This window comes from Oryza glaberrima, chromosome 7 (genome assembly GCF_000147395.1).
Source record: "Oryza glaberrima chromosome 7, OglaRS2, whole genome shotgun sequence".
In the NCBI taxonomy this organism is placed as follows: Eukaryota; Viridiplantae; Streptophyta; class Magnoliopsida; order Poales; family Poaceae; genus Oryza; species Oryza glaberrima.
In genome coordinates, this window is record NC_068332.1 from 2,817,572 (window position 1) to 2,888,355 (window position 70,784).

At 39.8% G+C, this 70,784-nt stretch overlaps 7 protein-coding genes and 1 non-coding gene across 8 annotated transcripts; 1 reads left to right on the top strand and 7 right to left on the bottom strand.

Annotated features, from left to right (window-relative positions):
• Positions 1–6,330: 6,330 nt before the first annotated feature.
• LOC127780970 (U6 spliceosomal RNA) lies at positions 6,331–6,433 on the bottom strand. Its single transcript, XR_008018862.1, has one exon. It is a non-coding gene; the product is annotated as a U6 spliceosomal RNA (small nuclear RNA).
• Positions 6,434–6,578: 145 nt separating this feature from the next.
• Positions 6,579–9,669, bottom strand: LOC127779207 (glucan endo-1,3-beta-glucosidase 13). Its single transcript, XM_052305941.1, has 4 exons — positions 7,833–9,669; positions 7,249–7,593; positions 7,118–7,148; positions 6,579–7,026 (listed from the first exon to the last, which is right to left on the bottom strand). The coding sequence occupies exons 1-4, from the start codon at positions 7,885–7,887 to the stop codon at positions 6,927–6,929; spliced, it is 531 nt and encodes a 176-aa protein (XP_052161901.1). The 5' UTR covers positions 7,888–9,669; the 3' UTR covers positions 6,579–6,926.
• A 12-nt stretch (positions 9,670–9,681) lies between these two features.
• LOC127779206 (pentatricopeptide repeat-containing protein At4g21065) lies at positions 9,682–11,961 on the bottom strand. The gene has a single exon (XM_052305940.1). The coding sequence runs from the start codon at positions 11,959–11,961 to the stop codon at positions 9,997–9,999; it is 1,965 nt and encodes a 654-aa protein (XP_052161900.1). The 3' UTR covers positions 9,682–9,996.
• A 176-nt stretch (positions 11,962–12,137) lies between these two features.
• On the bottom strand, positions 12,138–17,144 carry LOC127779208 (CSC1-like protein ERD4). Its single transcript, XM_052305942.1, has 6 exons — positions 16,695–17,144; positions 15,550–15,713; positions 14,464–14,739; positions 13,491–14,335; positions 13,128–13,383; positions 12,138–12,898 (listed from the first exon to the last, which is right to left on the bottom strand). Exons 1-6 carry the CDS (start codon positions 16,966–16,968, stop codon positions 12,518–12,520), a joined length of 2,196 nt encoding a protein of 731 aa, XP_052161902.1. The 5' UTR covers positions 16,969–17,144; the 3' UTR covers positions 12,138–12,517.
• A 6,715-nt stretch (positions 17,145–23,859) lies between these two features.
• On the top strand, positions 23,860–26,245 carry LOC127778264 (40S ribosomal protein S12-like). Its single transcript, XM_052304835.1, has 5 exons — positions 23,860–23,906; positions 24,000–24,047; positions 24,878–25,163; positions 25,808–25,873; positions 25,968–26,245. Exons 2-5 carry the CDS (start codon positions 24,043–24,045, stop codon positions 26,025–26,027), a joined length of 417 nt encoding a protein of 138 aa, XP_052160795.1. The 5' UTR covers positions 23,860–23,906; positions 24,000–24,042; the 3' UTR covers positions 26,028–26,245.
• An 8,243-nt stretch (positions 26,246–34,488) lies between these two features.
• Positions 34,489–38,240, bottom strand: LOC127778291 (uncharacterized). Its single transcript, XM_052304871.1, has 3 exons — positions 37,890–38,240; positions 35,416–35,543; positions 34,489–34,821 (listed from the first exon to the last, which is right to left on the bottom strand). The coding sequence occupies exons 1-3, from the start codon at positions 38,124–38,126 to the stop codon at positions 34,557–34,559; spliced, it is 630 nt and encodes a 209-aa protein (XP_052160831.1). The 5' UTR covers positions 38,127–38,240; the 3' UTR covers positions 34,489–34,556.
• A 1,804-nt stretch (positions 38,241–40,044) lies between these two features.
• LOC127780728 (uncharacterized) lies at positions 40,045–43,581 on the bottom strand. The gene is made up of 4 exons (XM_052307684.1): positions 43,491–43,581; positions 43,183–43,385; positions 42,697–42,857; positions 40,045–40,523 (listed from the first exon to the last, which is right to left on the bottom strand). The coding sequence occupies exons 2-4, from the start codon at positions 43,357–43,359 to the stop codon at positions 40,211–40,213; spliced, it is 651 nt and encodes a 216-aa protein (XP_052163644.1). The 5' UTR covers positions 43,360–43,385; positions 43,491–43,581; the 3' UTR covers positions 40,045–40,210.
• Positions 43,582–44,299: 718 nt separating this feature from the next.
• Positions 44,300–57,652, bottom strand: LOC127779288 (uncharacterized). Its single transcript, XM_052306019.1, has 22 exons — positions 57,172–57,652; positions 56,579–56,641; positions 55,914–55,985; positions 55,721–55,828; positions 55,552–55,632; positions 55,262–55,315; positions 55,009–55,134; positions 54,825–54,914; positions 54,620–54,739; positions 54,416–54,532; positions 54,181–54,297; positions 54,035–54,091; positions 53,842–53,916; positions 53,650–53,745; positions 50,170–50,330; positions 49,032–49,281; positions 48,226–48,349; positions 47,259–47,602; positions 45,448–47,152; positions 44,881–45,125; positions 44,699–44,789; positions 44,300–44,601 (listed from the first exon to the last, which is right to left on the bottom strand). The coding sequence occupies exons 1-21, from the start codon at positions 57,340–57,342 to the stop codon at positions 44,730–44,732; spliced, it is 4,236 nt and encodes a 1,411-aa protein (XP_052161979.1). The 5' UTR covers positions 57,343–57,652; the 3' UTR covers positions 44,300–44,601; positions 44,699–44,729.
• Positions 57,653–70,784: the final 13,132 nt, after the last annotated feature.

Consider the following 70,784-nt stretch of genomic DNA (forward strand, 5'->3'; position numbering starts at 1 on the left):
CAAGCGTCATCATATATTTCCTTCCACACAGGCATATATTTCTCTCAAGCATCTTGCTCAGGGCATAGGGGTAGATAGTGAGCTAGCTCGGCTCGGCCTGGTCTAGCTCATTAGGATAATGGATAACGAGCTAGCTCGGCTCGGCTCGTTATCCTAACAAGCTAGAAACCTAGCTCGGCTCGGCTCGTTTGAAAGCTTGAGTTGGCTCGTTAGGCTCACGAGCTATGGGGGCAAGCAAGAAGGGAGGCGACCATGGGGATGAGCTCGCCGGTGAACACAGGGAGAACCGGAGGAGCTCGACGGTGGATGGAACAAGCTCGACCACGCCAGTACTGCAACCACGAGGAGGAGCTTGACGGCGGAGGAAACGAGCTTTAGCTCGCCAGCACCATGGGGAGGAGCTCATGCTCACTGCTGGGCGGTGCCATAGGTGGGTGGGTAGGTGGCGGGCTGGGGTTGTTGGCGGGCGGTGGCATCGAGCGTTGCGGTCGAACGCTGGGGGAGAGCAGCGACGTCGGGCGCTGGGGGTGGGTGGTGGCGACGTTGCGTCGGGCGCTGGGGGAGAGCGGCGACGTCGGGTGCTGGGGTGGATGGCAGCGTCGCCGCGTCCGGCGCTGGGGCCTGGGGAGAGGAGGCAAAGAGCAGCAGCGCCACGAACTTGTAAAATCAAAGGTGTTTTTTATTATTATTTTGTGATGAACAATTGGCATTGGAGATCATTGGAGTAGTCGAAGAGTCTCGGTGGTGATGAAGGCTTGACGGCGAACGTTGCGACTCCTTCTTCATCACTTGAGCTTGACTCGGAGTCGGAGCCGAAGATCATCCCAAGCTGAGCTTGGCCATAATGTTCCCGCTTGCTATGCTTGTGCTTCTCCTTCTTCTCATCCTTCTTCTCACCCTTCTTCTTATCTTTCTTGCTGTGGGAACCATCCTTGAGGTTTGGGCAATCCGCAATGAAGTGTCCGGGCTCTTTGCACACGTAGCACACTCTTGTGGAGTGTCTTCCACTTGACTTGTTGGAGTAGTGCTTGGAAGAACCTCCCTTGAAGAAGCCGCTTCGCCTCATGAACTTGCCGAACTTCTTGACGAAGAGAGCCATCTCTTCATCATCGATCTCCGCCTTGCTCTTACTCTTGCGGTTCTCTTCTTCTTCTTCCTTCGCCTTCAATGCCAAGTCTTCCTTCTTGATGCTTGTGGTTGAGCTTTGGTTGATGTATTGGATGACATCCTTGGACTCTTGCACGAGCATGTCATGGGCAAGAATATGTCCGAGCAAATCATGAGGTGTGAGAGTCTTGTAGTCCGGACGCTCACGAATGATGGTCACCAAGGTAGAGTTCCTTGGAGTGATTGCTCGAACCATCTTCTTGACCACAACCTCATCGGTCATGTCCTTGGAGCCAAGTCCCTTGATCTCATTGACGATCTTGCTCAACTGGTCGTACATGTCACTTGGGCTCTCACCATCCAACATCACAAATCTCTCAAATTGCCCCTTGAGGATCTCCACCTTCGACTCACGAACACTATCCGTGCCTTCATGCAAGTTCCGAAGCATGTCCCAAATCACTTTGGCACTCTCAATGCCATCCACACGGTTGAACTCACTTCCACTCAAGGCGCTAAGTATTGCATTAGCGGCTTGAGCGTTCTTGTGCTCGTTCTCGTCGTCCTCCTTGGTGGGATCTTCGGGATTCTGCAACACATAGCCTTTTTCGACTATTCTCCAAATAGATGGGTTAATAGACTTCAAATGCATCTTCATCTTATGCTTCCAAGCGGCATAGTCCGTACCATTGAAGTACGGAGCTTTGCCGCTATAGGTACTCACATAAGATGTAGATGTAGGTGGATAGTCATAAGGAAATGTAGCTCCCTTATCACCATCTTTGCCTTCCCCCGTTTGGCCCGACATGATCACTCCAAGCGGTTAAGCCTAATTAGGAGATTAGGCTCTGATACCAATTGAAAGTGTCAATTAGGCCTAGAGAGGGGGTGAATAGGCTAATTCAAAAATTCAATTAAAAGCGGAAGCAGTAATTTTTGGATATTTCCGAAATTTTCGGATATATCCGAAAATTTTCGGAGTCAGCACAAGTAGCAAAGTAAATCCTAGATCTAGTTGCCTACAACAAGAATATGCTAGCACAAACAGCAACTATACCTATAGCGGCTCAAGCAAGCTAAGCTAGTGGAGAGGGAGGAAGTAAAGTCACCAAAGATGAAGCTCACGAAGATGTTCCCGAAGTTCGAATCCTTGAGGGGATTCTACTCTCCGTTGAGGAGCTCATTAAGAGCCGGGTCTTAGCTAACCCTTTTCCTCTAGAGGTTGCACTAAGCACTCTTCCTTCCACTAAGGGTATCTCTTCCCTTTCGGAGGTGAGATCCGACCTTCACAAACTTCTCCCGGCCAACCACAAGTAGATCGGTGGCTCGGGGGCGACACCTAGCCGCCTAGGAGTCCCCAACCTCCAAGAGTAACAAATGAAGCAAAGAACTCCCGGAGATGATGCAAGTGCTCACAAATTTTCACGAAGTCAACAACAGGCACTCACACAAACTCGAATCCACAACTCTCACACACACACCAAATCTGAATCGAACACGGGTGAGAGGGGAAATAAGAAAGCAAGGCTCAAAAGTGTTAGAGAGAGAGCAAGCCAAGGGCACAAATAATTGCAATAGAACCAACAGCCCTCACAAGTGAGGGGAGGGGGCTATTTATAGCCACAGCCCAAATTCTGCCCGTTATGCACAATAATTGAGATTTTCGGATATTCCGAAAGATTTTCGGACATGTCCGAAAATTCCAGCTCAGCACCAACAGCAAAGTCAACGAGAGATTTTTCGGACATTCCGAAAACTTTTCGGACAAGTTCGAAAATTTCCAGAACCAAAAACACGGTTCTGGATGTTTTTGGAAAAGTCCGAAAATCGCTTTCGGACAAGTCCGAAAAAACACAGAAGCGTTTTTGGCTTTGCTGAAGTTTTTCGGAAACTCCGAAAATCAATTTCAGAAATGTCCGAAAATAAACAGAACCACATTTGCCTTCTCAGTCATTTTCGGAAAATCCGAAAATGTCTTTCAGACATATCCGAAAATTTCCAGAAGCGAAAATTGGTTTTGTGCATTTTCGGAAAGTCCGAAAATGACTTTCGGAAAACTCCGAAAATTTCCAGAACACATCAAACTGACGAGAAACACTTTTAAAATTTGATTTTGAGCACTTTGATCACTCCTCATATGTCAATGCATCATCCCTCTTAATAGTGCGGCATTCCTATTGACTCAAACAAAAAGAAAAGATATAATATACCATTTGCTCATTTGCCGCATCACATCTCATCAACGTATTCGGTGGGAAATGCATTACGCTAACTCATTGAGGACATAGCAACCTTCACCTTTGCTTAAAGAAAAATGTTAGTCCTCTCTAATCGCATTGTAATTAATCACCAAAATCATTAGGGGCCTAGATGCACTTTCACACATGGAAGGTGAAGGTTCCATATGGCATACGATGGAGGTATTGTGTGCGTATGGGATGCAGAGTCGAATTTGGAAGGAGTCCAAATTTGGTGGAATTGGTTTTGTAAAGTTTGTTTCTTGTACGAGAAGGTTTCCTAGGGTGATTAGGACTTCTAATATGAGTTAGGTTCGTGGCTTTAGACTGCCTACCTTGGGTATAAATAGAGAGGGAGCGTGAGGCTTCCTGGTATCGCTTTGGAGAGCAATTAAGTTGATAGTTGAGTTAGGGTTTCGAGTTTTCTCAAGATTTTTGTAAGGAGTGCTGTTGTTGCACTTTGTAAACACAGAGAGAAGTAATAAAGTTATCATCCACTTTAAGAGTTCTTCGATTTGTGTTTCACCGGGTTTCGGCGGTCCAACCGGCAACACACCGGCGGTCAGACCGGCGACGAGCGGCGGTCAGACCGACGGCAACTCCAGGCGCGGCAGGCATCTTCAGGCGGTCAGATTGATCGATCTACACCGGTCAAACCGACAGCATCAGGGCGGTCAGACCAGCGAATCATCTTCGGTCAGACCAATCTCGTGAATTTGAGGGTAACTTTTATTTCCGCTAAAAGTTTTGGTTTTTGGGCATACCAACCATTCACCCCCCTCTGGTTGGCTTAGTTCTTGCGTTTCGATCCTACAGAACTCAGCTACCAACCGAAGGGAACAGGGAAGGGAAGGGATAAGGGAATGACCTAGGGTTTTCACTTTTAGTGCTCACTATTGTCTATTGGGCCTTCTAAATAAATGGGCCTATGGGCTTTGTGGCCTGACAGATTGCTAAGGGCTCGTTAAGGCTCGCAAGCAGCTTGCGAGCCAACTCGAGCTAGCTCGTTATCTCTAACGAGCTAAAATGCCAGCTCGGCTCGTTAGGAAAATGAAACGAGCCGAGTCGAGCGAGCTAACGAGCCTCGAGCTTTTCGTCCACCCCTGTCAGGGTATCAACCAAATAAGCCTTATACTCCTCTCTGACAATCCCACAGTTGACCTCTCCGATTCAACCACTGACCATGTTAGATTTTTGCCGCATTACTGTCTCCTCTATTGCCCCCATCCCCAACCTCTACCTCACCTCTAGTGGTTAGAGTTGCCGCTGCCACCACTTCATTGTGCTACTTTCTCCACCATCGTCCTCTACCCCACCCATCCTAACTAGTCGACAATTTTACCCCCACTATCAACCCTTTCCTCCATCCTCTCCTAACCTCATGGCTCCGGCAGTGACGTCAGTTGCCATCTCGTTGCCCGTCATCAGTCAATCTGCTATCGTCCCGGTCATCCCTCTAAGCCCGAAACACACCCCAAACACTTCTTCTAACCCTACCCTATAATGCTAAGTCGTATGCCCATTATTATCACGTCGTGATGTGTTCAGAATCTGTTAATACGCTCGTCATCCCTGGTTCATGTGTGACACAAAGTCCTCAACGTAGGTATGAGTTGGATCAAAACTCCGAACAAGAAAAAAGCGGCTGAATGTGTCCGTCATCGCCACCAGGAATTAATATTCACGCGACATGCAGTTGCATAATTTGAAAGTTGGATCTAAAATAGAGTAAGCTGAATTTTATTTCTTTTTATCTAAGAATATACCGGGTTTTTAATCCTATAATAATTAATTATCCTGAAATTAAATATTTAGTAAGTGAGAGGTACTAGTGCAAATTATGAAAATAGTAAGGACGCTACTAGGACTAACGTCCAGGCGCGGACGCTAGAGCGAACAGCGTCCTGTCTCGAGCTCTCAGGACATCCTAAATTGTGATGATATGCTTGATTGTTATTAGGTAGAAGGATCGTAGATTAAAAAAGTGCCATAAAAAAAGGCACTAAAAAGCTTTCCTTAAAAAAACATGTATGTTTTAAGCATAACTAGTGGCATTAATTCAGTTTAAAATAGGAATGTAAAAAAGTTATGCCGCGTATGTGAGGTCTAATTGGTGAAAATACAAGGGTGAAAGATTCTTAATTGCATTTAAATGCATTCTTATTGTTAATTAATTAAAAAATCTGGAACTGAGTTTTAGCGTATGCTTAGTGGCGTACAGACGTGGCTACGTTCACTATCTCGGGGTCACGGACCCTGGGTAGATTATTTAGTTCCAGCTAATTTATATCATGTTAATAATTAATATATTAATCAATAATTAGATAATTAATATGTATAGAATGTCGGTAATTTTTGTTATTGGTTCGTCACTGCGTATGCTTGTGGTTGTGGACGATATGATTGGCGTTTGTTGGAGCCAAAGAAAAAGTTAAAAGAGAGGACGTGATGTTGATATGAGCTGTTATAAGATTGGCCTTATGGCTCCAAAGTACTAGTAGTAGATTACAGGGTGCCTAACAAAAAAAGAGGAGCACTAAACAAATTATTATCAGCAATGCACAATATATAATAGGACCTGATTGGTATTAAAAAGTGAAGCAGAGAAGAAATATACAGCAACTTGTTTGTAAGAGAAAACAATCTCAGGGGCTGAAGTGAAGTGCAGACAACTTAAGTATGAGCCTCCATCGATGAAGCCATGGACGACGATAGCGCAAGAAAAAACTTGGAAGGGGCAAAAAGTAAGAGCCGAGGGCATAACTGCTAAGAAAACAATGGGCAGCACTAAAGAAGGAAACAGATGAGGGTCTATTTGTAAGATAAAAAATCTTCAGGGGCTGAAGTGCAGAGAACTTAACTATGCCTTCATACACGAAGGACGAGAACGGAAGAAAAAGATTCAGCAGAAGGGGCAGAAAGAAAGAACCGAGGGCATAACTGCGATAAAAAGTATAAGCTCCAGGGACCTGGGCAGAATTCTCAAAAAAATTTGGACCATTTCTCGATTTGTGCGTGTCATCCTTGCGCAGGGGCCATGCTAATCTTCTCTGTATCGTTCCAATTTTATCGGATGTCTCCGAAGAGACGACCAGACTAGCGCGGGCAGGTATATAAGCTAGTGCTTCTCCGATCGAATTCTCGAGGTGGTACTAAAATAAGCGCGCGCGTCCGTGCGTGACGTGCCGACCGTCCAGATTTCAACCTACGGATCGGATCTGACTATGCGGGGCTTTGTCACCTTGGGCCTTGTGGGCCTCACCATATTGGGCCATATGGCTCGTAATTGGCTATTGTGTTTGTGTACGCTTGTGACCTACTCCACCTCTGCGGCTATGCAAGCGAGAGCTTTCTGAAACAAAATTCAAAGAATTAACCATGCATTAACCGTCCACAAACTCTTGCTAACTATTTACTTCATTATTATTACAGAGTGAAAAACACGACCTAAATCATAATATATAATCTTCACAATTTTACACGAAAAAACTAGCACTGTTCCTTGCTTCTTACATAAGTAATATACTACAAAGAGAACCAAACCACCACAGGTACTAATTACTTTGGTAGCATCGACCCAATTCACACGGATTGGAAAACTCTCAGATGAAGAAACATCATAGACGCAGCTGCGAAGATCATCCACATGCTTCCTCGAGTCAGTGCTGATGCAGCAGATGTCCTGCACCAATCCAGCAAAATTTAATTAATTTACCAGTCATATGTAATAAGGAGAAAGAAGAACATCTGAAACAATTATGGACTGAACTTACTCGGATGCCAGGAACTTGCATGATCCAAAACCTATCAAGAACACAAAGAACAGATGTAAATTACAATTACAGATGTCACTGAACAATGCTGAATTGTAAAAATGTAAACAAACTGTCTGTTGTTGTGTTACTTGGATTTCTCTTGATGATGGTTCCGGCGCCACCGAAGTTGCAGGCGATGTCGGAGTTGCCGTTCTGCTGGTAGAAGATGTTGAAGGCGTAGGAGGCGTGGGAGAGGAGGGTGTCCGGCTGGTAGCACCGACCACCGGGCTGCAGCGGGGTGCAGTCCGCGCCGCCCTGGCCGCACGCCCAGTCCAGCGCGTTCTGGAGGTCCTCCTGTGACACCCCCGGCCGCGCCACGCACCACGTCACGCCGTCCACGAACGTCATGTTCCCCTCCGGTGGCGACAGTGTCAGGATCGGCGTCGCGGACTCCGCCTTCTCCTGTGGCGCGACGCGTGCGCCTGCTGCTGAGACTGATCACAGAGGAAATGACAGAGTGAGAACATTGTGATGATCGGATTGACTGAACATTTACAGCTAAACGTGAACAAACAAAACAGTCTGTTCATAGATACAGCTAGTTCTGAGATTATGCATATAAAGTTTGCAGTGGTACTACTAACAGATCAAAGCAAGCTCATTCAAATACTTAGTATGAGAAATATTTGTGGAGAAGACACGGGCAAAGAACAAGAGCAGTGCAGTTACCCACCTATGAACCATCCCAGAATCAAAAGGCTGTGCATGATCAACTGCTTTCTCTTCATGGTTGAAACCGAACTGAAAGCAGTCACTGCTTTTCACTCAGCTCTCTCCCTCTTTGTCTATCTACCACTCTCTCCTCAATGTGAGGGCCTAGGGAATATATTGAGTGTCTGAACGAAGGGCAGCTGTATCAACAGGAAAGCTTGTCTTGTTCATGGGAAAGGGTCAGGGTTTCACTCGAATTACTAAGCAAGCAAGACACGAACTAAAAGAAGTCCCCACCGTGGTGCATATTTATGGCCATAGCAGGGAGGAGATGGCTTGAAAAGTGGCACAAAGATCCCATATTTCCAATGTACAGAGAGAAATGCATCTTGTAGCTATCAGAGACCCACCCGCCCAGTTCCTATGGCCATATGGTCACCATTTGACTAATTTGGTTCGAATCTACACAAACATGACTTTACCATAATTCCTCTTACAAAATTGTAATATCTGCAGACCCTACCGACGTTTTATATGCTGTCATTGAATTGATAAATGAGTGAGCTTTACCATGATGAGAATCGCCATGCCGATCGTCTATTAATTTATGTTGCAGTTATTGTAATGCCTGGAGCAGAACATGTTATAAATGATTATACCAGCAGCTGCTGGTTCTTGGATTGTGCAACCAATGCAGGGACCTTTATGAACATAATAGAATAATATGGATGAGAATGACTTGAAGGCCAGGAAACCATGAGATTCCTTTTGCCTTCAAGATGTGCAAGCATGGACATTATTTCTAAAAGAACAAAAAGAAACTTAGGCAATAGATTCCATAAGATTGAAAGGGGCCAAGTGCATGTTCTCATTTCTTTTCTTTGTTGTTTCATGGTAGCATATGTCGGGGCTTAATGAGAAAAGCTTTCCTTGAGGATTAAGGGAAGAACCTTGATTCACTTTGTAAAGAGTGAAGCCTAATGAAGAGGTTTCCTGAAGATTACATGGAGAATGCTGCATGTTTTAACCTGGGACAAGGGTTCAATACAGGAGAGAACCTGATAAAGAAAATCAGATCTTGAAAAAACTAGGTCCAGTGCCCCTAGGGCCTGTACTTTTTTACCCCTTGTTCAATGAAATAGCACAATCTTGTGCTGATTCCATTAAAAAAACTAGGTTAAGTAAAATAACTTATCAAAACTGAAATGGCATACGTACAGAATGCAACAAAACGCACTAGTAAGACATTTTACATAGTGAATTTGGGATGGTGCTGGAAACAGTTTCCAAAAAGAGGATAAATGGAAGTGGTGCACACAAATGTCAACAGTAATCCCCATGAGTAGAAAGTAGAAACATATGGAACAATGCAACATCCATTAAAAGGTTAACACCAATGCATAATATTAAGATAAAAACTTTAGTGTTTTCATGATGAAAGTTGTATCTTAACTTTGCTCTGGAAGCTTTAGACAGTTTGATGTTGTATGAAAGAAACGAAAAGAAAGATCTTATAGTTTAATGCAGTGCAACTTTTCAGCATCCAGTTCTATAGCATATCGGTAGCCAATGAGTGGAAACATTTATTGCTTACCAATATACATAAAGGGAAGCCAAGCAATAAACTACAGTAGTGCTTTGTATGGAATTAAATTTGTAACTAGAATCATGCCTGATATGTTCTTTAAAAAAAGGATCAGGTCCGATATAAGTGGAACACCCAGAATAAAGTTTGATAAAACTCAGGCAATTTTATAAGGCTTATTTCAAAGATGTATGTACTCAGAATCAAAACAGTTTTGAAAATTCGGTATGATAATTAAAAGGAAAGAAATGGATCCCAGACAAAAGCCACAGTTTGGTACCTTATAAGCATATCAACACAATAATTGGGGGTCATCCGCATAACATGCCTCATGTCTCTGTAGTTTTCTCGCTTGTACTGGTACCTTATAAGCATATCAACAAAATAATTGCTGGGTCGTCTGCATAACATGCCTCATATCTTTGTAGTTTTCTCACTTGTACCATCAGGTAGTGTTCAGTGTCCATCGTCAAGGTTGTACTATCAATATATGATGATGCTACAGAACATGTTATGCAACAAGAACTCAGCACCAGTTATCTGATTGGCATGGAACCTCATAAACCACGCTTTTATCACTGTCAATCTTTACATGAATCAACTACCAATAATCTTTGCACGAACATGCCCCCCCTTGGAAATGATGGAACCTACTTCGATCCCTGACAATGATTTCACAATCATAAACTTTTGATATTAGATTAAATGCAACATGACAGTCCCCACACATCCTCAAGTTCTTTATTATCCTGATAGGAATGCCTGGAAGAGACTTCAGCAAGGCAAATGCAATGGCTAGCCTCTCACTATGGTAGTTTAAGGCGGTCTCTTTCTCTTCCTCCTCTATATCTGCCAATACGTTACTTGTGCGAGGGATGTAACCTTCTCGCCTCAATCTCTCAGCTATCTCAGCCAGCATTTCATATATCTGCTCACTCTCAGGATGTGACCTGTCTCCCATAACAAATTCATATACAGAGTTTCGGAGCTCAACGAGACTATGCCCAGGGTTTTTCCTCACTCTATCTTTTACCATTGTCTTCCTAAGCACATGAACATCTGCCCACATCCCAACAGCAGCATAAAGGTTGGAGAGGAGCACATAGTCTCCACTGTGCCCAGGGTCAAGCTCAACCAACCGTTCCCAAGCAACCTTCCCTAGTTCCAGCTTCTTGTGCATAGCGCAAGAACCCAGCAAGGTCCTCCATACCACAGCATTTGGCTCCAATGGCATTGTGATGATATAATCGTAAGCCTCCTCAACTCTTCCTGCTCTCCCCAACAGGTCCACCATACATCCAAGATGCTCAATCCTCGGTGAAATGCCATAATCCTCCTTCATCCTATCGAAATACCTAAATCCATCATCAACCAATCCACAGTGGCTACATGCATACAAAACTCCTACCATAGTAATTTCAGTTGGCACTAACTTCTCCCTCTCCATTAGACTGAAAAGCTCAAGTGCCTCCTTCCCAAACCCATTCGCTGCCAGCCCTACGATCAACGACGTCCAAGAGACGACGGTCCTCCCCAACCCCATCTCCTCAAATATCCTCCTTGCATCGTTGACACTACCACACTTGGCATACAGATCAATCAGGGCATTGCTCACATGCGAATTTTCAACCAACCCAACCTTTTCCACATACACATGAACCCTCCTCCCAAGAGCAAGCGCCCCAAACTCCGCACAAGCGGTTAGAACACTGACTATGGTGAATCCATCTGGCGCAAAGTCGACGCCCAACATCTCCCGGAAGACAGTGAGAACCTCGTTAGGTCGCCCGTTGGCCGCAAAGCTGTTAAGCATCGAATTCCACGAGACAAGGTTCCGCCCACGCACCGGCATTTCGTCGAACACCTTATGCGCGCTCTCGAACAGGCCGCACGCGCCATAAAGGTGGACGAGCGAGTTCTGGACGAAGACGAGCGTGACGAAGCCGTTCTTGGCGGCCTCAGCATGGAGGCACTCCCCTTCACGGAGTGCGAGGAGGCGCGCGCACGCCTGGAGCAGCGGCGGGTAGGTGTGCGTGTCGGGCAGCGCGAGGCGGCGGCGGTGGAGCTCGAGCGCGACGCGCGGGCGGGGCGAGCCCGCGGCGATGCGGAGCACGGTGTTGAGGGGGAACGGGTCTAGTGGCCCGTGCGGGAGGAGGCGGGAGAGTACCGCGACGGCGTAGCGGAGCGGCGGCGCGCGGAGGGCGGCGAGGTGGAAGAGGAGGTGCTTGGCGAGGAGCGGGTGGGAGGTGGGCACCCCGGCCCGGAGCGCCCGCGCGTGGATCTGCTTGGCGGCGGCGAGGGATGGCGCGGCGAGGTGGAGGCGGAGGAGCGCGACGCAGTGGCGCAGCGCCGGGCGGGTGGACGGGATCGCCTCGCTCATCGGAGGGGCATCTGGTCGCCGGCTCGCCGCCGTTCGTGCGCCGCCGCCCGCGCGGGCGCTGTGGATTTTCGCGCGATTTCGAGCCGTGCTCTTCTGCAGAGTGGGCCGGGAATCTCCGGCCCAACGCGGTGGGCTGGTTAGATGGGCCAAGGCCGGGCCAATATGTCTGGGCCCAAAAAGGCCCATGCCAACGGGGAGAAACGACGACGGCGAGGCCACCGTCCGCTGGCGAGTGCAGCGGTTGCAACTTGCAACTCACGACCTGCCTGCCCTCCAGGGTTAATACACAAGATTCTAGCAAAAATGACAACATTCTCGGACACCGAGTCAGCCATGATACTAGCTTCAATGAACAGTAACAATGAGTAAATCAGTAAATTATCAATCAGGTTACGGTGCACTAGGCAACAGATTTCTGAGTTTTGTTACACATAAGAGGACTAGATTTAGCAGTCACCACGAGCATGAACATATGATAGAAACTTAAACTTAAAAAGGCGCGATATCCACAGCAGCTACCTAGAACTATGAAGTAAAGAATAAACCTCAACACACACATTAAGAAGGCAAGCAATCCCGAGTGCATATTATGTACACGGACATGACATAAGTTTTCCTATCCTGGCAATAGCAGATTCACACTTCACAGGGGTTCATTTCAACGTGGAAATTCATCAGAAATTCGTTTGCAGTGATGATGAGTAATACTCTCCGGTCTCGACACAAGCAACCAGCACTTGCATTAGATGGATGGGGCTCTGGAGGTGGTGTGCGACTGGGCGTCTTCGAAGATATCCACATCCTCTAGCTTCTCAGGCTTCAGGCAAGCCGGGATGTAGGAGGTATAGACGGCATCCATGTTCGGCGTGTCTTTCACGTTGTGCTGAACCACCTCGAGAGGGGTCTTGGCGAACGCCGGGTAGAACCGCATATGGCAAATGTAGGCGAAGATGAAGCTTATTGGGATGAGGGGCACAAGAACAGGGGAGTACAAGAACTTCTTCAGCAGGATGACACCAACCATGGTGATCTGGTAAATCAGTAGAGCTGCAATGATCCTTGTGTGCATATGTGGCCACATTCGCCCGTTGCTCTCGTAGCTGGGAACATAAACTCGGAGAACCTGCGTTAAAAGAAAGGTTACCCCGTCACAAAGTTTATCTAGCAATGGCTATCATCAGAGACTCAAGAGTATTAAAAAGGATTGAAAGCGGATTTCAGAAGTTCATGCTGAAGTAGGTTTCATAACCTACATTCGACAATGGGAAACTACTAATTAATTTGTCCTTTCCAATTCAGTTTCAATATTAGTGTGTTAAAACTTCGGTTAAAGCAAGTAACTCTTGGCTCACCTGATTTTTCGCTATAATCCATCCAAGAGCAAAGTAAGCAACACCAAATGGAATAATCAGAGGTGCAATGACAGAGTAGCACAGCACTATTGTAACTATGAGCATGTCATTCGGAACCCTGGTGTTATATCCTAGGTCGCCTGGAGCCCAAGCTGCTCTCACTTCATCCTCGGTCTTGCATAGGTACTTCCTCTTCAGGTGGAAAATGATAAGAGGGACCAAGCGAGAGAGCTCAAGCCCATAACCAACAAAGAATCTGGCAACAAAAACAAATGAAAAGTTACTTTCTGAATTGTACAGACGTGTAGGATGGAAATAGCTGACAATACCAGGTACATAATGTGAGAAGAAAGCATTGCTTACTTCAGTGCAACAAATGTAAGGAAGAAAGTTGCGCTTCCTGGAAGGCTGCTGGCAAGCATGTTCACAATCCCAGGAGGGTTATTGATTATGGTTGTCAAAGCACTGAACAATGTGGAACTAATTGTAACCCCAAGGAAGACATTGAACACAATGAAGTAGAAGTACTTCCCTGCTGCTGCCCTAACTGTATGACCCTGTGAAGGAATCCCCTCCAGCTTTGAGAGGAACATTAGAAGACTAGGCAGCAAAGAAAGGAAAACAATAAGTGCAAGCTGCGGGAGGTAAGCCTGTAGGACAGTCTTGATTTTCGGTTGGTCCACCACCACCTTCAGAAAGGGAAGCTTCTCCCTCAACTTCTCCAAAGTTGTAAGAGCAGAGATAGCAGTAATAGGAATCATATAGAAAACCACTGTGAGAAAGACAATGGTATAGACCACAACCTGTCTGATTTGCCTCTCATATATTTTCTTGGAAAGATTAGACCATATTATCTGGCGTGGTTCAGGAGCCTGCTCAACAGTCCATTTATCAAACATCTGAGCATGGAGAGTCTGAGATGCAGAAGCTGCAGCAGATCTTCTGTTGAAAAACACAATTGCAGCCTGTTGCTGTTTCTCACGAAGGGTAGTCTTCTGTTCGGCCTCCAGTTTGGGCAGCAACTCCTTGATTTGGTCATTACAGTACTCAATTGTATCAACCTTTTTACCGATAAGACCAAGAAATCCAATCCGATGCGTAGGCTTGGTGCCCTCAGGCTTGCCTGTTGTTTTAGACTCCGCATAGACAACTTCAGCACGAGCAATTTTCTGTTTGTGACCTTCAATCTCTTGATAAATTTTGTCAGCCTGCAAAGTGCATTATGATCAGAATACATGGATTTTGGGGTACATTCTGAGACATGTCGCACAAGTATACAAGAAAGATAAAACAAGGACCGTCAGTCCCCCTAAAAACATCTTAAGAGTGGCAATACCTTTGTGTGGTCAGTCACAACCATTGATCTGTAGAAGGTATCAGGATGAAGTGCTCGGAAATATGAGTCTACAGAATCCTTTATAGTTTGATCAGGAGGTGGCTTAGGAACATCTCTCACCAACACAGCAAACTCCTCCGGTTTAACATCTGGTGTTGATCTTGCAGCCGCTCTCATATTAGAAACATGCTTGTAGGACTTCCATAGTACGAAGTACGTGACAAAAGAGACCCAATAGACTGATAATAGAAATGCCCACAGCCTTCGGCTATGTTCCTGTAGAAAATGTAAAGGAGTTTGGCTGTGAGTATGATTATATGATAATCAGGATCTTGAATGCTAGCCTTGACTGGAGATTAGGAAGTTCTATCTCTACAATTTCTACAGAAAAATAAAAGACCAGTTTCTGTACTAATTGATTGCTCATAATTTACACATGAACAAATTCATAATACAATGTTGAGAGACTTTACAAGCAGCCACATCAAGAATTCAGGGCCTGTTTGGCACAGCTCCAACTCCAGCTCCACCCCCCCTGGAGTTGGAGCTCAGCCAAACAGTTTCAGCTCCACCAAAACTGGGAGTGGAGCTGGGTGGAGCTCTCTCACAAAATGAACTAGAGTTGTGGAGCTAGGTTTAGGCAGCTCCACAACTCCACTCCAGACCCAACTCCTGGACTCTTGGAGCTAAATTTAGGAGTTGGAGCTGTACCAAACAGGCCCTCATACTGGGCTACAAGCCAATTGGCCATAGGGCGTAAACTGATATGGCAGTTATTCAAGGATATTGATCATCACAAATCCATTTGGATCAAAACTTTGGAAATGGCGGAGCTAACAGAACAGAAAGGAACACTAGGCTGATCAATGATCATACAGTGACATGTAAATAGTAACAAGCAATCAGCGAATATGGTTGCCATGTTTTTGTATATAACAACATGCTTATATTTGTTCCTTTTCTTTTACAGAAGGGACAATCTCAGCAAGCAAAATACTGGTGCCGTGCGATTCCTATAGTCATATACGTCATAAACTGGTAACAAGCCAAGCCATGCAAGTAAACTCGAGTTGAAGGGCCACTTACTTGAACATTGCCCAGTGCTAATTTCTCGAGCTCTGTGAAGTTCTGGGGTGTTTTGCCATTCTTCAGGCCAATAGCCCTTTCCAGGTTCAGGTTATCGTCAGTAGCAGCAACAGGTAGCAGAACTGGAAGCAGCACAATCCCAGAGAACACCAAGATGGACAACACTGTAACATAAGAGAAAATTATTAAACAAATTGTCATAATAGGTGGCAAGTCAATATGTTATATCAACTTAGCTATTTTTAGCCAAAATGGCACCTTAGCCAAATTTAATCAGTAAAGTGCAGCATAAATCAATTAACATGCTGAATTTCATACTTGGCAATCCTCCATGCATCATAGTTTTCTATAGCCAACCTTTCATTCAGCACGACTTGCCCCTATAAATTGGCCCTGTTTTGTTAGCGAAAAGAAAATTTTTGGGTGTCACATCGGATGTTTGACCAGATGTTGGAAGGGGTTTTCGGACACGAATAAAAAAACAAATTTCATAACTCGCCCGGAAACCACGAGACAATCTTTTGAGCCTAATTAAGCCGACATTAGCACATGTGGTTTACTATAGCACTTATAGCTAATCATGGACTAATTAGGCTCAAAAGATCCGTCTCGTGATTTCCATGCAAACTGTGCAATTAGTTTTTGTTTTTATCTATATTTGATACTCTATGCATGTGTCCAAAGATTCGATGTGACGTTTTTGGGGAAAAAAAATTGGAAACTAAACAAGGCCTTACAGAGCCACGCAATTTTCTCCAAATAAATTGTTTAGTCTAAGAAAGCATGAATTAGTAGTAATTGTTATCTTTATGTTGGTACATGAAACGGTGAAACATAAAAATATTTTTTATCAGTTTTTTTATATATAATACACGGTACTACTACTTCTGCAAACAAAAGGATAACAAAAAAACAAAAGTGAGAAGAAATCTCTGGACCAAATTTCCTGGGATTCAGTACTACAGGGGCACCTAGAAATTAAAATTTAGAACTCCCCGACCCGAAAATACTCGAAGAAATCGCACGAAACCATTTTTTTTTCCGTTGGAGCAAAATCACAACCAACTCAACTCCTGAAATAAACTGAACTGAACTGAACTAAGAGAGCGCAGGGGAGGGGGATGTTGTTGCTATTATTATTATACCGGAGGAGAGGAAGACGAGGTAGACGGCGGCGTCGACCCCGCCGGCGGCGACGACGTCACCCTCCGAGGCGGAGATCGCCTGGCGCAGCCACCCGACGGGGCTCCTCGTCCCCCGCCCCCGCCCCTCCCACGGGTCGAGCCCCCGCAGCAGGACGCTCGGGTAGTACACCGGCGCATTGCCCGGCCTGCTCGACAGCCACGTGAACACCAGCACCAGCACGACGAAGATCACGAACGACGTCAGCAGCGACGTCACGAACGACGCGGTGTCCATCCCGCCGCCGCCTCCCTCCTCCGGCTTCGATTAGTGGTGGCGTCGGGAGCGATTAGCGGGGATGATTAGGGAGGAAGGGGGGAAGCATTGGATGCTTGCTTTGCTTGGGTTTGGTTTGCGAGGGGAGGGGAGGAGTGGAGTTGATGAGTTGTGGAGGTTGCCAAATGAAGGAAAGGGAGAGGAGGAAGAAGAAGACACTACTAGACAAGCAAAGGAAGGGGAGGAGACAAAGGAGGAAAGCGTGAATTACTGTATTGCCCCTATATCTGATTGTTAATTTTGTTTCGCTGCCCTCGCAAAAAAAAAAATTTTTTGTTTCGCTGCTTTTGCTGCTGGAAAGAAGCAATAGGGCCTTCTTTTTTGACTTCACGGGTGGAGTGACCGTTTTACCCTTTGAAGCCGTGTCCTTGGCGATGGAGAGTGATCGAGGTTGACAGGTGGTGAAGATACGGGGAGTGTTTGGGATGTATTAAAAAATGGTGTTCAATTTATGGAAAGATTAAAGTATTTATCAAGTGTATTAAGTGTGACAAGTAAGAAAAACATGCAATAAGTTATTTAGATAAATAGTACAAACTACATGTTTAAGTATGAACTCCCTCCATCTCAAAATAAAAGAAACTGGATGAGGTATTTTCTAGTAGTACGAATATGGACAGCCTATCTTTTAATTCTAGATTCTTATATTTTGGGATGGAAAAAGTATAGGGTTAAGAAAATTTAAGTATGTATCCGTTTAAATTAATACACATTTATAATTATAAATGATGACCGAAGTGTAAACATTTTTTTTTGAAGCGGGGAGAAGATGAATTTCACTAGATATGTACTAATATATATTACATTTATGTAGAACCATTCGACATCATGGTATTAAACTTTATTAAAAAAATTAAAAGGGGGAGGGGGACGAACTTCAGTAAACATGTACTAGTAGTATATTACATTCGTATAGAACAATTCAACATTGTCATTCTCTTAAATTCTCATTGGTACTTATTATCTATTTAAAAAACAGAACGAGCTGTGATGTTGACATGAACTGGAAAGAAGCGCATATGGAAAGTAAGAAAGAAAACATAAAAAACAAGCAAGCATGGGTGTGTGTACATACTGGCATATATGGATAGGCTTGGGCATGCATTTTTTTTTAAAGCTTGGGCATGTCCATTTGTCCATGTCGGCATATGCCGCGCTAACAAAGAGCCATACTTGGCATGAAAAAGAAAAAGGAAAAAAGAGTAGTCGTAACAGAAAGAGATTTGAAGGAAAAACCTAGGATCCAACGGGCAACGGGCAACGGCAACGGTGCTGTATCTGTGGGTGCACCGGCCCACGTGCAGTTGCAGCGGGGCGCTAAATGGCACAGCAGGGGGGCAATTTGGTCACGAGAATAATAATAAAATTGTAAAAGGAATTAAAGAAAGCCCAGTGGATATGAAAGGACCTGGCTTGTTGTGGGGCCCATTCGTGTGGTTCTACTAGTACTTCTCCTGGGCCTTTCGCTTTGCGAGAGAGAAAGCCACGTGGCGGGGGGAAGCCTGGGCTGCCGACACCCCGCCCACATGTCGTCCAACCGCCCGCTCACACGCGCCGCGCATGTGCCTGCCTACGCTACGTGACGGCGACGTCGACGACGGCGAGGCGGAAGGGGAAAACGCTTGGGACGCGCTGCGCACACGCAGTCACGCACAAAATTCAGGCCTTGTTGTTGGTACGTTGTCATATTGGATATCCATATACATATTTGAAATATTAAACGTATTCTACTAACAAAACAAATTATAAATTTTACAAAGAAACAGATTAAGCTAATTAATTCGTTATTCTCGAATGTTTACTGTAGCACCACATTATTAAATCATGGTACAATTAGGCTTAAAAGATTCTAAGTGTAATTTATTTTTTTCTATATTTAATACTCTATATATGTGTCTAAACATTCAATCTGACAGCGTGAAATTTTTTGTTTTGAGAACTTAAAAATAACTCAACCATAGGTGCTTGTCCGGACTTCTTTTTTCTTTTTTCTTTGAAACACATGCACGCCCATAATACGCACACACTTATTTTTATGAACACACTTAGTTTTTATGAACTTGTGTGTATATCCTATTTTTATGAATATTTTCTAAAGGCTGAATTGGTGTATATTGAGATTTGACAAAATCATCGTGGACATCTCATTATTAATGGATATGTCTTATATCACTGAAAGAATAATTATTGCCATGAATATGTCATAGTCTAGACTCGAAATCATGCTCCATTAGCTATAGTCTAATGAATACACCCTTCCTTGTGTTACTCCCTCCGTTGAAAATTAGTTTTGTTCTGTAGTCAAACTATCATGAGCTTAGCCAAAATCTCTAGAAAAATATTTATATATCAAATGAGCATAATATCCATTATAAAATATAATTTTATAATTTATTTATTTAAAGTTATACATGCTAATACTTTTCTTTGTGAACTTGATTATTGGAATAGTCCGACTTAGGACGAAACTCACGTAAGTTTGACTTAAGATAATGCAACGCGTGATACGTAAAGCCTAATTAACACATGCATTAAATTGTTCACGTTCGATCTTGGTGGCATATGTCAATGGATTTCTTATAGCTTTTTCAATTGCCACTGTGCACACATATGGCTGGATATCAAGCCAACTGGACTCAGTTCTGACTTAGGATAACAAATTGATAGAATAACAAAAACTAAACTAGCTCGTTAAGCCTAGCTCGACCCGGCTCGTTTGCCTACATGAGTTGGCTTGTTAATGTCAGGAGCCAACACGCTCAAACCAACATTAATCTGTTCAAGTTTACAAAATGTTTGTATACAATCCAAGCTATAGTAAATCATAGTTTGCTTCATATTTTCATACAATCCACCAAACACATGTATATATAGCAAGGTCAGTCCAAATTTTCAGGTCTATGAATAAGCGGAGCGGCACGAGACGACTAGTAGATGGGAGGGATCGATCGAGAAGGCCAAATGCCACATATGAGGATGACGGATCATCTACAGTACTGCAGAGAAGTACTGTTCATGCGACTATGCGAGGAGAACAATGTGAGCTAATGCGATTCCTTCGATCCTGATCAAACGGTCTCCGTTCTCCCTAACACCGGGTACGGTAGATCCTGTGCATTAAAACTGGATCCCAAATCGAGGATAACACATGTACTAGGTTGGAGTTCTTTTTTTTTTTTTGTTAGAGATTACTCCCTCCGTCCCATAATATAAGGTATTTTGGGTGGATGATGTGTCACATCCACCCAAAATCCCTGTTCAGATTCATTGTAATAGGATGTGTCACGTCCACCAAAATCACTTATATTATAGGGAAAATTAGAACCATGCCATTATAATTTTATAAAATTTGAGATATGCCATCCTAACCCACATATCATTGACTCATGTGGGTCTTACATGTCATTGAGATATCGATGACATATCTCAAACTTTGTAAAATTGTAATGGCATGGTTCCAAATTACTCTATATTATAGGCCGGAGGGGGTAGCATTTTAGTACTTGTTAGACTGCTGGCGTGTTGCTAGCTTATGTTGCTCGTCATGGCTCTTTTTTTTTTTTTGCGAGGCTTGTCATGGCTCATTTGACTCGTGACCTAACTCACCAGCCAACTCAAGGCTAAACCCTTAGCTCAACTCATTTGCAAATTCAAACGAGCCAAGCCACGAGTTTTGCACATCCATATGATTAATATGTTAACAGATTTTTTATTTGGCATTTCCAATTAACTTGTCAACTCAAACTCCTAGCTTGCATCAATATACGATGGATATTTCAGTGTCAAAGTGGACAAGTCAACTTTGTAATCTCGACGCAAGGCCGTACGGTAGCATCTGTGAGGTGTGCGACTGTTTAGTGCCTCCTAAAATCAGGGACCTCTAAATCGTAATTATATGAAATATTAAAATACTTAATTAATAGCATAACTAGAATGCTAAATCCCAAAATATCATAACTATGGTCGAGAACTAAAATTAGAAGGGCATGATAGGCCAACATAAGCTAAATTAGCTTAACAATGTTTTGCGAGTCGTCGTGATTGGCTGTCTATGTGTCTTCCGCCATTCTCTACCTGTCGATTGCGATAATAATACCGTGGGATATGCATGGCTATCAATTTTAGGCTTCATTATGTATTTCTCGCACTATGGCCTCCCATTCCTAGCCACGGCGCAATACCCCGTTTATTGTTATTATATGATTTTATTTTCGGTTTATGTTTGGCATATGGCACCCATTCGGACCTGTTTGTTTTCAGAGACTTATTCTAAGTCCCTATCACATCAGATGTTTGGACATTAATTTGGAGTATTAAAGATACACTAATTACAAAACCCATTCCATAACCTTGGACTAATTCGCGAGACGAATCTTTTGAGTCTAATTACGCCATAATTTTGACAATGTGATGCTACAGTAAACTTTTGATAATTATGGATTAATTAGGCTTAAAAAATTTGTCTCGCGGATTAGCTCTCATTTATGAAATTAGTTTTTTATTAGTCTATGTTTAATATTCTAAATTAGCGTCCAAACATCCGATGTGACATGGGCTAAAAAGTTTTAGCCCCATCTAAACACCCCCCAACTAGACATAGCAAATACTACCTATGGAGTTATTATCCCGAGCCTACTCGCACGAGCTGAACTGGCATATATAGTTGGATTACTATATGCAAAAGCTACTCCGTACATACTAAAGTACTCCCTCCTTCCCTATATGTATAAATAAAAGTATATTTAATAATAAATTAAATGATAGAAAAAAACTTAAATTTTTTAATAAGATGAACGGTCAAATATTTTTTTAAAAAAAATCAACTGCGTCAAATATTTTGGGATGGAGTGAGTACTCTTAGGTCAAAAGAAAAAAAACAAACCGGCCCTTTTCATGATCAAAATGCATCGCTAGTATACTTGGCTAGTAATCACGCCACGTCCTTGAGCTGGTGAGATGTTCCATTCCTGACAGTTGGGAGCTCGCGTCTAGGTCATCATTATTCAAAGAAGGTTCAACTAGATATTGTCAAATTTGTCAAGGTTAATTATAGATTATTTTTACCTCCTAATTTGCAGCAATACAACGTTTTTACCTATTATTTCTGGCAAAAGCTCAAAGCTAGTTCAAACTTCAAAGGTATACCAACCGACAAATTTTAGGATTCTTCTAAAGCGAACAATATATATATATATATATATATATATATATATATATATATATATATATATATATATATATATATATACCAACTTTATACTCCTTTTTTCTGAATAAAAAGAATACCAGCTTAATTTGGCAGGAGATTTTCTCCTTTCCTTGGGATTAAAGCAAAGCACTATAATTATCTGCCTTTCAGTTTCATGCAACTTGGAGGCAGAGGAGAATTGGGAGAATAAAGTAAGCCACTAATTATTTTGATTAATTTATTAAAGTAGGGACTAGAGGGCTTTGCAGTTTACAACCTTTCACATCCCATGATCCCAGGCTCATGTTTTGCTGGATAAATAAAGCAAACTAATTCCATGTTACTATGTAATTCAGACCCACTTACATAATTATTATTTCTCGATGTGTATTGGACCACGTCATCTAGAAATTATTATTTCTCAATATGTATTGGACCATGTCATCTAGAAAATAAAAAGTATTGGATTATTGACATGCTTAATCACAATTCACAACCATTAATCTATAGTGCGCAATATTCGTTCTTCATCGAGCATTACATAAAAAAAAAACTTACTCCATCCAATAGTATAGGCCTCCTTCGAAACCAAAGTTTTTTTAAGGAATTTTGCAGGATCTGAATTAATTCATGTGAAAATTGAGTATTTCATTTTCTCATCTTAACTTAATTTGATTCTTTTTTGAAGTGTGCGTATACAAGAATTTATGCTGTGCGTCCACTAGTTAATTAAGTAAGCCTTTCTTCTCCCAGCAATAGTATGTGATCATGTCGTTTTCAAGTGGTATTGTCAAATATCATCGTGTAGCCCACACATTGACATAGCCAACCAGAGAGGGAGACTTAAAGCTCAGAGACAAATGATCTTAATCAAATAATTACTAACTATATGTCTAAAAAAAAATCTCTCACCGGCTACTTAGAGTGGGGATGAACTATGGCCATAATGATTCATAGAGTGCCACTTGTGGCAGAAATATCTTTGCAAACACTAATTAAAACTGTAACACATGCATCATGCATGTATGTACGCACATGTGTTTGGCGCCCCATCTTTCCTTTTCAAGGAAGAAACAATCAATGGATTATATTATTCTCCTACATGGATTTGTTCTGATTTCTTAGCACTAATGACACATCATTAGACCAGTGTTCTGATTCTGAAGGTGACATATGTAGGGCCTATTTGGGGAACTTAAGATTCTGAGAAGCAGCTGCTGAGAAACTAGCTAGTGAGAATCTGGAGAAGCGGGGAAATCCAGCTTCTGGCTTATAGTTTATTTTCTAGATTCTACAACTATATATTCTCAAAATCTGGATAAAAAGTTGGACTGTTTGGGGGAGCTTCTGGCAACTGAAGATTCTAGAAGAAGCTACAGCTGCTAGAAGCTCCCCCAAACAGATCCGTAGTCTGCCAGAGCTCATCCACAAAGCACCACAATTAGCACAACAGAGTGAAAGCCAGAAGAGCCCATGACTCATCTTAGGTGGGCCATGAGATGGGCCGGCCCATGTGCATCCCTGAAACACGAGATGGGCCTCATGTGGGCTCAAAAGGCTAACTCTGGACATTATGAGGCCCAATTGGGGAGCTCCTCGGCCCATCAGGGCCCGATAGTGAACGCGATATATAAGAACACCTTCTCCCACGCGGCTCACTCCTCACCCTCCTCGCGAAAACCCTAACCCCGCCGCCGCTCTTCGCCACAAGGTAGGCGGCGCCGCCGTTGCTCTTCTTGTTCCTCCGCGTCAGTGCGCCGGCGGTCGCTAATCGTGCTGAGAACGCTTGTTTTCCTTGTTGCAGATCGTTTCGTCGCAGTCGGTGTTCCGGTCTTTTGAGCGCGGAGATGGCGTAAGTTCTTGCAACCAACTTCTTCTTGGCCTCTGCTAGTTCCATGTTTTTTCTCTCTCTATCCTCGTAGCATTTTGGATCTAGCCTGTTCTTGCTGTTGCTGCTGTTGGTAGAACACTGTTATTACTGTGTAATTGTTGCTGAGCCTTGGCTGCGCTACTGCTCGCTCAAGAATCGTTTGGTCTTAGCATGTTTGAGTTGTCCTTGATTGGGGAAATTGTCATTTGGTTTCCATTTCGATGGGATCATTGAGTGAAAGGATGTGGGAGTCATGAGTGCGATTGCTCGGATTTCTGCTGTACTGGTATGGGGTCTTGGTGATTTAGAATTCGGCAGCTGGTAGTATAGTTGGTGGATTCGTTGTATGTGAGCCGTCTAGTTTAGCAAATACAATCATGATTCATATCAGCTGATATGTGCCTGTTCTGTACTAGCACCAAGGAGTGTAGACGGTAAATTCACAGCCAGATTGAAAAAAAAAAGCTCGATTGCTTATCAAACTATGTTTATATGGAATTGAATTATCCAACTTAATTGTCTTGTTTGCATCCAAGAAGTACTGAATTTGTACAGTGTCACAAGTAGTGAGAAACAATGCATTTTTTATATTATGGGTGCTCAATTCTTGTATAAATGTAACACCACGTACATGCCAAAGTATTTGGACCTCCATTATTGAAAGAGCAGTCAAATTAGAAGAGAACTAAAAATACCTTGTAAAGTGTATTACTAGTAATTGTTAATAGATCTTATGTGCATCTCGGTCTTTGAAACATTGATGTATTGTAGTGAGCCTATTCATTTTCGCTGAGATCTAAACACTTTTACAGGGAGGAGACCCCAGTTGAGACTCCAGCTGCCCCGGTTCTTGGGGAGCCCATGGATCTGATGACTGCTCTGCAGCTTGTGATGAAGAAGTCAAGTGCTCATGATGGGCTTGTGAAGGGTCTCCGTGAGGCTGCCAAGGCCATCGAGAAGCATGCTGCTCAGCTTTGTGTGCTTGCTGAGGACTGCGACCAACCTGATTATGTCAAGTTGGTTAAGGCTCTGTGTGCTGAGCACAACGTTCACCTTGTTACCGTGCCTAGTGCTAAGACTCTTGGCGAGTGGGCAGGGGTGAGTTACAGGATTCTTCTAAGTACTTTGTCAATTGTTTTTCTTGATATGTGTTAGTCTGCTGCCTATGTCCTAATAGCTATACCTTGTTAATTGTTGTCCTTTGTTTGTGTTAACTGGTGCCTATATGGCCATCACCCATCAGTGGCGGAGTCAGGATTTAAACATGGGAGGGGCCTAAGACTCTTGGAGGGGGCCGAATACACTGTTACTTAGCTTAATTACCTAACTACTTAAATGATTATGTGAAAAAAAATTGTTGGAGGGGGCCAGGCCACTGGCCATCCCCCTTGTCTCTGTCACTGATGGATATATAGGATGTAGGTTCAATTGATGAGTAGACATTCTTTCACCAGTGTTTAAAGGAGAATGTGCCTACTATATGTTAATATTGATATTCTTATACTCTGTTCTTTTCTATATGACGTTGGTTAGTTCATTTTTCAACTAACCACCGTCATATATTTAGGGATGGAGGTAGTATATTTGTTTTATTTGTGGGGAAACTTTGAACATTTCTGTTGGCACGTATATTTATGATTTATCATTGTCCACCTTCCTTTGTTCTGTGTATTTCTTTTAATTTACAGTTATATGAAAAGCCTTCTTGTCCTGTTTTTAACAATACATATTGTCATTTGCAGCTTTGCAAGATTGACTCTGAGGGCAAGGCAAGGAAGGTTGTGGGCTGCTCCTGCGTCGTTGTCAAGGTAACTAATCGATCCCTCACCTTACTTAACACTTGGAATTATTCCTTTGAAGATGGCAATTTGTAATGTTTGGCTGTTCATTTTCATTTCCCAGGACTATGGTGAAGAGTCTGAGGGCCTTAACATAGTGCAGGACTATGTCAAATCGCACTAGATATAGCATTCTTATATCCAGAACGTGTGCTCGACATTCTGTACCTTTTGTTTTAATTTATGCTTGGTTCTAGGGCTTGCTAGGAGATAAGAATTCTTTTCAAGTGCGAGCCAGGGAGATATGAGCAAAATTTGAACCTCTGAATTTATGTTTACCGTGCTGAAAATCGTCTGCTTTTAATACAAATCATCATCCGAAGCTGAGGATCTGTTTGCCCATTTGTTGTGGTTTGTGTATGACTGCAGTTGCTCGTGTCTTGTCCAATCTTTTAGGAATTCAATCTGTTGCTATGCTTTGTGGTTTGGTTTTGAATTTTAGTTGTGCTTTTGCTTAGTATTTGTTTAATTGTTTATGATATTTGTAGTGCATGCATTCTATTGAACCAGACAGTAAAAGGTGCCATTGGAGAAGGCTACATGCAGATTTTAATGCCCTTGGTATTGACAGCTTAATGTCGCGTGGCAGTCACATTTGTTAAGCTAAATTGGCATCCTAAGCACGATTTTTAATCCTGTTATTCGAACCTTATGAACCTAAACATGAACTTGAATATTATGTCCTTGGTTGCCATGTCACTGAAATTTGCATAGTGGTTACTGTAATTTGCTTAAAACCACAGGAACTTGGAGCATTCCAAGCCATTTTGTCAATGAAGTAATGTAATTTGTAGAATCCATGAACAATTATTTCTTCCTTTGTAGATACACATTGCAAAACTCGAGGATTTTTGGGTCAATTTTTGCTTTGTTTCTCTCTCGCTTTCATTAGAACCGCGAGCATTGGCTTTCAGTATTATGCTACGTGCATTTTTTTTCCTTATTCTTCCAGCAATATAAGGAACACAAGAAAAATAATCACGAAACCAATCCTCAAGATCAGACAGAATGAGACATACGGCGGCCATGGCAAAATATACACCCAAAACTGTAGTGGACAGTATTTTTCTCATCGCGTATTCCCTCCTCCCTAGACAAAAAAAAAAAAAAAAAGTGAGGCAAAGACATGAAACTTACTCCCGTATGTTCTTTCTCAAATAGATGTGTGACTAGATGTGTAATTTAGATACATGAATAATAATGGGATAAGTCAAATTTTCGATAAGAAAAAAATATGTAAGGTTTATTTGGTACTCTCGGTGTCGATCTTATCCTAAAGTTTGTGCCTATAAATAAATAACAGTAATCTTTTCTTCTATCAAATAAATACGCAAAGCTTCTAAGTACTATTCTATTAAAAAATAAATACGCCAAGCTTCTAAGTGATGCATGATTGTGCTGTTTGATGGTCATATACATATGCATGCATACATGGTAACATGATCGAAATAACTATATATGGTGTGCTTGCTAGTACTTGGTGATAAATATACGTCACCTAGCTAAACCATGCATGTATAAAAAGATAATTCGGATGTGCTTATTACTCCCTCCGTCTCATAATGTAAGTCATTTTATCATTTTTCACATTCATATTGATCTTAATGAGTATGTCTAGATTCTCATTAACATCAATATGAATGTGGGAAATGCTAAAATGACTTAAATTGTGAAACGGAGGAAGTATTTTTTAAGACAAACCATTAGCAAAAAAAAAAAGTCTCTTAATTTCATTAAGAAAATAACCGCCAATATGAGATAGTGTCCCGGCCCATTCAATTCATGTTTAATTTGATCCCATGTGGGCTCTGATATATATGATCTCTCTAGCTAATTAATTTTTGCTTGCTGGCTTCTTCTTGCTGTCCTGATCAGAATCATCAGCAACGCCATCTTCTAGCCTTTTGTGTAGTGTTTCTGTCAGTGCTTGTATGAAAGCAAAGAAGATGATCACCAAAATAAGCCTCGAAACAGCTTCGAGAGGCCCAAGCTCTTGGATGCCGTCTTTCGGATCAAATGAGAGGAGATTTGGCTTCTTGGTATCATCAAGTTGGGGTGGCTGCTTCTCCTTGTTCATTTCGGCATCCAAATGCTTCCGCTTGGCATCCAAATCGAGCTTGATAATCCATCCGATGAAAACGGCGGTAGCAAATGAACCCAAGGTCAGTATTATCGCCTTGCGTTTTTCCCATTGCCTTTCAAAACAAAAATGATATGGAGATATTAAGAGAGTTAATTAGCTAGCCAGATAGCAAGTATGTACGTAGTGTTGATTCAAATTAGTGAGAATCTCAGTGTCTTAATACTATTATAAAAATTGAAGATGTTTCTGCCGATATTTTGGTACGTCGTTTCTTTTTAGTTTTGTTCGCTTTTGGAAATATACATAAGGAGTCGTATAAGAAATCCTTTTAAAAATCTCGTATTCTAACTTGGGACGAAAGTCGGACTCCTAATTGCTTTACAATTTTCGCTAGACCATAAGAAAGCAGCGTACATGATATGATCATCATCCCAATAAGGATTCCAAATTAGATATCAATACTATCAAAATAAAAATCCCATATACTTTCTAGAGAGAAAAAATCTAACAATTATCGATTAAAATAGCATTCACCCGTTGCAATGCATGGGTGTTTTTCTAGTAATATCTTATTTGGAAGAATTATTGGTTTATTTGATGTAGTATTTAATAGAGAAAATTTAACAAAATAACAAAAGGTTTTATGGTTAAATTAATAAAAGTTGTAGAAAACCTTGGTTATTCTGGCATTGGCGTTTGCTTCTTCCATTTTTTAATTGATGATGTCGTTGAGTTTTAGACATTGCGTCTAACCATTTGTCTTATTTAGTGTAAATAGAAAATAAATTTGTTATACTTAAACTACCTTTGATAATAAAAAATCACAATAAAAACAAATGATATTTAGACATTTTAATAAAACTAGTGAACAAACATGATGTCGAAAAATCAATATCACCATCTATTAAAACATGTAGGGTGTATATAACACCAATTATGTGGCCCTAATGCTCTATAAAACTGCAACTATTGGCACATATTTAATTTCCAAACAATACAATATATTGGCACATATTTACTTAATTAATGCTCATGTAATAAAGTGTCCACAATTAATATTTGAAATATTGATTTCTTCATGAAAATGATTTGGTGATCACTTGAGCTAGAGAAGGTGTAGAAGGCCGAAGGCTTCTCTGGTGAAGTGGTGAGTGATGAGCGATTCGCATAATTTATAGGGAAAAAATATTTCTAATTTTCTACATTTAAAAAGTGAAAAGGAAACTTCGTGGCTAGAGGCAGCAAATATTTACTACCTTTCTTCCAAAATAAATTCATTTTTCATTGATTCGACACATGCCAATAAACCAAAAAGATTAAAATATCCCAAGGTTATCAAATTTCAATGCAACTATTTTCTACTTTATCTACTTCCAACACAATTATTCTCTTCTTTTATAAACTTTGACACAATGATTACTTAAAAATAAACTTATTTGAGGATAAATAGGAAAAACCGAAAATAAATTTATTATAGGACGAAGAGAGTCCCTTCGTATAGCTTCCGAACGTGACAGCTTTAAATGCTTTTGAGAATACATAGAAGAGCTGAAGTTTCTTAGTCCAAACCGTTGAAGAACATCCCTCACAAATGCTCCTCTCTTTGCGACTGGATTGCTACAGCATCCTTTTTCAACCTGTCGGTTTAAACGTCACAACAATTTATCAGCAGAGAAGGTTAAAATTATCAGCAGAGAGCATCTAAACTAAAATTATCAGCAGAGAGCATCTAAACTTAACAACAATATTTGAGCAATTAATTAATTAATTCTATCGAGAAATGGGTATCAAAAGGTATATGATCAATGAAATGCACATGATAGTATAGCGAAAGGGGTACGCCGCCTACACTTTCTTAATTATTTGACACGAAGTTGCTATTTGGTTGTCCAGTGTTATTTATACTATATAATTATTACTATTATTGTTGATTGCATCTGATTATGTGATTAATTAACTGCATATCGATATATCAAGGGAGAAAAAGAATATATAAATCACGATTTAAGAGGCTGGGTTGATCGATGACGAACTACATACGTACCAACCTGCCTGAAGATGGTGGAGAAGTACATATACCTTAATTTGATTGGGATATACTATGATACTATCTCCATCTTTTTAAATATGATGCAGTTTATCGTTTTCTCATACTTTTTCACAAACACTTTTTATTCAAATGCTTAGTTAAGCAAAGTTCTTTCAAAAATTTAAAACTACTTTAAGCATGCCTAGCTGCCTATTTGCAAAAAAAATATTTTATGAAAGAGAATAATGTAACGAATAAAAAATTCAATTACATCATTTATTAAAAAAGAGTTTATTACACCATTATAACTTTCATAGTTTTTAAATAAATCACTATTATTCATTTATTTGGAGTCATAGCATTACAATGTAATATATATTTAAAAAGTCACTACATAGCTTTTCAATGCATTGGGATTTATTTTTGGACCAAATTACCTATATCTTCGTCCCCTATCCATCCTCTTCTCTCTCCACTCATTCCTTCCCATTCTCTCCTGGATCTCAGTTTTCCTTGATCTAAGCTAACTAGGTCTCTTCTAGATCAAGAGAGAGATGGGACATGGGAGGAAGGGGAGTGGAGAGAGAAGGGGATCAGGGGAAGAATATAGGAGAAATTTGGTAATAAATAAATAAATTTCGGTTTATGAAAAGGGTAAGTAGTGATATTTTAAATATGTGTTAAATTGTAGCGGTATGATTTTAAATAGATAAATAGTAGTGGCATACTTTAAATCTGTAAAATTAATAGTGGCATGAATCTAAATAACCCATTATAAAATGAGATATACTATATTCATATACCATATACCAAAAGATATGATAAAATCGTCGATCGATGGCTTGTACTGCCTCCATTTTCAGGTTATAAGACTTTCTAGCATTGCCCACATTTCTATAGATATTAATGAATCTAGGGACACATATATGTCTAGATTCATTAACATATATATATATATATATATATATATATATATATATATATATATATATATATATATATATATATGAATATGGACAATACTAGATAGTCTTATAATATGAAATGAAGGAAGTATGTACTCACTCAATCCTAAATATAAGGTGTAACTACCTCTAACGTAAAAACCAAGAAATAATTACTAAATACGATGTATATATCCAATAAAATTATCTTGAGGGTGAAGGATTAAAAAAACAAATTTAGAAGAAGATATGATAATTATTTTGATGTATAAATGCACGTCTTGTATTACCAAACATGAAGAATAATAGTTGCGTCTTACATTGTTATGTTTTCAGAAACACAGTACAAACGTAGACACTTATAACGCGTGGAGTAATAATCAATCAAGCTAGCTTGCATGAATATAATTGCATGTAAACTGCAGATCAAGCGGTAGAATTGAGACCTAGGGATCTTTCAGCTAGCTCCACAAGGTGGTGGGCTAGATAACCTGAGTTTGAAGCCTCACCCATTTTAAATTATTTGATATTAGGTTATTCTTTAATATTCACGTTTTTTTAAGCGGTAGTAATTTTAGGCCGGTGATGATCGAACTACGTTCTACGTACGTACGTACCAGCTGATGACCCGAGAGGGTGGCGAGACCGCGGAGAGGACCGGCCGCCGCCGGAGAGCAGCCGAGGGCGGCGAGGAGCCCGGCCGGCGGCGGCGGCGCTGGCCGGAGGGTGGCTGACGATTTGGGGATAATAAACCTCGTCCTCGTGAGCATGCAGCGTAGTAGCGCCATGATATGATCGATCCACTCCAAATCAAGATCGAGATCTAATTAATTAACAGGTCGACGAGAAGCTTATTTGTCTCGGAAATAACGCAAATAATGACAAGATCGATTATTATTGTGTCGTGTCGGCGACGTATACGTAGGGTAAATAGGGTACGTCACTGCATGCACAATTAATTATTAACGTCACTGCACAATACGTATTGCCGTGATACAATACAATAGATTTGAGATTTGGAATATATATAGTCATCACCTAACTAGAACAATATTAATTAACATAGTTAGACACCCATGTTATTTATTTTATGTTTTTCTACTCATCATAAAGTTTGGTAAAACGATAGGGTGATATTGATATTTGTTGACGGTTGAATTTTGAGCTAAGTTTTTCTTTTTTGAAAAAAAAAATCAAATTTCTGCAAAGACCGGTCAGTCCAAAGTATGCTAGGACCGAACACTAATAGAACACTCGATTACTAACCCCACATAGGTACTACTACCTCCGTACTAAAATAAGTGCACCCGTGGATATCCGTGTTCAACGTTTGACGTACCATTCATATATCTTATTTGAAAAATTTATTCACCACTCGGCATCCTAGCTACAACCAAAATCACAAGAATTAATAAATCATAGACTCAATCACAGATCTAACCGAACATCTCCTAGAATCGTCACACGCAGAATTGAGCAGTAAAACAAATTATGGAATCAATCATGCAGTAGACAGGGGCACATGACGAACCAGCAGTAAGTACCAAGGTTCACCTTAATTTGGGTGATGCAACAGATGTAATCGTCGTCGATGGCGCAACGCAAAGCGACGAGAGAGAGAGAGAGGAGAGATCAACAAGGCTGGTGTGTAGTACTTCCTCCATATTTTAATGTATGACGTCGTTAATTTTTTATCTAACGTTTAACCATTTGTCTTATTCAAAAAATTTATATAACTATTATTTATTTTATTGTGACTTGATTCATCATTAAATATTCTTTAAGCATAACATAAATATTCTCATATTTGCACAAAAAATTTTGAATAAAACGAATGGTCAAATGTTGGCCAAAAAATCAACGACGTAATACATTAAAATACGGAGGGAGTACGTGTTTCTGTCGATCGATGGGCACGTAAAATCAACGTACACTCCGATGGGATGGCAACAAAGGAAATTAAATGTTGTGGGAATTTTTTTTTAAAAAAAACACGAGCTCAATACACTTGCATATATAATCATCCTATAAATACATCCGCACACATTCTATCTCTATAAACACTTTTGATGGGATGTCAATAAAAAAAATTAATGTTGTGTATACTTGGCAATAAAGGAAACTAATGTTGTGTGTTTTTTAGAAACAAATTACAAATGCATACGCTCCAACATATGCACAATCACCTTATGACGTACGCGCGCACACCTTACCCTTATGAAAACCTTCGAAAGACCGAGCCAACATATTTTGAGATTAGGATAAACTCATCACTACCTTAAAAAGAATAATTAGCCGTATATATGAGCATCCTTCTCAAGTCTAGGACTTGAACTCTAGTGAGCAGGTTCCACCACATAACAAGTTCATGTATTGCCAACATAATAATTTACTTTTTTTATTACCAAATCAATTAAGACCTTATCAGCTTGGACCCTGTGAAAAAAAGACCTAACATACACCCTTCCCTCCTAACAGAACCACGTTTCAGCCACCTACCCCTCTCCTTTTCCCATCCTCCCCCTCTCTCGTGCATTCCTTCCTCGGGCAAATCAAATCAAAGAGGAACGAATGACTCCCATCTTGACATTGCCCCTCCCTATCTCGCTTCCACCGCTTCCTTCTTCAGTTGCTGCTATTGTCCATCCCTATCTCGCCGTCGTCGTTCCCCTCCTCTCTCTTTCTCTCTCTCTCTCCCCTCCAATTGATCTGGTGACGATGGGCATGATAGGCGTAGATTGAGAACAAACTCGATTGTGGCATGCGGTAGTGGGGGGCTGGACAGCAAGAAGGCGAAGATGACAAGGAGGGCACTTATGGACCAAGATCTGGAGTGGTCGAGGTCATTGCATTGTCACCTAGCTTGTTTCTTGCCCACCTAGGCGGCGGTAAGGTGAATGCAGTGGTGACGCTGGGAAGATAGACCCCACTTATTTCCTCTTTGTGCTTCCTCTTTGGCCGCTAGTGCCCGAGGAAACACCAGGAAGTGTGTATGTGGGGGTGGGTGTTGGGGGTGCAAGGGTCGCACCACGTCACGGGGTGGGGGTCCTTTATTAATGAACAGTGAAGGTGGAGTTAGAAAAAAAAGCTGGCTTCCTATCCCGTCATCACAATGGCCCAATTCCCATAAACGTTGTTAAATTACCAAGTGATTACGGAAAGTGTATGATATAATACGAGCTAATCAAAATTTATCTGTAAACTAATCCGTTGCACTTCGGTATTCCGTTTTCAACAAGTAACGGAACAACCTATATTATTGGAGATCAGAAAAAGACTATAGGAGACTATAAAATAACCAACTACATTATCATCAACTTGACAATCACCTACAATGTTTTTGAAACCGTGGGTTTATTACTTAATCACTGTTGGTAAAAAGTTGTATATCTTGTAACGGGTACGGTGTATATATATGTGTATGTTTATAGATATAAACTTACACATGTTGTAAGCGCCTATATTTATACTGTGTTTCTCGAAACAAAAATGTAGATTGCTGGAATAATCCACTACTCCCCGGCCTGTATACATAATTATTTTGATCCTCTGTGCATGCATGGTTGCACAATGTAAAACTTGTTCTACTAAAAGTTTCTAAGTTTTTGTTGGCTTCAGCTTCTTCTTGCTCTCTTCAGAATCATCAGCATGATCATCTTCTAGGCTCTTTCGCCGTCGTTCTTTTTGCATTTCTACCATTGCTTGAAGTAGAGCCAGTAGAAACAACAAAACAAAAGCTTGGGCAAGCTTCTCTAGCTGGGCCTCAAAGTGGGGCTTCATAATGCATCCGACGACGGCGACGACAGCAACCAAACCCAGCATTGCAGAGACATTCAGTATCATCTCACGTGTTTCTTCATGCCTTCAATTCAAAAAAAAAAAAAAAAAGACAGACGCAAATTAATTACTAGTACAAGTGCATATACACTCTAAATAAATTATCTGTAATTTTTCTCAGTTGTGAGGACTGGAATTTAATTTTTTTTCTTAAACTTTAGTTGTCTACATACCGGATTAATTTCTATTTATTACTAGAAAAATTAATTAACAATTCGAGTGACTACTTAATTCTTCCTCAGAACACAAAACATGCAAGTTGCTCTAAAGTATGTTAATTCTATAGTCATGTTAGTTTCCTGTTTCACGGCCGTTCCTTTCATGTCGATGATCAGGTGTAGATGATGCTTGCATTGTTTTTTTCAACTCCATTTGAATAGTTACTAGTATTGTCTTTTTCCATTGTATTCATCTTTTATATATATATATATATATAATTCTTTAAAAGTAAATGCAACAATGTTTATAAGTGACGTAAACACATATTATAAGTAACTATATATAATGTGTAGATGGGGTAGTTACATATATATAAACATTTGCTTGAAGTAAACGTGCAAATTAAGTGTCACCCTCAATTTTCATCTTAATTTGAATAGTGAAAAAAAAAACTTGTTACCTCCAGGCTTGGATAATTTTGTCCCTAAATCGACGCAGTAGTGTATTCGCATGCCTTCGTTGTTGTGGAGAAGTAGAGCTGCAGTAGGCATTTTTCTGTGCTGATGATAATCCAAACCGTCCAATAATCTGCAGTACGTGGCATGCATTACATATATTTAAATATGTTAATTAATTCGATCTGGATTAATCAAAATTAACATATCTCTATCTCTACTACTTAAAAAATAAGAGGTGCTTCCATTGTCTGTCAAAAAAATCGGGCCAAAAAAACCAAATTTATCCGATAAAAAAACCGGGCGAAAAAAAGTAAGGCGAAAAAAAACCAAATTTATCCGATCTAAAAAACCGAGCGAAAGAAAACGTCTAGAAAAAAGAGGCAAAAAAAACTGGCAAAAAAAAACCAAAATTGTCCGATAAAAAACCGGGCAAAAGAAAACGTGCGAAAAAAAGAAAAACTAAATCTGCAAATCTGTCCTATCCAGAAGAAGGGGCGAAAAAAGACCGGCGAAAAAAACTAAAATTGTCCTATCCAAAAAAACCGGGCGAAAGAAAACGTGCGAAAAAAGAAAAGAAAAACCAAATATGACGCGGTAAAAGAAAAATCGGGAAAAAATGAATTTGTCTGATTCCCAAAAATAATTGTCCAATAAAAAAACCGGACGAAAGAAAAAAAAAGCGAAAAAAATAATAAAAAAAAGTCCGACTCCTATCTGATTCCCTCTCAAAAACGGAAAAAAAAAAGTTCGATATAGATCCGATTCCCCCTTAAAAACGAAAAATAAAAGACGCCACTCCTTTTGAGTTCGATATACCCGCCACCACTCTTTCATTCTATACCATGATATCTCACACATTTTGGTGAAACAAAATAATGTGCCGGATTGAAGATCTGTTTAAAAAACGGAACCTATAAGTCGAGAGCATTCCATTTTTATATGATTTTAAATTTTGGGTTTGTACTTTTGCATTTGAGTTCCTGTAATTTTTATATTTACATTTGAGTCCCTATAATCTTGCAATAAGTTACTTGACGTCATTTTTGTTAAAAGTAATAATAAAAGAGAGAACAAAAGCAGAAAGGTGCATAAAAAGAAAAAGAAAAGCTGCAAAAAAAAGAAGAAAAACAACAATTCCCCTAAGTGGCGAAAAAAAAACCATAGATCCGAACGGAAAAAAATTTGATTCCTATAAAAGGCAAAAAAAAAGTGGTGACAAAAATATTAGATTCGATTCCTTTAAAAAGGGGAAAAAGTCTGATTCCTATAAATGCAAAAAAAGGGAAAAAAACATCTTAAAAAGTTCGTCCGATTCCCTAAGAAAGTGGCGAAAAAAATAGTTCTAAAAAATAAAAAGTTGGTTCATATAAAATAAATAATGCACATGAGAAAAAAATGAAAAGGACAAAACAAAGTCTGATTTCTAATCAATATATATCTCTTCTCTATCTCTAATATAACCTAACTATTTAAAAAGAGAAAATGCACGAGAAAATAAAAACAATTAAAAAAACACATGAGAAAAAAGTCAAAAAAAGTGCAAAAAAACATGCTAAAAAGGCTTTCCATCTTCCATAAAAAAAATAAAAAAACGCGCAAGAAAAATATTTCCATCATCGGTAATTTTTTTAAAAAAAACATAAGAGGAAAAAACTGTCAGAAAAAACGCGCCATTTTAAAAAATGGTTTTAAAAAATTGTGCAAGAAAAATACACCGTCTATTGAAAAAATCGCTCTGAGTAGAATAGGATCCATCGATTTTTTGCCACCTACTACACGGCTTTTATTTCATCATATATTCTCCTGTATTGATAAAAAGCAAAAAAAAAAGAACATTTGCAAAAAAAAAACAAGCAAAAAAACGCGCGAGAAAATAATTGTAAAAAAGGCAAAAAAAACATACGAAAAAAGAAAAGCAAAAAAGGGAGAAAAATATGGTTTTCGTTGTAAATAAAAAAGCAAAAAAAAACATTCTAGAAAGAAACTTTTAGAAAGAAATGCGGCATTTCTGAATGGTTTGAGAAAATCTCGCAAGAAAAAAAGACCGTTTATAAAAAAACAAGCTGCTCATTAAAATACAAACATTGTCATTAGCATGATTATTCATGAAAAAAAGTATATTATCATTACAATTTTTTCACCCGTTGCAACGCACGGGCATTTTTGCTAGTTTTGAAAATAAAATAAATAAATAAATATACATATACATATATATATATGTATATGTATATATATATATATATATGTATATGTATATGTATATATATATATGTATATGTATATGTATATGTATCACTTCTATATGTACTTTATGGGGCCGTTCTAGTACATATATATATGCATTACAGTTTCTGATAAATTGCATGTGTGCGTGTACGTGATTAATTGCATGGAGCCATGCATATGGAGAACGAGGAGAAATAATTAATTAATTAGTTAATTACTGTACAATTTATGACGAACTATATATGTGTACCTGACCGGGGTGGGTGGCAAGACGGCGGAGAGAGCACGCGGCCGGCGACATGCGCGGCGGCGTCATCGGTGCTGCCGCTGGCGAGCGGCGGAGGGCGGCGGCGAGGAGTCCTGCCGGCGATGGATGGGGCGTAATCGTCTGTCCTGACGACAACGGCGGCGGCGGTGACCGGACGGCGGCTCGGATCGTCGCCGCCGTCGTCTTCCTCATCAACGTGCATCGCAGCAGCGACGACATGATCGATCGATCGGCTAATCAACCAGGGATCGATGAGATCGCAGAACCGATCGTTCGATCGAGCGGCGAACGCGATCAGGAGATGGCAGCAACAAGGCAGACGACGGGTATGCGCGACGCGATCAGATTGGGCTCCGGTTGACGACGAAATAATTAACCCAAACTTTATTGACAGCAGTTGGATGCATTAATTCTAGCTTGTTGCATAAGAAAGAAGGTACTAGAAAAAAAATGCTGTTAGTTAATCTTGTTGTTAGTAATAAGAGTAAATTAAATAATAGACCAGTTTTTATCACCTTTGTTGCATGATGGGCTAGGTGGTAGCACAACTTTTCATTTTGGGCTAGGTATTATTACCAAAAAATCACTTAACACTAGTAGCCCATATGTCAGTCAGTGTCAGTATCTCTTATCTCTCTCGAACACTGGTGGTCAATAATTAATTAACAGATATCTAGGAAGGAGCTCAGCCAACGTTTACTCAACCTAATCGTAGCTAGCTGCTCACTTGCAAGGCCAGGAGGGTTGAGGTAAATACAAGGATGGGTGCGGGCAATATCGATTGAGTGGCCTGAGCTGATGAAGGTCGAGCTCAATCCAGTGTGCACGCAGGGATTGGAGGAGGTCAAGCTAGATTGGTGGCGCAATCTGCTCACCACCGATGGTGAGCTCAAGCGCAGGGCAACTCTTAATGCAGCTCCAGTGCAAGATGGTGCCGGTGAAGGTCAAGCTCGATGCAGCGTAGGGTAGGGGCCGGCTTGATCACCGGTCAGCGACAGTTCACACGAGGTCCTGGTCTCCCGGAGCCTTGCTCATCTGTGGTAGCGAGCTTGAGCTAGATGGCGGGTGCGGAGACTTCTACAGAATGGGTACAATACAACTCAACGGAGAAGAGAGTTGGAGAAGAACATCAGTTCAATGTGCAACTATTGTAGAGTTAGCAGGTCCAATGTGAAAAGATAGATTTACCTCTAGTCCAATGCGCAACCAAGGTAAATATTAGTGGTCCAATATATATGCAATTCACTGTAATAATTAACTTCTTTTTTAGATAATGGGATATAACTAGTAGAAGATACTGCGCGTTGATGGGAGATTGTTAGGCCATGTTTTTAGCAAACTGGCCCGTTATATTATTCAAGTGTCCTAGAAAAGGCCAAATTCTGAATCTGTGCAAATATTTGCTTAAATTAATTCACAGAAGCTAATTTTTTAGGCGAAGGATGTCCGTTGGCATAAATTCAAAGAAAAAGTCTAATTGTGCCAATGCCACCATGCATGCCATTGAAATTTACCCAGAATATGGTTCCCTATCGTATATGCATATATCAGCATCATCTTGCAAGATACTCCCTCCGCCCCATAAAATAAGTCCCATAAAATAAAAGAGACAAATATGCTATAAGATGTGACACATATCATGCTGGACTCTCCATAAATTTTCTTCCAAAACTTTAATTTGCTTCTTCCAAGAAATATTATCATAATATCATAATAAATGTAATTACATTATAACTTGCATGTAACAACAGTAAAATTTATATGTAACTTTTAAAAAATCCACGGTAACACGCTATGACCGAATCTCCTCACCTGTGCACGGGCTATGATTTTTTTCCTTCCCGCTTGCACGAATCTTGAAGCAAATCTAATATTTAAAGTTATATGAAAGTTACATCATGGTTACATACATTTTTAGAATGTAATTATACTAAAGTTATACTATATTTATATTTGACAAAATTTTAAAAGAAATTTGTCAATAAATATATAACAAAAGCGCTAAAATATAATAATGCAAAAATTTTAACTCGGATACGCTTATCCTTGTCAAGACAAAGCGACAAACAAGCAAGTAGTATAAAACTGGTCTCTTTTGATCAAGCCATTACAAGATCATAATTAACTAAGTTAACCACCAACACTATGTAGAATTGATCCATGTATATATAATTTGATCCATTACATTCCTAAAAAATAATTAAACGCTAATATATGTATAAGATGCACAGTTCATGTATATGTAGCTAAAATTTGACCCCATGCATGTGCTTCATGGTTAATTACACAATGCAAAAAGCAACTTAATTGTGGAGGAGGCTTGGCTTCTTCTTCCTTTTCCTGATGCTTTTGCCCTTACAATCATCAGCATCGACCAGTGCAAAAAGGAACAGCATCAAAATAAACAAAAGAAAAAGCATCCCAATAGCTTCCCTAAAACCTTGCTCGTCCATTTTGGCATCAATGTGGGTCTTGGCATGATCGATACGGTGCTTCATCTTGGCATCTAATTCTTGCATCATGAACGATCCGACGACGAAGTAGGCGGCAGCGATAACTGAGCACGAACCCAATATTATTGAAGCTGTTTTTATGTTCTCCCATATTTCCCCCTGCCTTGGAAACAGAATAGCATGAAAATTAAGAGTGTTAGGTAGATACTACTCCCTCCGTATTTTAATGTATCATGCTGTTGACTTTTTAACAAACGTTTGACCTTTCGTCTTATTCAAAAAAATTATGTGATTATAATTTATTTTATTGTGACTTGATTTATCATCAAATGTTCTTTAAGCATGACATAAGTATTTTTATATTTGCATAAAAATTTTGAATAAGACGAGTGGTCAAACGTTGGTTTAACAGTCAACGGTGTTATACATTAAAATACGGAGAGAGTATATAGCTAGCAAAAGTATGTAATGCTACTAAAACTTAATACTGAGAATTTTACTGTCGATTCTTCCGAGGAAATAAAAGACATGTTGCTCACATACGCGTCCAATTGTGTTAATTTCCAACTATAATACATCTAATTACATGTGAGTGTGTTCTAATTGTGTTAGTTTCCAACTACTCCCTCCGCCTCATAATATAAGGGATTTTAACATTTTGCTTAAATTTTTGTGCAAATATAAAAAACGAAAAGTTGTGCTTAAAGTACTTTGGATAATAAAGTAAGTCAAAAAATAATAATATTTCAAAAATTTTGAATAATACGAATAGTCAAACAGTACAAGCAAAATATAAAAATCCCTTATATTAGGGGACGGAGGGAGTATAATATACTCCCTAATATATAATGCCGTTGACTTTTGACGTGACATTTGACCATTTTTCTTATTAAAAATATTTAAATATAATTTATTTTGTTGAAATTTATTTTATCATGAATGAAACTATAATCTTTAACTTACTTTATGTGAAAAGTCAACGGCATCATACATAAAGAAACGGAGGTACTTCCTCTACCTCCATCTCAAATTATATGGTGCCCCTTTTTAAGCAAAATCAAACCCGGTAGCTTTTGACTACTAATCATAATATATATATGTATATATACTAATTATTATGCATGTTATATCACTAGATTTATATTTTGAAGTACTTTCATGTGATGCTAATTTTATATTTGTTAGGATCATAAAATGAAATAAAATACCGGTCAAAGTATGTTATTAAAGACCGTGTAAAAAAATATACGCCTTATAATTTAGAACAGAGGGAGTAGTATTTAATTAGAAGAATAAGTGGTATTTATTCAAGTATAATATTTTATAGAGTAAATTTCAAGGAACCATGAAAGGTTTTATTGCTAAAGTTGTAGAAAACCCCAATAGTTTTAACTTGTGGCATGTAACCCTAATTAGTATAGGGTCCTAATGCCTTAAAAACCCCACGTCTATTTAAATTCCATGACCATATATACAATATATTGGCATATGCATTTTCGTTAATTTTCATGTCATAATGTATCCATCAAATTTGGAATTATGGATTTCCTAATTAAAATGATTAATTGATATAGATTGAAAAAAAAACAAATCATATTTCCCTAGAGTTATAGTATAGGAGGTGGGCAGATCACAATTCTCATGAGCTAGCTATATATTGAATATGATGAATTCCTTGGCATGACGTATAAGTACAATGGTTTATTAAGGCAGTATATGACGAGGTAAGGCTACCCACAATCACCTTCATTACTAACATAGCTTTAAGGCATAAGGCTTAGTGATACCTTACTCATATCCTTACTTCACAAGGATTGTAGAATATAAAACAACAATTTAGATAATTAAAGGTCCTTTTTTAGCTATAGTAGAAGAGTTGGATGTCTTGGTGGCAATAAAGACGATTTGGGTTGGTGACGTTGCCTCTAGGGTTTCTAGTGGAGACCTCTATTCCTTTTTCCTCTATTTCTCTCGCTCTATTAAGGACCCAATGTGCCTAGACTTGACAAGTTCATGTCTTTGGCTGAAATATTTCCTGCACTTTGATATGTAGCACACACCTCATGGCACCACAACAATGCCACAGAGATGCCATATCCCTAAGGCGAATGTCATAGGCTTGAGACTAAGGTGGCAGGACACCCTGGAGGTCGCTGACTGCCACAATGTCTTCATGACACCATGGCAACCATATATGGACTTCTTAATAACCGCGGCGCAACATCCTCCAATGTAATATCAAGATTAAATTGAATGGACTCTGCAATGCTACTATTTGTTTTAACCATTCAAAACTGGAAAAAAGAACTTTGTTGCCAGAGGCAGTAAATATTTACCTCCTCAATCCATGTTCCAAATGCGGATCATGCCTGATCTTTGAATACTGTGCAGAATAGGTAGAAGAGCTACAGTTCCTTTTCTGTGTTAGTCCAAACCGTTGAAGAACATCCCTCACATATAATCCCCTCTTCGTGACCGGATTGTAGCCTTCTCCAATCTATCATTTAAAACATATCATGCCCATGTCTATATGATCAAAGGGAGTGTAATTCAGGCTTATGATTAATTTGATTTGGGAGTATATACCAATATATGTAGTTAAAATTAGGGTATAATTTATCATCTTTAAAAAATACCAAAATGCATTACAATTATAGTGTAAAATTTGGTACTCGAATACTAGGTACCAAAATATTTTAAGTTAATTTCTCAAATATTAAAGCAATTCTTTTGAAATTAACACACGTCGATGGAAGGAGAAAAGTATAATTAGTTACGATTTACGAGGCCAAGCGATCAATGGCGAACTATGGACGACGTACCTGCCGGAAGAGGATGGAGAGATGGCGGCGAGAACTCGCCGCCGCCGGCGATGTGTGGGGCGTCATCAGCACGGCCGCCGGGGAGCGGAGGGCGCCGGCGAGGAGGCTCGCCGGAGACGACGGCGGTGGCCGGAGGGCCGTCGTCCTCGCCCTCATCAGCATGCAGCGCAGCGCCATGATCACCCTATACAACTACACAGAAACTACACAGAAACAGCAACGAGATCAATCGATCTCAATAATAATTAATTAAGGCGAGCGCGCGCGGAGGAGTTGATCGGTAATGGAGACGAAGCTTGATTACTTACTTTGATTGATTGATCTGAAGCGATCGATGGAGGTCTCGTCAAAGAATGGGAAAACCCTAGATGTCTCTAGGGTCGCTGGTTTAATTTATTTATAGTATCGGCCAGATAATTATCGATAGGCTAGTTAATTAATTATGGGCCGAGAGATAATTAAGCTGGATATAACTTGGAGGTAAAGTTTTGGAATTTGGGGATCATGGTTTTATCTTTCTTTTCATCTGTTTTTTTTTTAAAAGAAACTATATCTTATTAATTTGTGAGCCTTTGAATACGCAGGAACATTGCACATGATCAACTTGAACATTGCGTCTAGGGACACCACCATGCTATATGTACTCTCAATAAAATTATTATGCATGCATGTCGTTGGAGGATCAGATTTGCTATGGCACCACAGGAATCATCTTTGTCGCCGAATTCAGTAAAAAGGATGTGCTTATTTCTGTCTCTTCCGTTCAAGATATTAATGGCCAATACGATGTAAAGTAGTGGGGATTAGTTCTCCTAAACCCTCAACATAATTCTAATTCTCGAATTCCTGAATCCAAACAGGGGCAGGGTGTATTACGTTGAAACAGAAAATTAAGTTGCATTTATCAACTAGTACAATTCCACTTTCAAACAACCTAGTGCCACGCAATTTTGCACATGACATCACAGTCATGAACAGCACGATATATGATTGAGCAGAAAATTTGAGGTACCATGCATTTACAGGTATGAATGAATGGCTTGTCAAAGGAGAGGGCTAATCACCGATCGCTCCGACCAGCATCGGCAACGATACCCAGTTTTGATAGCAAGCAAAGTACAACGGAAACTAATACTTAATTGGACAAAATGTTGCACATTTGCACAGTTAGGTCTTTGACGAAAAAGGACAAGGTTGTTCAAAGTTCTAGCCTCACTAACTAGATAATCTGTCTGTAACTTGAATAGATACAAAGAGGTTCCAAATACAAAAATACAACCGAAGGGGGCACAACTCGGCAAAAGGCCAGGCAGACTCATCTACACTCTACAATAACTAAGTTGAAGCTTAATTTATTCATCTTCCACCGCCTGATCATGGATAGCTTCAAAGCTCTTCTGGACTGTCAGTGGCCAGAACCTAAATTTTGCAAATAGTATATCAACTCTGCTCAGGTTTGCATCAGTCAACTATTTGAACTGTGAAAATGCTGGTGACAAGGATTAGTTAAGTTCACCAAATGTATGTCTGTATAGGAGGAGCTTCAATTAACATTTGCTGTGGCTAGCCCTTTTCAACAGCTTGCGGCTAGGCGCCACATGGTCATCCTGCAAATAGACCACGCAATGATTCAGGCTGGTCTTTAGGAAAACATTAATAAACAAAGGATTGCATTTTGTGATTCTGCACAAAACTTACCTTATACAGTGATGCCGCAGAGTCAGACGGCATAATTTGATTTTGGGCTTGAGCAAGAGACTGGATAGTTTCCAGTGCATCTACTGTAAGCTGCCAGCCGGAAAGTCCGGTACTAGTGCTGGAACCAGTATTGATACAGCAAGCCGCAGCAACATGTCCATTTACCCATGGGCAATAATTGTTGTGATGACTAATTGGGTCAAATTCTGGAAGACCTGCTCCATAGTCATTTCCCCCGTTTGCTGCTGCCAACAAACAAATGGAATAACATAAAAAAGGAGTATTCAAATTAACTTGCAACAACAAATGCATTTATGTCGGATTCCTCTCTAATTGCTGTGTAAGCATATCAGATGACAGCCTGACAGCTGTTTTATTTAAGCATAGGATCCCAAAATTGCTACTGTGAAATTATTATCAGCACTTTGCTGATTAATAAAGTTAAGTTTGACAAATGAAGGTTCTTGGAGCTTACAGCCCAATCCCTCTGTTGATAAACATATAAAAGATTTGATAAATATAGTTCAATGAAAGGATGTGGTGCAGAATAGTTAGATTCTGAAGTACCAAGATCATCTCCTGGATCATAGTCGTCATTTGCTGGCAATTTAGCAATCTGTGTCACCTCATCTTTAGACAGATCAATGCCAGAATAAACTCTAGCATTGCGAGAAAGGGAATGCTGCAGGTTACTCTCATGACCTATGGCATGGCTCATCTTCTCTCCACTCTCAACAGAATCAGCTTTAGTTGAACCACAAATCTTTGAGCCACTGTCAGCTCTACCCACTAACCGAGATGCCACATCTTGGCTATCACCCTGAGGTTCTTCTCGGCCAACATCGTCAGGGACAAACTCATCCATCATTCCAGGTCCAGGGGTTGACTCACCAGTATTGCCCATATTTTCAGTAAGCTCGGGAGCTGGTTCCACATCTCCAACAACACTATCAGTTTTATGCTCAGAAACATCAACTCCATGAATTTCGGCTTCATGACTAGCACCCATACCAACACTCCCTCCACTAACTCCCAGGCTTAGTTGGTCCCTAGCAAAAGCAGGAGCAGTTTCTGCATTGAGGACTTCTTCCCCTCCATTCATACTACTACCTCCTATCTCCCTTGCATTACTTTCAGCAGCAGGCTGTACAAAACTGCTTTGCGGTGCTTGGTTGCTATAGTTAAGATCCAATGCCTCACTCATTCCACCACTCCTGACAGCACTAGACGGCTTGTGAACGTCATCAACATCACATGGATGGTATTCAACACTCTCTGTTGAATTTTCCTCTGCACTGTGGACTGTGTCCATCGCAATAACAGAAGATGCCCTCATCGACGCAGAGGGGTTATGAAGGGCAGATGGACCTTCAGCTTTATATGTATCAAATTTATTGACATCTATATCCAGGTCAAAACTTAAATTTCTGCTGGGACCAGCTCCAGAAGAAGATGGTCGATTCACATCGAAAAGATTGAAACCACGAGGCCTTTTGTTGCTCCGAATATCTGAATCTTGTGCGCCATCATCAACTTCATCACCGTCACGGTCAATAACAGTTCCTTCTATGCTGTCAGCAGGATGAAGCCTATTTAGCGGCTTATCAGCTGTGCTCCCACCTTCCTCCACATTGCGCTTTCTTGAACTAGGACCCCTAGACTCAAATGAGGCTGCAAAGCCACCTAGCTCACTTCCAGTAGGCTGCCCAATCATCAGATCTCTTCCCATCCCTCCATCATTGAAATGATCATGCATAGAGGGCATCACAGAATGCGTAGATGGCAAACCACCTGCCATTGTAAGATTTAGGTCAACCTGAGCATTTGACAGTGATTTTCCCTCTTCGGTACCTGCCTCACCACGTCCTTCAACATTCTCTCTTTCTGTTCCTTCAGCAACCCATCCATTGATGCCACTTGTAGCACTAATTCCACGTGTCAGCACCCCCTTCCGTGTATCAGGTGCGTCAATATTATTGATACTAAGATGAGAAGGACGAGGCACCGATCTGAAATCCCATATTCTCACTGTTGCTCCACATAAGCTGCAATCAAGCAAAGGTGACCTCATGCTGCATCCAGAGTCTTTTACACGAATTTTTCCTTTGCCCTTATCTTTCTTAACTGATGCAGAGTATGAATTTTGCTTATGGATCTGATCTGGATCAGCTGAGGCTGTATGTTTGGCAGAACGGGTTGAATTTTCTTCCCAGTCCTGTACATTTGGAAGCCATCTAGGTTCCCATCCACAAAGGCTTATAAGCTTCTGTGCCTAGATAAATTAGATGGAAGTGACCTAGATTAAATAAAGCCACAAATTCTGAGGACTATAGCAGCAAAGAATAAAGATATGAGAGCATAAATAACAAGAGATTTACTTGAGAGTAGCTACAGGACTCATCTTGATGATTGATATCAATTCCTGTTGTGCTGTCTGTTTTGTAACCCAGCTCCCCAGATAAAATAGTGATTGCTTGGGATAAGACACGGTCAATCTGAGGACTCCTTGTGAGCTTCATACTCTCTATTGCAGATTTGGCAATAACAGGAAGAGATATAAACTGCAAAAGTCCATCACAGCGATCTTTGAAACCACCAACAAGAGCTGATGGGGTAAGGTGGAATTGGACTAGGCTATCAGCACAGCTATTTCCTCTCCAGGGACAATCACCCAGGTGCGATGCATCAAGTTGTTCCGCAAAGGCTTCCCCAGCATTAGCAACTACAACATAACATACAGATTGTAGTCAGGGAAAATTAGATTTCGCAGCTGAGCTTATTTCAGCTTGAGAAGAAATATGCTATAGCCAAAACGGCACATGCCTATCTCAACTAAATAGTATGGTAACAATGAAACTGGGTAGCAGGATTTTGAGAAGCGTGTATGAAAGAAATCAAAGAAGTCATGACTGTTGGTAATGCTGAATGCTAGAACACAAATCCCTTTTGTTCCATTAATAACATAAATTTGTTTTGCAGTAGTGAGAACCTAAACAAACTTTTGCTACCATGCAATAAAAGAGCTGCTCCCATGCTGTATGTACAATTGAGGAACACATCATACAAACAACATTAAATAACTAAAGGCATAATTTCATCCAACAGCAACCAACTTATTTCTCAGACTACATCTGTCTAATTCAGATGACAGTGAAAAAGTATATGCACAAGAAAGCACATGGAATTTCCTGTTGCAAAATTTCATGAAACAAGCAAGCATGATTATCTGTGAGAACACAAGTATTCATATTGAAATAATGCATGCCATACATCTGCAGGACAAACCTAAACAGGAAAAAGCTAGTTCCATAGATCTGCGGTAAAATACATTCACTCAGGACATACCTTCAGCTGGGGACCAAGATGTCAATGCCGTAAATATAAGATGTGCACCACATGACTCGCATGCAATTTTGTCCATTTCAATGTTCACCCAGCCTCTTCGAGCACAAGCCAGTGAACTAGCAGCCTGTAAAAATTAAGCTATTAGTTTCTTCTAAAACAAACTGGATTTGTCATTTTCAGTAGCATTTTTTTCCTCTTTGCAATATGAGACATCAAAATGGCCGAAAATAACTTTATCTAGGTACCATAAGGCACATGCTAAGCTGGACATTTCAGAAAGTGATGTACTGGTTCAAAAATTATCAAACATATGCCTGATCTGGATTTCAGCTGGGCATTTGGGCAAACAAGTCATTTGCCCTATACATTGTAATTCTTCATTTAGACATGGATATGTAAGCAGCTAGGTATAAAGAACACATCTAAGTTACAAGATGTCTCCTGAGCATTACCAATATGCAAAAAAGGACTAAAGAGAAAATATATGAGACAAAACTTAGTGTTGTATGTGGCATACGGATAAAAATTATACTCCCTCCATTTTTATTTACATGACATTGGTTATTTCTATTTTGAACTAAGCGTCAAATAAAAAAAACAGAGGTAGTATATCTTTAGCTTCAGACTTCCATTACCAACCTTATCATGTTTCTCAGCATTCACTTATATACATCCTCTGAGCGAAAAATGTTATTCTTAATTCTAAACTGGTATAAATGCAAAAGGGTAAGATTGAGCGGCTTGCCAATTACAAATTACAATCACAGAAAATAACAAAAAAGGACCAACTAGAGAAGAGAAATGACCTTTGGCTTAGAAGCCCATGTTGAAGACTTGAATGTGGCCAGTCGCCGAAGCAAGTCTCCTCGTTCCCATGGTCTACAAGATGGTTGAGAGAAATCCACGGCAGCTCCAGCAGCATTAGTACTAAGAGAAGGCCGAGGAGCATGTGGAGCAATCTGGGATGATGATTCCACTTTGGATATTGGCTCACCACCTAACCAATCTATGCTAGCTGCATTTGTTTGTGCAGGTGGTGATGATGCACCAGCCGAACTGTAAATAAGAAAGGAATGAGCTTCAGCATGCACATACACCAGAATCTATGTGGAGAGCATACACTGAAAACGCTATACTGTTCTGAAACAAATCCTATCAATATATATCATTGGAACATTTTAATTACAACCCAACCATAGTAACCAAATAACGATAAAAAATGATAGTACAACAGTTTATTCTATCTAAAAATGGTAAGCATTCCAAATTTGGCAAATATCCAACTAGTTGGGCTCAAGATGAGACTACGTAAGTAAATGACCACAAAAACATGTATTTTGACACCAGTGCAAAGAACATGTCATCAGTGTGAAGAACCACAACAGGTGCAAGGTCAATGCCACAGTGACTGATAAGCGCCCAGCTGACCATAGGACAGCAGCAGAAAAACCATACACCCCAGAAATCTAGCTCTACAGTAAGCTCGCTCGCGAGAGCAACGCGCACACTAGAACAGTACCAGAATTACGAACTAGTACAAAACACCAGTTTCTCCCAGAGCTACAGGCACACAGGTAGTAGTGCCTTCTACAAGGCCCCAATTCTAAGATTCCGCGGGAAAAAAAAAAGAAAGAGAGGCTTCTCGATTACCACAAACTAGATAGCAATCCCTAGGGTTTTAGTATAGATGCCCCTAAATCCCTAGGTCTACGAGACCCCTCCACCAACCCACCTACCCCCCAAAATCCCTAGAGCCACAAACGAAACCAAAAACCGAAATTCTTCCACGCGCGAGCCGAAACGCCGCGAATCCAAACCCGTCCCCTTCCCCGAGCAAAGCCTCCCCCCCGATTTTCGATTCGGAAGCGCACCATCATCACCAGCAGCACAGCGGGAGTCCCCCGCACAGAGACGGAGAGAGCAGCGAGAGGGAGGGGAGGTTACCTGGCGACGGGGGTGGCGGGCGGCGAGGCCGAGCGCGGCGGCGGGTCGGGCGGCGCCGCCGACGAGCTCCGCACCTCCTCGCGCATGGCGGCCGATGCGGGCGAGAGGAGAGAGAGAGAGAGGAGAGAGAGTGAATGGGTCGGGTACGCGTCGGGGTCAAGCTGGAACGGAAGGAAGGAGGAGCAGATGGGGAACGGAACGGAACGGGGTTGGGAGTTGGGCCGCTGCTGGTTGTGGGCCCCACCTGCCAGCAACGCAGCAACGGTCGGACACGAGACGGGCCCACGGGTTGTTTTATGGGCCCTACTTGGGCTGCGGTATCTGTCAGGGCACTGGACGGGCTCTACTCGTTGGGTCAGGCAGGCCCAATTAGGAATGCAAGCGGGCCAACCCGTAATATAGGTAAAATTAGTGGATAATCTGCAGATTGTCTCGCGGGTAATTTGGTTTATAAATGGGTTTATTGATTCGACTCACTTCTATATCTAGTTGCGGCAAGCTAGACCATGATGCGAAAACCCGTGATTACCTACCTTCGTTTTTTAATAGACGACGCTGTTGACTTTTTCTCACATGTTTGACCATTCATCTTATTCAAAAATTTTATGCAAATGTGTAAGATATAAATCACACTTAAAGTATTATGAGTGATAAAACAACTCATAACAAAATAAATTATAATTACAAAAAAATTTTGAATAAGACGAATGGTCAAACATGTGAGAAAAAGTCAACGGCGTCATCTATTAAAAAATGGACGGAGTATTTGACATGTGTTTCGCAGGTTGACCCATTTGCATCCTAGGCCCAATGTGCTGTAGACAAGTTGGTCGCTGGTATGTATCAAACATAAAAAAGTCCAATACAAGTAAAATACCTCAAATATAGCCCCCCCCCCCCCCCCCCATACTCAAAGACGGATATATCGACTCATTCAACTATTAAAACCATTCAAAATGGCACTCTTGGCCATTTAAAGACGGTTTTCTATGACATGGCAGTCTAGTCATCTTAAAAACTAAGGCTGTGTTTAGATCTAGGGGTGAAAAATTTTGTCGTGTCATATCGGATATACGGACACACATTTAGAGTATTAAACGTAGTCTAATAACAAAACAAGTTACATAATCCATCTGTAAACCGCGAGACAAATTTATTAAGCCTAATTAATCCGTCATTAGCAATGTTTACTGTAGCACCACATTGTCAAATCATGGAGCAATTAGGCTTAAAAGATTTGTAATTTTACACGTAGTCTGTATAATTATTATTTTTTCTATATTTAATACTTTATGCATGTGTCGGAACTAGGGATGGCAATTTAACTTGTTTGCCCATTTACTCATGGATAAAAACCCTAATTGTCAGGGTTATGGATACCATATACTTAATAGTGGTTGACTAAATCTCGGCAGGACCCACCACATACCATGTCCTATACGGAAACAACCTGCAGATATAGGAGGAGTTCCGGATAAGCAAAGACAACCAGAGTTCTACATGGAAACGACAAGAACTACTCGGATTGTATCCATATTGGTTTCCCTAGTTCTACTTGGACAAGGGGACACCTATGGGTAAAAATACAAGGCCCCCTAGGAGGAGAGGGGAGACACCCACCATGGAAGCCACCCACAATCAACATACACGGAACAATAGGTCAAGACAGAAGATCAACATACAAGCTAACATACGCCAAGACAAGACGCCGGATATCGACTTCAGAGATAGGCACGGTTAGTCCCCTACGGTGTCTCCGGATACTGTCAGGAGAGACGAAAGCGCTATCTCTAATCTCGCCGAGCACAAACTCGAGGAGGAAGACTACCCTGTTGTCGACTACGAGTCAGACCTTCAGACCGCCATGTCGACAACAGTTAGATATGCTACCCCAAATATTGTACTGGTGTGATTATGGTGAATAAGAGCAATACCGGCTTCGGCCAACACGATGTAGGGTTATTACCTGACAATTCAGGAGCCCGAACCTGTATAAAAATCCCCGTCTCCGTCTCTTTTACCTCAGTCTCGCGTATATCCTAGTACCAACGATCCACATACTATGCAAATACCAGAATCGCGACATAAAACGTCGACACTAATAGAGTTGGATTTGTTCTCCATTTAGTACCCATGGTTTTTTATTGGGTCAAAACCTATACCCAACGGGCACACGGGCATGGTTCACCCGTTTGCCCGCAAAAACCGACTGACATGTGGTCTCTCAGTTAAATTAGTATAAATGCCACCATCCAGTAATGATGAACTTGTAATGCTTTGTATTATTGAACTTGGTACAACTGTACCCTTTCTTTAAACTGTGATAATGTCTCTCTGTTTGTGGTTAAAGCGTTGAACCATGAGTCTGTGATGGGTAAACACGGGCAACGGGCATAGGTAGTGTTCCTTGCCCGTCATGTAGTAACGGGTATACCCGTGGACATGAATTATCTCACTGCCCGTGCCCAACTGCCATCGCTAGTCCAAACATTCGATGTGATAGGGTGAAAAAACTTGCCAGGGAATCTAAACCTGCCCTAGAAATAGAGTAGGACCCACAAATCAGATCCGACAAGTTAATCATATGGGATTTTTTCCATGGTCATTGGTAGCGAGCCAAGTTTAGATGGGCCTATTATCTTTCCCTCAAGCGGGCCGAGATTTGTTGGCAATGTATGTACAGGGGCCGGGTCGGGCCGGGCGTACGGACGTCGTGCTCGACTCTGGCGACCGGAGAAGCTCCTCCGCCGCTAGCTGCGCGCTTCCGGCCACCAGCCATAGCCGGCAGACGCTGCGCCGCCTGATTTGCCGCCGGCGACGTAACAATGTACGGAGCCGCACTCTCCGGTGAACATGAACACGCAGAGAGCAAGCAGTTTATCTGTTCCTGGAGATCGCTCTCGACTGTTGGGGCCTCATCGGTTGGTTTTTTCCTAAACGGCTTATTAGGGAATAAAAATGAATTTGTAGGTAAAACTTTTATATATATGTTCCCGGTGACTTAAAAGTCAATGCTCAAAAAGAAACTGCGTTGAAAATATCTCAAAATCAATGTCAAAATTAAGTTTGAAAATTCAAATTTTGGCTTTTTCTTTGGCTGAATAGGCCATCCGATGGGAGCCTTGCGATTTACGAATTGCATCAAAACTGAAATAAAGAGGATATATGTAATCTCATATCTGCTGCAAGTCTTCTACGATCGTCAGGCATCCTGCTGCAGATTTCAATTTCATTCATCGGATTTCACAGGTTACTGCTTTTAAAATAAGTCAAGGAAGCAAAACTATGCACATTCTTCATTCACATTCCATCTCCATACAAACTTTGTTTACAACCATGTCTAGATTAGATAGTAACTCAACTTAAAAGGTAAAAAAGAACCAAAAAAAAAAACAGCCACAGGCCATTCCTTAGTAGGTTTTCCTGGCTGGTTATCTACTTTATACTATCACTGAACTTTTGGTGCCAAACTGCCAATCACGGTGACCTCCGATGCTGGATCTCATCGCCTTCGATTATGCTACTCTCCGGCTTCCACATCACATCTTTCAGGCCATTGGAGATGTTGTGGTAGAACTGCGAAACGCGTAAAAAATTACACCATGAGTTAGCCGAATCCCAGTCTGAAGTATGAACTGTGAGGTCCTGCAGTAATTTTACTGTTATGTGTACCTTATGGAATTCAAGAGTGTCGCCGTTAGATTTGCGGAGCTCAACCATGTACAGCGAGGGCGTGACTTCAAAAACCTTTAGAAATGGATGAACTGATTTCAGTCTATAAACCCAGGAAAGAGTAGTAGCACAAGCTGCACAGCATATAGAATGACAGAACATAGTAAATAGTGATGTTGTATCATTGGTGTACCTCTGTTGCAATTGCAAGCTGACCTTTCCTTCCTGGATTCTCTCCTTGCAACTTCAGCTGATTCCAATCCATAAAAGTGTCATCAGAATGTTAATTGTTTCAGATAAAAATGGTAGAAACAAGTTGTGGAATTTTGGATTAGTTACCTTGTAGTTGCGCTTCTGTACATTAAAGCCCATGGGTCCAGCAGCTGCTTCAATTTTCGACAATATCTCGTTTGCAGGCAGCCTTGATGCAAATCTTGTTTCTCGCTTCACAGAACCCTGCTAAAAGTAGAAAGAAAATTGGTTTAGCATTTTAGATTATAACTCATGACTGTAAGTTTACTTGAACATGTTTAGTTCAGACTTCAGAATGACCAATTTAAGAATGCGATCGTACCGATTGCTTTTCAAAGAGTGTGCCAAGATTGAGACCCTGAGATGTAGAGATCAACTCAAAAGCATTCATCACTGATGGCCTCTCTTCTCGCCTCTCCACAACAAGCTGTGTTTGGTCCTGCGTTAGTTAGAATAGATGTTACCAAGCCCATCCAGTGCATTATGAAGAATGTAATGCTATGAGCTGAATGGTGTGAGAGCTTACCCCAGATTCATTAAAAATAGAGTTGATATCATCCAGGTTAACATCTGCTGTCTCAAACCTTGGAGGCTGATATCCCTTCTTGAACCACTCATTGTTGATAAGCTCTGCGATGGTAATCCTCTGCACAAGGAGATAACGATGGGATAAGCTACTTATGTATAAGAATGCTCCAAAGAAATGAAGGTTAAAATGCTGCAAAACATACGGTGCTAGGATTAGGATCTAGTATTTTCTTGATGAGCTTCTTCGCACTTGTAGAGAACCAAGACGGGCAACTGAAGTCTGCTTTGAAGATCTGGATGAGCAATAATCACATTAATCTTCCAAACAAAAACTTTGTTTAGGGTTCATAAACCAACAATCCTTTGACATGGTTAAGAGGGACCAACCTTCTTGTAAAGTGACATGAGGTTTGAGTCTTCAAATGGAAGGTAGCCTGCCATGAGGACAAAGAGAATCACTCCACATGACCACAGATCAGCCTTGGCTCCATCATATCCTTTGTTGTTGATAACCTGCACAGACAATATTATTGAAACATGAGAACAAATATTTTTTTAGATAAGTAACATGAGAACAAATATTCAATCCAACGATGATAATAACTATATATTAGTTTAATGTATGAGTGTAAGAAGGTACCTCGGGAGCAACATAATTAGGAGTTCCACAGGTAGTGTGCAACAGACCATCCTCCTGCAGAGTAAACAGAAAGATATGCAGCACTAATGTAAGAACTTTATTCAGATGGATCTGAAACTATCTGTATTACCATGTGAAAAGATGTAGAAAACAAATGGAATCTACAGAAAGCAATTGAAATGCTAATTTTTTTACGACTAACAACTCTCGGTTTTTCATCACTTTGAATAAAAGGAAACTCTCCACAAAAAGATAATAAAAGAACAAATAGGAAGAGTCAAATTACTTACTCTGACTTGTTGAGACAGTGCACTCAGCCCAAAATCTGATACTTTGAGAGTGCCACTAGCATCAAGCAGAAGATTTTCGGGCTGAAATTGAATGTGTGTATCAATTCACTGCTTCTCAGCTCTCTTGCATAGCAGTAGTAAACACCACAAACAGTTAAACGCCGCTAACCTTGAGATCCCGGTGATAGACTCCTCTGCTATGACAGTAATCGACAGCGTTGATCAGCTGCTGAAAATACTTCCTTGCATCATCCTCTTTCAGCCTCCCACGCGAAGCCTATAACAGGAATTATGACAAATTGAACATGCGTGCATAGCATAAAGAGTAATTCAGATGTCGATAGAAAAGGCCAAGCACTCACAATCTTGTCGAAAAGTTCACCACCGGTGACAAGCTCCATCACTATGTATATTTTGGTCTTGCTGGCCATCACCTTCAGAGAAGAAAACAAAACCACTAAGTGGAGATCGACATAAAGCCAAGACAACAAAAGGAAAATATCAGAAAGCAAGAGCTAGGAAAGTTTCAGATAACACATAGTTTAGTGCCACAGGAATTTCCTTCCAGAACGATCTCTAATTGCAACTTTTCATGTGAAGGAACAACTTGCTCATTATGTCATCCTTGACCAATTTAATTTACCCTGGTTTTTCATAATTTCAGATTGCTCAAAGCCTTGAGAACCATATCTTAACTTAATTAGCAGGGTTCACAATCTCGGCCCAGAAAAAAAAAATCAGGGGGGACCAAAATTTCTCAGAAGTTTCAAACCAGAAAAAAAATGAATTTTGAACAGGCTCTAGCTGAATTCGAACAAATTTTACAAAATTAAAAAAAAATCCACAATTCAAGACTGCGAATCACATCCAACCAGGACCCACTGGTAGACCCGAAATTTCGAAAATTTCGAACCAAAATCACGAGCTCTGCTTATGATTAGTCGATTTCATTGGTGGACTTATCATCGGTTACAAAATTTTTCCATGGGCAAGATGAGCTGAGATTAATGATTGGAGATTAGTAAACCTCATGCATCCGGATGACGTTGGGGTGCCTGATGAGCTTCATGGTGGAGATCTCGCGCTTTATCTGCAAACACCACCACACAAACCACAAACACACATCAAAGTCAGAACTCCCCCACAAAAAGTCAGAAGCTAAGCCAAAGTTGATGCACATTAATAATAACTAACTCAGCACGAGTTCCAACGAACACTGCACGAGGCGCCCGTGCTAACCTCACGTCAAAGTCTAGGCTGTTGCAATTTTGGAAGTAAGAACGCAATTTTGGAACGATACCAAACCTTTTTTTTTTTTTGCAGCAAGAACGCTAGTAGTAATTAGTAATGTTTACTGTTGCTGGTTAAAACAAAATCATCACGTCTTGTCGTGAGAGGAAACAAAACAGCAGTAGTACAAACTGTTCATGATTTGGGACTCGTACGTATAGGAATTGAAATTGTCCACGAAATTCACTCAAGAACAGCGTATGATATGATTAAAAAAAAACAAGAAGGCGAGAAATTCGAACAGTACTATCATCATGGGAAGAAATCCATGGAGACCTCTCCAAATCGAGAATCGATTGGGGGGATAGAAAATAGTATGGGTGAGCTAACCTGGGCGATCATCTTGTGCTTGAGGACCTTGTCCTTGTCGAGGATCTTGATGGCGACATTCTCGCCGGAGTCCGCGTTGCGGGCGAACTTGACCTTGGCGAAGGTGCCCTCGCCGAGCGTCCTCCCGAGCTCGTACCTCCCCACCCGCGTCCTCCCGCCCGACACGCTCATCCTCCTCCTCCTCCTCCTCTGCTTCTTCCTCTTCCCCTGTCCCTCTCAGATCGACGACGCCGGCGAGTGGGCGAGCGGCGGCGGGCGACTAGGACCGCTTCTTGTCGCAGGGCCTCCACTGGACGAACAGCTCCGCCTCCTGCTCGCCGGCCTGCCGCTGCCGCATCGATCCTCCTCTCTTGGGACTCTCTTCTCCTCACAACCTCGCGGTCACGGCCGCAGGCATGGGATGGGACGAGCGCGGTGGTCGTCAATGGCGGCGGGCGAGGCGGGAGGTTGCAACTTACAAGGAGGTGGGAGGAGGTGGGTGGGGGGTGGGTATGTATAGGCGATGGCGCGGTGGGCGGCGGCGATGGAGGAGGAAGAAGAAGAAGGCGTTTTCGTCGACGCTTCTCCCTTCTTCTCAGCTAAGGAAATATTTTACTACTCCTAGGCCATACTATTATCGTGATTACTAGCGGTAATTATTACAGTAATTAATTAATTAATTACTAGTAATTTAGTGCTCTCTACGTCTAGAAGATTTCATTTAATTTTGAGCGACCTAGAAGAAAAAAAATAGAATGGGAATAATAACCATGTTGGTTCATATATTAGGTTACTTTTAATGGGTGTTTCATTGTCATTGGGAAGGCTGTCACATCAGCATTTGTAATAACGTGGTAAAACTAAGGATTGTACAAGTTTTTCTGAGAAACACAGTCCTACCTCCGTCCAAAAAGAGTGTAGTTCTACTGTTTATATTATTTGTGACTTTTTTAAAATTATTTCATAAGTTTTTAAATAAGACGGACAGTCAAATGTTGAACACGAAAACTCATGACTACACTTAAATTGGAATGAAGATAGTACATACATAGATGCCCATAATTGTATATTTTTAGATTGACGAAGTCACCACAAACGTTTAGCTACTACTGAAAGAATAATTAGTCATAAATACGAGCGCTCGTGTTAAATCTAGAATTTGGACTTGGGTATAGGCTATTTCCATCACAAGTAATCTAACCAATCGAGCTATATAAGTTATTTTCAGTCATCAATTAAATATTTTGTTGCTTATATGATATCGTTGGAAACATAAAAATAATACCTCATGGTAATGACACTCTTATTACTCCCTCCATTCCAAATTGATCTACATAAATATTTTTTTTAAGATTATTCCTAAATGATCTACATATTTGTGTTCATTTATTAAGTCTATTCGTTATTTGTGCATTGGAGTAAATGGACATTGATGCATGCATCCATGCACACAAGTATTTATAACCCACATGCAATATCTTGATTTGCTATTGGATAGGAAATAGTGGGGATGGTGCATGCATTGAGTTTGTTGCTAGAGTAAATATGGTATGAGAGAGTTATTAGCTTTTCTTAGTCTTGGTGTACCTATGAAATATGTAGATCAATTTAGAATGGAGGGAGTATTTTTCTACTACACTTTAATGCATATGTCTTATACTAATATGATATTACCTTTACAATTAAAGTTTTAGTGGGATAGATTTTAAGCGATAGAAATGAAACGAATTCTTCGTGGAATGGAGATAATATTGATCAGTCTAGCACCGCGCTAGGGGTGGACCCAGGAGGATGGGACTTGTGGGGCCCAGCTGCCAGTGAGAGAGAGAGGGGTTGAAACTTGGAAGCTAGCAGCCGGCGATTCTTTCTTCGGTTAATTTCTTCCCCACCGTGTGTTGACTGTTTGACGTTGTTTTCGCGACATCGAGATGGAGATATGTGTGTAACTTAGCTGATTCGTCTGAAATTTGAGCTCGTGGGGCTTTTTGCTAGGGTTGATGTGCTCTGCTTTGACTTCGTTTTGAAAATGAGATGATCGATGCTGTAGCTAGGTGTCATGAGCTTATGTCGCTCCCTGTATGTGGACAATTTTCGGTTGATTTTTGTTTTTTTTGTCACTTGAAAAGTACTACCTCTATTTAAAACATAAGGATTCCTAATTTATTTAGCATAGACTAATTAATGTTGAGAAGAAAAGATTTATTGGCCTTGGTAAATAAGGGACAAGTGGAGGTGGAAGGATAGGTGGGGGTAAGTAGGAAGAAAATTTGAATGAAAAGGGACATGTAATACTGTCGCTAGAAATCTTTGTATTTTAGAATAAGATTTAAACGCTAGAAATATTATATTTTGAATAAAATAGATCACTCTCATTGGATCGACCGTAACGCACAATAATGCGTATTTAGTCTTATCCGCTTGCGTGGATTGTCTTTCGCGTGATTGATGACGTTATTTCATTACTATTTTCACTTTTTTAAAAGATATGATTGATTGTAGGATAATATATAATTGTCATTAGCACTCCTCTAATAATTTATTTCAAATCAATCACATTACTTTATTACTTGGCAGTTTATCCAAAAATGATGCATCATTGTTTGGAATGGAGCCAAGTGTCAACCTTTTGGATTCTATCTAGAGCCAGACCTCCTTTTTTTTTCATGAACATCAGGATATGTACCAGCGTAGGTGATATATTGATCCCAGCAATTTTGTCTTGAGGTTCTTGTTATATATTACTCTCCCCTTCATTTTATATATATGACACTGGCTAGTTAAAATTTGAACTAGCCAATATCATATAAAAAGACATAGGGAGTACTTCTCTGCTGGGCTAGAGACAATTATATATATATATATATATATATATATATATATATATATATATATATATATATATATATATATATATATATATATATATATATATATATATATATATGCATATTTTGATTGTGATAATTTTGTAATATATAAATGAAAAAAAATTAAAATCATACACTTAAAAAACATTAATATATTTTTTAAAAAAATCCTACACTAAAAAAATATAGCATCAGCATGAGCTATGTGCTCAATTAATTACAATTATAAAAGTCCTACTATTTCTTCTTCGCACATCATAAACCACCACATAATGTTATTTTCATGTGTGGTTGTATATTATTCGTTGAAAAATGTTTCATGCACCTAATATAGCCAATAATAGTGCCTTCATTTTTCTACATTGTCCTTACATATTTCTAATCAATAACGATGCTTAATCCTTGACTTTTCATTGAAATATGAAAGATCATAATAGCTATATGCCAACGTTATACGACTGCTATAAAAGTCACATTGGCAACAGATACACTGAGCTATCTTAAGATCAGATTTGAGATGTTAGTACCCATAGCATTTTCCTATGAGGTGGTCATGCATTCAGACTTGAGATCTCAGAGTGTCTAATCGGCTGCCACGTGCACCTTCTAGATGCTAACCTTTTTTTTTTTGCACCACTACTCCTACCGACACCTCATGTACATGTACGTATGTGTACAAATTAAGTACTCCTTTCGTATTTAGAGTAGGACGCCATTGACTTTTTGACCAACGTTTAACCATTCATCTTATTTAAAATTTTTGTGTAAATATAAAAATATTTATGTTATGCTTAAAGAACATTTGATAATAAATCAAGTCACAATAAATAAATGATAATAATATATTTTTTAATAAGACGAATAACAGCGTTATATTAAAACACGGATGAAGTATAAAATACTAGTATTCCGTACTATGCACAGTAGCTAAATACAGTATTGTTTTGTCCAGCAGTCTAGCTTGTGTTTTAATTTCTTCCATGTGCATAACTTAATTGGTATAATGCCATTAATTATATTACTTTGGTTTATGTTCATTACTTAATTGATATAACGGCATCAATTATATTACTCTTGTTTGTTAAGCATATTGGTGACTACGACTTGCATAATATATAGTTGCAAACGCATATATGCATGGGTTAATCAGATTATTAATTTAGAGCAAAGCATCTACCTTGGCAATTTGCTTTGGTGTTGTTATTATCAGTAACCGCGGATGGATCGATCTCGAGCATCTGATCTGATTTTGTTTCGATTGGGGGGTAGTTAGAGCGATAGTAGCCAGCCAATCTTGATCGAATTTATTCCATATGCATCGATCTAAAAATATATATACATATCATCATGTGAAATGTGGGGTCTCTAGATAGATCTACCTCGCTCCGAATTCTCTCTGCACATGACAATCTCTGCATATATATTCACGCTATGTTGTTTTTAAGTTTATCTCTTCTTTTTTTTCTTTAGTTTCTGTGTGCGCGCGCAGATATTTTTATACTCCCTCCTCTTTTTTTTAATACAACGTCATACGCTTACAATCGGGTTTCACCTTTCATCTCCAAGCAACCGATCTTCGTTCCCCCACCAAATTGGTGACCGACCTGTTGGTTGATTTTATCGGCTAAATGCCAATTAGCTAAGGAAAGAATAAATTCCACTTGTCCGATTCCTAAAGAGATAGAGTTAGTTTTTGTGATTGGTAAAAACTAATTTCTAACAAAATTTCGAGATAACCCCCGAGCCCCCACCAATGCGCCTATATAAAGAGATGAAGGGCAGAGGAGGGACGCCGAGCTCTCTACCTAAACCCTAAATCGCCTGATCAGCTTAGCGTTAGAAGGGGTTCGTGAGGTGATGACGGTGAAAGAATTGGCGTATCAAGAAGAAAAGGAGAAAAAAAATCGAAGAAGAAGAAAGAGGAAAAACACTGATGGCATCTCAAGTAGTAGATTAAGTTTCCGCATTGAAGCAGAGGTGATTAACTGATTATGTATAGGCTAAATCATTGAGATGTAATTTAGATCTCCAACACAACCATGAGGAAGAGCATGTCCGAATCTGCGAGGCAAGGCTTCGATTCACTTGTTATCTCTTGTTGCCTGGAACCTCTTAAAGAAGCGGAAATGCCCACGTATTCGACGGTATTTTCGTGTCATTTCAAGCCCACTCGATCAGCACTATCCTTCAAGACAGGCTCTCATCTTTTTGGATCGAAGCTAGGGCCCGACACCTCGGTGTCCTCTTGGCCCTAGCTCCTGGTGGACCCTACTTAGCCTCTTTCTGCTTTGGAGTTCATTTTCACTAAGTATCCCTCCTTGCTTTTGTGTTTAGCTTGGTTTATATTCTTCGTTTTTGTCTTTGCTGCTAGTAAGAGGCCAGATGCATGTAAACTATATTGTTTCCTTTGTCTAATATATCGACGCGCAAGTGTTTAGGAAAAAAAAAGTTAGGATTAGAAGGTTTTATGTGTAAAATGAAAAGGTTTCTAAATGTCGTTACCTTTCGGATTATACAATGTTCGGGTTATATTAACATTTCAATGGATGAGTTCTTATTGGATATTAGTCAATATTTTTCTTCCCATCATGACATTTTTTAAGATCCGGTATATCAGTTAGATGACATGAGATGATTGCTCTTTAGTCTTTAATTTGTTCCCAATGCAAATGTGACAAGTCTACGGACAACGATGGCGTGTCCGCTGAGTTCTTTATACAAAAGAAGCAGAGCTCTATTATTATTAGAGTTATTTTATATCTCAAGTGCCGTGATAATTAGTATTAACATAACCTACGTACCAATCGAATGGTGGAGATATTACAGTTAAAAAATTAAAATTAACATTAGAAGACGCATGCACTTACCTCGTCTCAGTACCTCTCAAGAATTAAAGTAACCACAGTCATTTTCTGAGGAAAATGTATCTATCCGGCAAACCGACTAATTAAGGTTTTTCTAATTGTGCAAGAGCTAAACGGTTGGTGTTAATTTGGACCAAACCTTGATTCCTTTTCTACTGAAAAGAACAGACTTTAGATCCTATCTTTTCTCTAACAAAAGTTAGATAAACTTTTAGATAAAAATATCACGTTTTTCAAACTGCTAAACGATGTGTTTTGTGTGAAAATTTTCTATATGAAAGTTGTTCTAAAATATTAGATTAATCCATTTTTCAAGTTTGTAATAATTAGAACTCAATTAATCACAAGTTATTACCACATCGTTTTGTGTAAAACACTTAATCTTTATCTTCAGGAGATTCAAATACCACGAAATTATATCCACTATTTTGTTATGTCACTCAGACAAAATTTTTAAGTCTTTTGACCATAGAAATCGTTTAAGAAAATCGAATTTTGGTCTAGGATGAAATGGTTGAAATAATTAACCTTCTGGAGCAAGCATTAATCTCAATTTATTTGCATACCATTTGATGTGTTTCTCCAAAAATAACCATCCGTAAAAAATGTATTAATTAGGCCCTGCTTGTTCTCCTTCAACCGATTTATAAAACAGAGTAATTTTAAAGTTAAAAAGTTTTAAAAAATAATTTTTGGTAGATTTTTTTTAAAAAAATATTATCTTGTTAGCAATCATAAAAAGATATCTATGCAATAAAAGTGACAAAGCAAACATGTAAATGAATCCAAAAATCAATTTCTTAAATTTAAAAACATCTTCATATGTATTATAATCCAGATGAAGTCCTAACTCGTATATACATAAAAGACTCTAATAGTGGTGGTAGCGATCTACCACCACCACCTACTCACTATCATTCACGTGGCCGGAGAGTCCTTGTTATCCGTGTAACAACCATGCAAAAAAAAACTTGAGCAACTTCAGAGTTAGTCAATATCACTATATTTCTCAATGGGTTTCAAATAGTACACGGTTCTTCTTTTATTCCATTAATATGAATATTCCCCGCTATGACGTCTATAAATAGTGCACAATGTCAAACTAAAACAGTCCGATATAGTATATATCAACTATCAACTTTAACATATCCGAGAACTCCTGAAATTTATCATTATTATTTCTTAAAACTCCATTGTAAAAACGCAAGGACACTTTACTATTATCTATAAATGTCATCATTGTAAGGGGGTCCATCGAGCTAGGTCAAAGCTAGGCGGCGTACATACACGGACTGTGCAGCTACATGCATCCGATGAACAGGGGTTGGGGAATATCGAATATTCTCTTGCATGCCATCGATCCAAACATTCGTCTGAATCTAGACGTGTTTGTACACTCGTAACCTGTCCAAGCACGGCAAAGACCTGACCTGACTGCCTGCTTTTAATTTTTGTTTCAGAGAAAAAAAAAAGAAGAGCAAGTCAAGAACTGCAGCTGCAAAATCTCGATCAGCAATTAATTAGTCATCTTAATTAGCTGCTACTTCTAGTCTTCTAAAACAAATATTATTCATCTTAATTATTCATACACGATCTATATATGCAGCTACCTCCAGTCCATGTATATATAAAAGCTAACATGATGGTGTGATCGACGATCATCAAACATCCCCAAAATAATATCTCTTACTAATATATATGTGCAATTATTTGTTGATTAGTTATGCATAACTTATCCGGTTATCCTTGCAAGGTAATTTATTCTAACATATGCACATATTAATAAATGGAGACTTTCAAAGAGTACGTACGTGTACTTCGTATATTAATAATATGTCACGTATATGAGGATATCGAGATTATCTCTCGGGTGGATTTAATTATTATGGATCCAGGAGCACTTTTAGACCAAGCATGATTAAAAAGTCGTCCATGAGCCCCAAATTAATTAGTTTTGAGGAAAACAAAAGGAGCCCCAAATTATGCGTATGGATGCAAGTTGGCCAACTATTTGATTGACATTTTTACATGTTACTAATTCTCCTGTTTGGAAAAAAAATGCGTATATATAAGTGAATTAGTGAGCTAATTAATTGTACTGTATATGCATTGCAACTTCTGCATATATGTGGATTGACCATCTATATCTACCATTCAATGTTAAAATTGCAGAGTCATTTCTTGCGAGGATTAAAATATTTTTAATTATATATGTATAATATGTCATATCGATCGATCTGTATATATATTTTTTGAGGGAAAGATCTGTATATATATGTACAAGGTAGTTAACTGTCTACGGCTATATGTAATGTGTTATATCGATCTGTCATGTGTATATATGTACCTGCTTGTACGCATTAACGATATTAATCAGTCATTATTGTCCAAAATTATTGAAACCATAAGTTTTTGAGCTAGATGTAACTGATCATTATTAACACGGACGAACACTAGCTTAATCGATCGATCTATTCGATCATTCCCTCACTAACTAATTAATCTAATTCTGCCTGCTAATAAATATAATTAATTGTCCACTCCCCTGATCAAAATGATCTTTTTTCCGATTAATTTTCCTCAGGTCGACCAAAACGGATAATAGTTTTTATTTTATGATACCCAATTGTGCCTATATATATATAGGTATACGCATTATATATACTTACCCGGCCGTACACGCGACTGTGTACTAGCAGGCACTACGTTCCTGAGCAAAATGAAGCGTGCATGCATGTGTAAGCAAAGATTTTGTGCCACTTATTGTTTTTGTATATTTCTGATTTTAACAAAACGTGTACACCATATTACCATAACAACATACCTAGAGATCATAAAACACTTTGTCAAGTAAATAATTAATTAATCAGCTCAAACTAAGCACACATTGTAAGCATCTCTTCCTAATTAATAACTTAAACTAAAACTAAGACCAATAATAGTTTTACAAAGATCAGGTTGTTGTCAAGAAACTAATTAAAATTATAAACACAATATAATTCCACTTGCACGCAATGGTCATATCAAAATAAAAATCTATATATTTATTTATTTTTGGAGCGGTAGCTAGTACAGTAGTTTTGCGAGAAAATAATGCATGTAACTTTCCCAAGATCCTGTTTGGCGAGAAGAAGACAGAACCTACTTGGCGAAATAATTTTTTTAGATAAGATCGAGTTAATTAGCATAATATTCAGGATCAAGAGAATCTAGCCAGTCACCGTCCTCGTTCTTGTTCTATTCACCTTGTTTGTCTCGTCAATTTGCAGCAATCATTGTACTAAAATATTTCACCCATAGGAGACTACCAGATCATTTGCAACCACATGCCAAGAAAGGGACATAAGATAGGTTAATAATTAGGGTTTGTTGATTAGTGATCTAAACCCTACAGAGCTGGAGCATGCTCTGTAGTATTATACACATATAAAACAAAATAATGCAGTAGTATTATAAGCTAATCAGATGACGTATACTAATATACTCCTCCGTTTCAAAATATTTGGCACTATTGACTTTTTAGCACCGTTCATCTTATCCAAAAACTTTTGTGAAATATGTAAAACTATATGTATACATATAAGTATATTTAACAATAAATCAAATGATAGAAAAAAATAATAGTTACTTAAAGTTTTGAATAAGACGAACAGTCAAACATAGTTAAAACAATCAAAATAGCGTTAAATATTTAGAAACGGAGGTAGTATATATTATCTCCAGAACCAACATTTTTTAATTGTGGATAAAAACCCAGCCTCTATATCCACTGCCAATTTCCAGAATCATCTGGTTATTACTAGCTCTCGTACATATGCATGCAAGCACTAATCCTTTGAGATCTACTGGCTAGAAAGTTGAGATGACCTATTGTCTCCATAAGAGAGCACAAATCCTCATTTATCTCACTGTCCAACTGCTTTTGCTGTTTGGTTAGTGCATGCAAAACAAAAAAATTGCATGACAAATGAGATGAGAAGATTGAGTTTGAGATCAGAAATAATTAGACATAATTAAAGTTAACTTTGTGCTTGGTGGAAGCCACATCTTCATCAACACAAGTGGTCCTAGCAAGATATCATTGTACTTATGTTTATGCATGTCGAGCTTTGATTTTATTTATTATTGAACCCACTAACATGTAAATTGGATTAGTACGTACGTGTAGTACACACAAAAAAAAAGTTCAGTTTGTGCAGTGAGCACTTTGTGACACCAATGAACTCACCTGAGATCTATGCATGATCAAGAGACCACCCATGTGATCGTATCCCATTTCACATGTCTCTTGGGATCTAACCACAAGCGCATATGCTCATGCTTATACTCTCTCCATTCCATAATATACTAGGCACAACTAATTTTTAAGTTATTTTATAATATAAGACGTGTATACATGCATGTATTTCTTGATCTTTAGGTTGTTAAGGGTGGTTGTGCCTATGGATGGAGTATATGATTGATTAGTTAGTCCTTTGCTTTGATTACTAGTATTATTATGAGCTCTAACATGATCCTGTTAATTAATTAGTTATATATAGAGAGAACATTGTCTGTTGTCGATGAGTTTATACTAGCTAAGTGTGATATCCTGGCTCAGGGCTTAATAGAATTAACAGAATACTCATATCAACAAGTTGTAACTTCTTTTCCGGAAGCTGATCTCGAACTCTAAGGTTAAGCGTGCTTTGCCCTGGAGCAATTTCGGGATGGGTGACCGATTGGGAAATTCTTCCCAGGTGCGCACGAGTGAGGAAAAAGTGTGCAGAAAAGACTAGTGTTGGTATCAGAGCCGACCCTTGCAGCTATACGTATATATGAACATGTACGCGACCCTTGCAGCTATACGTATATATATGAACATGTACGCGGGCATACGGTGCATACGGGATGATCCACGAAGTGGTCGTATGGCATGATGTATGTGTGCCGAAAATTGTCTGTATATACGTGGTGCTAATAGGGGACGTTCCTGGCCTGGGTTGACCGACGAGGACGTCAGTATCTTAAGAGGGTGAGAATGTGATATCCTAATAGGATTAATAGAATACTCATATCAACAAGTTGCAACTTCTTTTCCGGCAAGTTGCAGCTTCTTTTCCGGAAGCCGATCTCGAAAAAACTCTAAGGTTAAGCGTGCTTGCCCTGTAGCAATGTCGGGATGGGTGACCGATCGGGAAATTCTTCCGGGTGCGCACGAGTGAGGGCAAAGTGTGCAGAAAAGAGTAGTGTTGGTCTGTGAGGATAGTCTATGGCCTAGGAAATGGGTGATGCGCATGAGAGATGTAGGAGGCCTCGAGTGAGGATAAAGTGTCTAGAAAAGATTAGTGTTGGTCTGTGAGGAATAGTAGGAGGCCTCGGAAGAGTGTGGGTAGTGTACTTTGAAATGGGGAACATCTTTGCGCCCTATCCGATCCAAATTAATTAACTAATTAATTGATTACCATCGTTCACAAGATAATGTTGCAAATTAATACTAGTAGTAGATTAACAGAGACTGATTGGAGCCTCCAGATGGCTCTTTGTAACATGGTGATGACATCATCACATGTCAGCAAATAGGGCCTGCAGCTTAATTGGAAGGCTTTTTTTTTACTGTTCTGATTATAAATACATGCAAGGCATGTGACAGAGGCAACAAAAAAGAACATTTTGATAGACCTTTGTGATATTATTTTTAGTGGTCTAAAAGTCAAAGTTGGATGGCGAAAAAGATGAAAAAATGCAGTAAATTTATTCTAAAATTGAAAATTCTAGCTGCACCATGTTTTAATTAATTTACTCAGAAAATATATGCACTGCACCGAGATAAATTTGAAAAGATCAAGCTGTTACCTTTTCCACGAACTCGAAATAGTCACATGCTGTCAATTTATTAATTAATGCAATTTGGCGCAATAAGAAAAATGTCAAGAATTCAAGTGCATACGTAGAGTATGATCGATACAGTAAAAATATCAGCAAATGAGATTGAGGCAGCTGGTCAACAATCCATGCGACTGAGGTCATTTTATTGAGGTGATCAACATGGACACAAGCTGTTAATAACTTCTTAATTATCCTAGTACAGAGATTAATTAGTTTATTAACCGCATCTGCTGCGAGCAAGCAGCTATACGTGTGAAGCTTGAAATAACTGAAAATGTAACACCCCCCCCCCCCCCCCCCCCCCCCCCCGCGCAAACATGCGTGCATCTCGACATCGCCAATTAATTAATCCATCCATGAATGATCTCATCACTGTTACATTAAATTAGTGAATTATTATTGTCAATTTGTCGTCACTAGGGTTCAGTACTGACCTGCCCTAGATGTTGCTTGTTGCAACGCAGGCATCGACTGGTCGGGTATGATGCTTATTAATTACTTCTTGGAAGGGCCTTATTGTGCCCATAAAAAAATTGCAAATCATTAATTGGGCTGTTTTTTTTATAATAATCGCCTATACAACGCATGGCTTTGTATGACTGAATCTAGCTAGCTAGAGCTAGGGGCCGGATAATACGAGGGGATATCCTTTGTAGTTGTAATCGAGTTAATATGTAAAATACATATTTGTTTGGTCTCGTTTACATTGCAATAATTAATTATGTTTTTTATAGTAATTGAGGTATACCTGTCGATATGTCATAATAATTAAGAATATTACAGAAGGGGTGAATTACTACGGTATAAACGTCTCATGGTAACTACTCCCTCCATTCCAAATTGATCTACATATTTCATAGGTACACCAAGACCAAGAAAAGCTAATAACTCTCTCATACTAATTTACTCTAACAACAAACTCAATGTATGCACCATCCTCACTATTTCCTAGCCAATAGCAAATCAAGATATTGCATGTGAGTTATAAATACATGTGTGTATGGATGCATGCATCAATGTCCATTTACTCCAATGCACAAATAACGAATAAACCTAATAAATGAACACAAATATGTAGATCATTTAGGAATAACCTCAAAAAAAACTATATGTAGATCAATTTGAAATGGAGGGAGTACTTAATTAGAACAAGTATAATAAAAACCTTACGCTAGCCATAAAACACCACGTAGGGCCGGCACCCCTCATATAAGATGTAATACATCTGTACTTGAGCTTCAAGATCAAAGTGACAGAAATGAAGGGTATATTGAGGTAGCAAAATAAAACAAAAAAAACTACAGCAGATTATTGCTGGGGCCAGACCAGTGTACTAGTAGTATACAGTGTGTTGTACATACTATCCTCTGCGTTGATGAGCACTAGTTGATATGGGTAAAATTAGAGATAGTCAGGCAGAAACTAAAAACTACTTCTTTTATTATATTTGCTCTTATATGCATGTGTTTTTAATTGTGGGGACTTCTAGAAAATTTCATGATGCCTTTCATACTGTAGTACCTCTACCCCGGTAACCTCCTCGGCGTATTTCCGATGTATGCTATTCCTCTTATGATATATTGACGTGCAAGACTTTTGCGCGTTCGAAAAAAAATCACTGCTCATAGCAGTTCAACTACAATAAAACTAGGGAAGCTTAGAAGCACAGCTTAAAAAGCTATTAGTATTTTTTTAATTCCCTCCGATCGGTTATTATTTGAAATGCCCTCCGATCCTTAGGTTTAAGCAGGTAGGTTTAAGCAGGTGGACGATCTGCCTATACAAAATGCCAAGTGGGTCCATATGTGAAAATTCATTTTCATGGATGGACGGCTTAAGAGATCACATGCTCCGTTTAAATGGTGCTATTACACAAATTAATCAGTAAGTAATGTAAATTGATCTCGTCCATGAGCAACATCTAATTAATCTTCAAGATCTTGATCAAAATTTCAGTCCCGGCCGGCAACATAATTATTTTGTGACGTCGCAGAGATCGATCGATCAGATTAATTGATCATAGAGACATGGCCAG

Excerpts from the sequence above, each read along its gene's own strand:
- LOC127779207 (XM_052305941.1), bottom strand. The coding sequence starts at position 7,887 with ATGAAGAGAAAGCAGTTGATCATGCACAGCCTTTTGATTCTGGGATGG. Across the intron at positions 7,594-7,832 it reads GATTCTGGGATGGTTCATAG|TCTCAGCAGCAGGCGCACGC; the intron begins GTGGGTAACTGC and ends CTCTGTGATCAG. Across the intron at positions 7,149-7,248 it reads CATCATCAAGAGAAATCCAA|GTTTTGGATCATGCAAGTTC; the intron begins GTAACACAACAA and ends TGTTCTTGATAG.
- LOC127779206 (XM_052305940.1), bottom strand. The coding sequence starts at position 11,961 with ATGGGCCTTTTTGGGCCCAGACATATTGGCCCGGCCTTGGCCCATCTA.
- LOC127779208 (XM_052305942.1), bottom strand. The coding sequence starts at position 16,968 with ATGGACACCGCGTCGTTCGTGACGTCGCTGCTGACGTCGTTCGTGATC. Across the intron at positions 15,714-16,694 it reads CCTCGTCTTCCTCTCCTCCG|TGTTGTCCATCTTGGTGTTC; the intron begins GTATAATAATAA and ends CTTATGTTACAG. Across the intron at positions 13,384-13,490 it reads CTTACATTTGTTGCACTGAA|ATTCTTTGTTGGTTATGGGC; the intron begins GTAAGCAATGCT and ends TTTTGTTGCCAG.
- LOC127778264 (XM_052304835.1), top strand. Across the intron at positions 25,164-25,807 it reads CTCTTGGCGAGTGGGCAGGG|CTTTGCAAGATTGACTCTGA; the intron begins GTGAGTTACAGG and ends TGTCATTTGCAG. Across the intron at positions 25,874-25,967 it reads GCTCCTGCGTCGTTGTCAAG|GACTATGGTGAAGAGTCTGA; the intron begins GTAACTAATCGA and ends TTCATTTCCCAG.
- LOC127778291 (XM_052304871.1), bottom strand. The coding sequence starts at position 38,126 with ATGTCGTCGCTGCTGCGATGCACGTTGATGAGGAAGACGACGGCGGCG. Across the intron at positions 35,544-37,889 it reads TTGCCACCCACCCCGGTCAG|ATTATTGGACGGTTTGGATT; the intron begins GTACACATATAT and ends CACGTACTGCAG. Across the intron at positions 34,822-35,415 it reads AAAATTATCCAAGCCTGGAG|GCATGAAGAAACACGTGAGA; the intron begins GTAACAAGTTTT and ends TTTGAATTGAAG.
- LOC127780728 (XM_052307684.1), bottom strand. The coding sequence starts at position 43,359 with ATGGCGCTGCGCTGCATGCTGATGAGGGCGAGGACGACGGCCCTCCGG. Across the intron at positions 42,858-43,182 it reads TCTCCATCCTCTTCCGGCAG|ATTGGAGAAGGCTACAATCC; the intron begins GTACGTCGTCCA and ends TTTAAATGATAG. Across the intron at positions 40,524-42,696 it reads TTGGAACATGGATTGAGGAG|GCAGGGGGAAATATGGGAGA; the intron begins GTAAATATTTAC and ends TCTGTTTCCAAG.
- LOC127779288 (XM_052306019.1), bottom strand. The coding sequence starts at position 57,342 with ATGAGCGTGTCGGGCGGGAGGACGCGGGTGGGGAGGTACGAGCTCGGG. Across the intron at positions 55,316-55,551 it reads CACTGTCTCAACAAGTCAGA|GAGGATGGTCTGTTGCACAC; the intron begins GTAAGTAATTTG and ends TTTACTCTGCAG. Across the intron at positions 54,533-54,619 it reads CTATTTTTAATGAATCTGGG|GACCAAACACAGCTTGTTGT; the intron begins GTAAGCTCTCAC and ends TAACTAACGCAG.